This window comes from Marmota flaviventris, chromosome 15, assembly GCF_047511675.1.
Source record: "Marmota flaviventris isolate mMarFla1 chromosome 15, mMarFla1.hap1, whole genome shotgun sequence".
NCBI lineage: Eukaryota > Metazoa > Chordata > Mammalia > Rodentia > Sciuridae > Marmota > Marmota flaviventris.
Window position 1 is genome coordinate 50,588,951 of NC_092512.1, and position 72,089 is coordinate 50,661,039.

A 72,089-nucleotide genomic window follows, 5' to 3' on the forward strand; every position below is an offset into this window, starting at 1 on the left:
GATCTTGCATTAAAATGCTACTGGTGTATAGTATCTTTTACACCAGCATAAAGCTTAGATATTGTGAAATGGAACAAACACAGAGCAACGATTTCATTTGCACTTACATTTATGTCACGAGCTAGTAAAAGTTTAAGCATGACAACACAATTTTAAGCTTATTAATGTTAAATGTCCACCATCACTGCCAATTTGCAATCAGTTTACTCCCTAAGGAAAGCTTTTCTCAGGGATCTTGCCAGCTGTCTGGCTCTTGGAACATTCTCAGTTTGTGGATTGATCTTTAATAAACATGCATTTGCACTCCCAAACTGCATAATGCATTCCTTCTGAGCATGGGAATATGCAGATGTTATATGCTAAAGATGTTATTTATGTTTTAACAATTTTGAAAAACAAAGCTTTTCTTCTAAGATTCCAATTTTTCTCTCACAAAAAAAAAAAAAAAAAATTCCAATCCCAGGCTTTCCTCTTCATCAAGGATGAACCCCTATGTTTGCGTCTTCTGCAATGCATTGTTGGCGCTGTTTTTAAAAGAATTCTAAGGGCAACAGTATTCAACACCATTCATTTTCTGAAGAACACCTTCATGTCTATAAGCAATTAAAAATAATATTATGGTCCTGTTTAAAATGATTGCATCAAGCTTCCATTGGACACTTATATTTGTTTTTTGATTTTCTTTTACCCACAGAACCTGTCCCTCTGCAGAAGAGGGCAGTAGTGTTCACAACAGTAAGCAGAGACTTTGTCAGCTGGTCCTGACCATTAGATTATTAGATCATCAGACAGCTGCCATGTGCTCCTCCTATGGCAAATACATAACTCCTCTTTTTGTCACTTAATTCTAAAATCCATCTAAGTCTATTTTTAAAAACAGAAACGCAGGGTCTTTAACTTTGTTAAAATACTTATGAATTTTCTCTAACTTGTACTTAAATTTCTTTTTTAGAACAAACCTGACATTTGCGTGAGGTTAAACTGTTCTCGGGCTAAAATTCTTCTGAATAGCATCCTCAGATCAGTGCATCCTCTTGAATCTCTTATTCTATTCCTTAAATGTCTCTGTTATTTATCTTGAAATGGTCCTTGATGGTACCTTGTTTTCTCACATTAGTTGTAAGGACATTCTACTTATTTGGAGATATGCCACTGGTCTCCCAGTCTAATCCAAGTTACATACTTTTATCAAATATCTTTCCAAAGAAAAGTATTAATCATCTCACAATTCTGATTAGAAATTAATATCAATTATCCATCAACTACAGCATATTTTCAAGTTTCAGATTTTGCTCTATAATGATGTTACACTTTTAGTTTCTACTGTCTATAAGCCTTCCAATGGAGTGTCATTACTATAAAAATATTTTATCAATTATAGCATCTCTAAAATCTTAACTTACTAAAAAAGAGAGAGAGAGAGAGAGAGAGAGAGAGAGAGAGAGAGAGAGAGAAACCAGGCATCTTGGCACATAAGTGTAATCCCAATGATTTAAGAGGGTGAGGCAAGAGAATCAGAAATTTTGAGGCAAGCCGTAGAAACTCAGTGAGACCCTGTCTCAAAACATAAAAAGGTTTGGGGATGTAGTTCAGAGGCAAAGCACTCCTGGATTTGATACCTAGTTTAAAAGAAGAAGAAGGAGAGGAATAAGGAGAAGGAGAGAAATAAGGAGAGGGAGGAGAAGAAGGAGGAGGAGGAGGAAGAGGGGGAGGAGGAGGAGGAAAGAAAGAAAAAAAAAAGAACAGATTTAAAAAGAAATAAGATTTTGGGGACGGGGTTTTGGATTAGTGGTAGAGAGCTTGCCTAGCACGCTTAAGGCACTGGGTTAGATTCCGGCACCACAAAAAAATAAAAACAAATAAAATAAAGGTATTGTGTCCATCTACTATATATATATATATATATATATATATATATATATATATATATATATATATATATATATCTGCAGCTATATTTATTCACATACTCAAAATTCAACTACTATTCATGAGAAATCAAGCTAAAATATTTTAAGTCCCCAAATGGAATTTTGAACATGCATGATATAGGTCTCTCATAAGTTCACATTGAACTTCCCATTCATGTTTCTTGAGGTTGCTGCTGAAATAACTATAAAAAAATCTGTTATGGGGCTATTACTTGCAAATAACATAACTCTAACTTTAAAATAATAAAGGCATATCCATGTAGCCTTTACCTCTGCTTCTCTGCCGTTTTTATTATTGTGAACTCATTTAGATGTAAGGTTTCTAATGAGGCTAAAGGATTACCTTGAGGTATGGTTACAAGCCTCCTTTTTTTTTCATTTTATAATGCTCTTTAATGTGCCTACATACATCACAATACATGAGCCTTAGAACAAGCACAAGTGACAAGTGTGATGGTCCCAGAGTCATCAATAGATCAATAAGCAATCAAGGAAAAGGAAGAGGCCAGCTGCAGGGTACACAGACACATCCCTATGGTCCCAGCTGCCATCCTCAACTCATCTCAAAAAATAACAATTAAAAGGATTGTGGAGAAACTCAGTGGTAGAGCACTCCTGGGTGAAATCTGAACAAAGAAAGAGGGGAAAGAAGTTCAGAAGAGCCATTTCACCAATCTGTACCAAAGGCTGGAGTGGAGAGGCCTAAACTAACATACACAATATGTAATGAAACATTAGACTCAAAAGACTTAAAATACAGGAAAATAGAATCTAACAATAAAAGAGATTTAACCCAGAAAAACATATTGCTTTCAAATCTTCATGCTGATGCAATGCTCCTCTCCAACCCAGGGTGCAGTTTTGTTACCTCTGAATAGATAAAAAAAAAAAAAAAAAAAAAAGAAAAAAGAAAAGAAAAAAGAAATGAAGGCACACACCATTTTCACACACCTACAGTGGTTATCTCAAAATAAATAAATAAAATGAAATAAAATTAAATTTTCCTCAAGTCTGAACAAGTTCAAATGGACCTGAAACAAGCAAAGTTCTCACCACATTTCTACATACAGGGCTTTTCTCCAGTGTGATTTCTTAAATGCTGTTCAAAGGGACCTGGAAAGTTGAAAGTGTTACTGCAATTTTTAAAGATAGAAAAAGGATTTTCACAGATGTGAATACTTTTATGCCTTTGGAGAAAACTCTGAAAGCTGAATACTGCCCCACATGGCTTATCCTCCTTTTTTACATTGAGAGAGAGAGGGGTGGGGGAGGGAGGGAGGAATATCTGCTTCACAAAATAAGCAAAAGCTGTGAGCTTCACTAGATTGAACCACAGTGATCCAATCATTGAGAATTCAGAAGTGCCTGTTTGGTTAGGTATGGGACTAGGCCTTCTCTGAAACATTGTTGTGCAAATGAATGTTGGGCTTGCACACAGCAGTAGCCCTGGTGAAGTCCCTCAAGGATGAATCTCGTACAAACTCACCTGTGTGTATTCCTCAGTGGAACAGAGGGTATTTCTCAGTAAAAAAGACCAAGTATTGTTAAGAACAGGGAAGGAATGCTGAATAGATAAGAAACAAAAATACTCATTTCACCTAGTAATTATCATCCTTTTCTAATTTTTTTCCCCTAACAGTAGATTCTCACTTGAAATTACCACTAGTTATATCTTTCTAAAACATTAAGACAATCAGGTTAATTTCTCTATCTGAAGTTTCCCATAATTTCTCATTGTTGAAAGTCAAATTCACAATTTTCTTTAATTCATTGCAAGGACCAAATTTATTTCAAAACTTTGTATCTGAGAATTATTCCTGTAAAATTTCAACTTCTCTTACCAAACAGAGCCATAGACTCTCACATACCTGTTTGTTGTGTCTTCCTCTTTCCAGCTTCATGAATTTTCATCCATAACTTTGATGTCACCCTTAGTACCAGCACTTCTGAGAAGTCCTTCCTGACATTTCCACAATCTTCTCTTTTCTTTGTGGTTCTAACCTTCATTTCTTCCTTCTACTAAGTTTCTTTGTGGCTTCCACAAAGATAATAATTTTTTTCCCTAATAATATTGGTGTCCTTCCACAAAACTTATAGCCTATATTTTATCTGTAACATTATCCTGTTTGGCATAAATCATAAACTTAGAAAATATATGTGATTAAAAAATATAATTAAATTTTCTAGAAAATTTACAGTTTCTTACCCTACTTCATTCTCTATATACCTGGAGAGACAGTAGGAGTGCTAGATAATATATTAGTATGGATGAAAGGCCTTCTCCTGGCATTTGTCTGCTGCTCTTATTAAGTTACAATGATCCATTATAAACCAAAATTGGCTAAGACTTTCAGGCTGGCCCAAGATTAATGATGTATGACCATTATAAATAAGTGTAGCCTATTAATGCAGAATAGATAATGCTGCATTGGCTATAATATTTGCCAGAAATGTTAATACATATCAAATGCAGAGAGAAGAGTTTGGCACATTTAGAAATCTAATAAATACAGGTTGTCACATTTATGCTTTTATCATTATATCAAGCTGGTAGGTATGACTACTCAGGGTAACAAGTCTCTATAAAACAACATAACACCACAATAAGTGTTTAAAAAATTGTTTCTTGAGAACAAATCTGCACAAGATGATTTTTAAAATAACAAATGGGAAAGGAGCTACCTAAAGTATAATTTGATATAAAAAGATATAAAAATAAAAATATAAAAAAGAACTTTTGAAATTTACTTTAACTGGATAAAAATTAAAAGAAGTAAATCAGTGAATTTCTTAATACTAAATAAAAGTGTTTTAAAAATATGTGTCATTATTTTAGCCATCCTAAGACAGTTATTTGATTCCTTCTAAAACTATAAAAGTAAGGAAAAGGAAAATACTACAAGATTTCCCACAATTATTACAGGACAACATACATTGTTTTAAAACAATGACTGGCCACACATCCACAGAAGAACTGAAAAGGAAAGAAAAAAATTAAGTAGATGAAGTTATCTACCTAACATTAAGCCAGGATGAGAAGGCTTATCTGTAAGAGTATCCATTATGATCTAGAAATCTTTTAAAGTTATTCTCCAAAAGATAGAAACGATTCTTTTTCATGAGGATTTCATTCAACCTAGGAAAATAGATCTATAGGAAACTAAGTTGTTCATAGGCACTAATTTCAAACTGGAAATAGAATTTCAAAATAAGATATTTTATTGTATCACTGAGTATTGCATTTTTATAAGAGGAAAATATATGCTTTTTCATTTTTTTCTTATTCCCCAGGTAAACGAAAGAAATTAAGACCTCATGGAAGACATATATTTTATAATTTTTTTACTTGCCAGCATACATTAAACGGATAATACTTCCCTCTGGTCTGTGTTTTATAATCTTGATAAAATGATTTGAATGTCCCCACAGTGATGCTGTGAGTTTCACTATAAAACCGGTTAATATGCCTGTAAGGGTATACTCCCACATTCTTTAATATCTTGTGTATGACCAATCTATTTTTATTGAAATTATTTAATTTTGGAGGCCTGAGTTAATACTTTCTTGCCTTGGGAGGATAATATGATGCTTATGCTTAGGAATCAAAAAATGATAAATTTAGCCATTAGATTTGGCTTTTATAAAACCATGTATTACCTTTCAGTCCTGTGTGGCTTATTGAAGCTTTAAACTATTTATCTATAAAACAAACATATCCTACATTTACAAATGAATTTGTAAATACTTTGTTTTTGTACTTGAACTCATAATTTTGTATCAAAGAAGGTCGTTTATTCAATATATGTATATTTGTTTCTTAAGTACTATGGGCTAAGATTTGTGCTATTTTTGTTGACTCAAGGATAAATATTTAAATGAAAACATAAATGTGAATTCACAGTCTTTAAGGTAGCATGCTAGGAAGTTAGCTATCACGATATTGTGTGATAAGTTAAATGGGCTGATAGAAGCGACCATATTGGTAAAGTCAATGGCACCTCTCATTTTTGAGATGTCAGAAGTAGCTCAATAAAACTAATTTTCTCTGACACTAAACTAGTGGTTCTCAACAGATTATAATTTGACTCCCCCAAATCCCCAAAAGAAAAACATACAACCTAAGAAGCAATATACTTGGAAACATCCAGAGATATTCCTTACTGTCATGTCTCAATGGTTATAAATTTATCCAGTGGGAGAAAATCAAAGAAGCTGATAAACATCCTAGAGTATCCTGGAGACCTGGAGAACTGTCTTAAAACATTAATAGTGCCTAAATTGAGAAAGCATGCACCAAAGCATGTATACCAAACTGTGAAAATGTAAATATCTCTTTGTCACCAACAAAATGTACAATTACAAATACTATATAGGAAGGATTCTTATTTTAATAAATAACATTAAATAGCTAATAGTAAACATTTTGTTATTTTAATATAAAGATAGATAATGCTTTTAAAGTAATACTAATTAAATGCATAATATTCATTAAAATATTTTATTATCTTAATAATAAAGGCACAGACAGTGTTTTTTTCTCCTATCTTTATACACTTTAACTTGATCTGGAACAAATTTTGAAAAGTCGTAAACGTTTTGAGGTGATTCACTTTATACCTTATCTGTGACCTTTAAAAAACTGAAAGATATTTGTAGTATTTTTTCTCAGAACTATCTCTGAGAAACCTAAGTAACTCCTGGTATTATTTGCATAGTTGCACCAAAATGATTGTGAAATAAGTGTGTCACAGGGACCTCATGTGTTGACATTTAACATATTTTTCTTTAAATTAGCATGCCCAGAGATTTTCTGTTCTCTTTGGTCAAATCTGCTTTTTCCCTGGATTTAGCTTTCAGTAACCTGCTTGGTGTTGCTAGCTGTTTCTTTCAGTCATTGTGCCATCTTACAATGCACTTTGAGAGATGTTTGAATGATAAAGTACTGTACATGTAAAGGTGCTTGTTGATTTTGTTGCCTGCTTCTTGATGGGGCTCTGACATGATGGAATGCCTGCTTGGAGCTGCCAGTTACTCTGCCAATCATCAGCCACACTAAATCTGTCTTCTAATACCATCAAATTATGGCAGTTTCAATAGTTATCTTTCTTATAATCCTTTTGAGGACTGATTGCAATTGTCATTCATATTTGTTACAAGATGTGTAAATGTATAGAACTATTAATAACATGAAGGTAGTCTTTTACAAATTAGAGTTACATTTCTGACCTTGAGATTTCAATTTTCCATCTATTGCCTTTCAGGTTTATAAATAAAAGGAAGTGAAATGTCTATTTAAAAAAAAAGAAAATAAGCTAATTTAAAATTTCTATGTGTAATTTTAAAATACAACATGAAGAAGATTGCATTCAATATTGAAAAATGTTTAAAAATAAACTATCTTTTGCCACACCCATTGGCTATTATCTAAAAGTTATCTCAGTGCCTGTTGAAAACTATGATGAAGGCTATAGAAAATCCCCACAGCTCTGTGCCACTGTGTGCCAGCAAAAATAGGCAAACTCATCAGGAACAGAAAGATTAGTAGAGGAAAAAAGAAGATTACAAAAATGAGGTCAAAAAGTTTTGTTTAACATCACACAGAACCTTAAAATTTGTGGTAAAGTGTTTGGACATTTCCTTGAAAGTCAAATGGTATCATTTAAAATTTGAAAAATGGAGCAGAATAATAGCTATCTAAATAGGTTTATGGACCTTTTTCCTCATGACCTTGACAATTTTTACATAACTTTTTCTTACCTAAAAATGATATAGAACAGCTGCAATTAAAGCTACTTATTATGAGTATTTGGGATTAGGAATAGAAATTTCATAAGCCTGAGAAGAAAATTCATGATTTTCTTATGCAACAGTAATACTTCTCAAAATCTTTGTGACATTGAAACAGTTATAAATGTATGTATTTGTGCAAATGCATTGATAAAAATCATAGTTTAAATTTTAATTAGTGATAGGAACATGGGAAATAGAAACAGAAAAAAAATGTTCAACAATAAATAAAGAAATTATTAAATATTTCTAATAAAAATGTATTTGATTTAAAAATCGAGGAATACTAGGATTCTCTCTTCCTCAGCACTCTTTTGTTCTGACTTACTAGTAAATCAAGCTGAGTCATTTCTTCTTTCCTTCATTCATGTTCCTGGTGTTAGAATAAGCAGAGTCCCAGTTATCATCATAGAGGATTCATTAACCTTCTTAATGTTAGCAGCATTTGCTTTCATTTGGTGACAACTCACATTGCCACAGTCACATTTTAGATCCTGATATTACCAGAAGTTGTTTTACCTCAGAAACACTTAACCTCAAAATTCCTTTCTGGGATGATAACTGTTTATGCAATAAAAACTAGATAATGAGGGCTGGGGTTGAGGCTCAGTGGTAGAGCACTTGCCTAGCATGTGTGAGGCACTAGGTTCAATCCTCAGCACCACATAAAAAATCAATAAATAATGTAAGTGTCTATCAACAACTACAAAAACATTAAAAAATAATCATGAAATAAACCAAAGTGTTTCTGTAAAAAAGCAATATTACTAATGCAAACTCAAATTGTTTTGTGAATAGCTTTATGTCCAAGTTAATAGAATGGGGCATTGTATTTTTTATATAACACAATTGTTATCATTTATAGTGTTACTCTTATTTTTTTTATATATAGCTAGAATACTGTGGCTAATTCCGTGAAAAATCTGTATCTTCAACTTACTGATTTTTCAGTATTATCCTGTTTATGGTTTTACAGTTCTTTCTGCCCGGCAATCAGGGCTTCAATTGTAGAACCAGAATCACATTTATAAAGACATTTGGGGACTTAGGTCATAGTGATACTGTGATATTGCAATATAGCTTTTGAGCCAGCAGGTAGCCAAGTTCAGTTCTTTATTATAAAGCTGCATGATACTTCATCAACTATCAATCCAGGGCAGTGGTATTCCAAAAGTCTCTTCAGCCTCTTTTCATTAATTGGTATTTCTGCCCCAACCCTTTTGTCCAAAGAGTGAGCCTATACATATCTGGCATTATTATTCAAAGACAAAATTGTCTAATAGTGTATAATAAGGCTAGAGGACTTCGCACCCTCATTGTTTTTCATTTCCCTTATGTTTATTGGTAGATGTAACTCCTTTATATTTTACCTGAATTTTATTCAATTGTTCTTTTTAGGGAGTCCCTATCTTGTTGTTTGCTTCAAAGTTACAATTTAAGCCAGCTTATAATTTTATAATTGCAATATTGGTAGAACACACACATGAGTGCTGTGTATATATACATATATTGAAATATTGGTAGAACACACACACACACACATGGATATAAACACATACACATCTACTTATATGCTACTCAGCAGAATAACAAATCTTTTATTCCTAGAAAAATTATTCCAATAATTTTTAATTAAAAGAATACTGGGTAGTATAAGGGAAAGCAAATTCAGCAATAGGAGAAATTAAAAGCATCAAAGATCATCAGAGATATATTTTATAACATCCATTACTATTACCAATTGTCATCACACTGAACCACAGTCTGGAAAAAAGGGGCAATTGTACAAGAGTTCCCTAGGGTGCTATCCTGGTCTGCAGTTTTCAGAACATCTACAGGATTCTTGAAAAAGATAATAGAGTAAAACTACGAAAAGAACTAGTAACTTAGTAAATTTAAACTATTAAATGCCAAATAAATTCAAGCTAGTTTTAAAACTATCTGTTTTTTAAAGATAAAACACTCTCCTCATATTTCGAGGGAATCATATTAATTCATTAGTTATGTAACAGGGTTTTTTTTTCTATAAAGTACCTTCTAAGTCATTTAATTGATGCAAATTTCAGTTAATTATACCTTGATTAATTTATCCCTTCTTATTTTGAATAGTTCATATTCCTCTAGAATTCACTTGCAGCTTTCATCTCACAACAGGGAAATGGAATTTCATTTGGACATTATTAATTTTCATTTGCTGATAACAAATTTGTTTACATAATAAATAACATTTTCTGAAGTAGTTCAGCTTCACATTAGTACTTCTTGGTTTTTCAAGCACTGAAAAACTTGATGATTTTTTAAAATAAGCTTTAGAGTAAAAATGGAGTATTTGAAATGGAAGGGAAATTGCTATGCATCTCAAATGTTTTAAGATATATTGCTGTCATATAAGATCACCTCTATAAACACCCTTCTCCTTGTTTTCTCCAGAAGTGTTTTCTATATAAATTACATATTGTCGAATTTATATCATATTTCATGCCCTAAAAGCTTTTGACAGATCTTGCAGCTGTAATAAATAACAATCATAAGATACTGCTAAAAGTACTCAACTACAAATTTAACTGTTTAACTAGTAGAATGCCACTTAAAAGTGAAAGTTGTATTTTTCCTTGGCTTGAAATTTAAAGAAACTTAAAGATTAATCTAAAGAATTTATTAATATTTTCGGCAGATGCAGTTATTTTTGGTGAGCTGAGAATAATACAAGGTTTATTCATGCTCAGTTTTCTAATTCTATTCTGCTCCTGACAACTACCAAAAAATATTTCATATTTAGAATTACTACTAGAAAAATAAATGCATTCCCTTTCTTAATAAAACCAAACTTTTATAGTTTGACAATAAAGAATTTTAAAAACGGTATATGCCAAATATGGAGCAGTCTAGGAGATCCCACAGCTATCTTAATGCATATCGCCACTCTATTTACCTAAATATATAAGAAAGTGACCACCACCAAGGCTAGTTGAATGAAGTAATGAATAATGTGGGAATGATATGAAGAAAAAAAATGCAATTTTTCTTTTACTCTATCTTATGCCATCCACTGTTTATTCCTTATCTATTACATGCTAATTTTTAGCGATTCAGTTTTAACTCCTTCGTGATTTTTAGTGACTCTAAAGTAGCAATTCCTAGTCTATCTTCCAGGAAACTCTAAATCCATGGCCATCCACATTAATTTACATTCTAAAATCCAATTACATCGACAATTATTTGTATAGTAAAATCTTTTTTGGAAGAAAATCTTGAAAAAGTAGTTGTTCTGAGTATAATTTGCAACAATGTATTGAACTGATTATTTTACTGTATCTCCCCCCCTTCCCACCTCTTGAATTCTCCAAGAACCTATTACCAGGTCTTTTCTGGACCAGAAACACATTCCTCATCAATTCATCATAAACAACAACAACAACAACATTTTTTTGTGTGTGAAAGTAGAAGTCTGAAAAAATGAAAAGGCAAATAATAAACATTTTTTTTCAATGTTAAAATAAACAGCTAATTGTATTTTCCCTTTTGTCTCACATGAAATTTTAGATATATCTTAGATTTTGTTCCATATTTGTTTATCTAACAAACATTCATTGACAAGTTTTTGTATGAGGCACTGCACAAAGTTATAGTGATGTGGACACAATTGTGCTTCCTATACAGCTTAACTTGTAAGGAACTCCAAGTTTATTGGAAATAACAAACAAGTAAAATGATGTAAAACTTTTGTTGCAATTTAATGTGTGCTTCCAGAAGTCTAGGAAATATTCTCTGAGAACAAAAAGAGGGGTGGTAAATATGCCCTCTGTGAAAATCAAATCGTATTTAATAGTGTAGCATGTAGTTCACTTTAGAATCCTAGTTCCTCTTCATCATTGTGTATGCAGAACATGAATAGGTGACAAAGAAAGTGAAACTTAACCTATTAAGTCTCACTTTTCCAGATGTTAGAGACCTATAAACACTTGAGCAAGAAATATACAACGTGGTAAATTTTAAAATCAATATTTTGTTTTTTGAGTTCTTTTCTTTTGAGAAAAATAATGGTAAATGATTATCACATTGTTCTCTCTCTCTCTCCATATATATATGTATACACACAATATATATATTAACTATATGTATTTCAATATATATTTACTGTATTTCTTATCCTTTCCAATATATATTATATATATTTATAATATATAATAAAAAATATTGTTTAGTCAGCTTTGCATGATTGTGACCAAAAGATGTGACAAGAACAACATAGAGAAGGAGGAGTTTATTTTCTATCTATTTTTAGAGGTTTTTGGCCCTGGTCAGCTGACTCTATAGCTCTGGGTCTAAGGTGAGGCAGCATACCACAGTGGAAGTGTGTGGCAAAGAAAAGCTGCATAGCTCATGGCAAACAGGAAGCAGAGAGAGTCCCACTTTCCAAGAATAAAAATATAAACCCAAAGGTGCAGCCCTGGTAAGCTACTCCCTCCAGCCAAAACCTACCATTTCCATCTAGTTAATCCATATATGCTGTTGGATCCACTGATTATGTTAAAATGCTCATAATCTAATCATTTCATCTCTGAACATATGAACTTCTGGTAGACACATTATATCTCAACTGTAACAAATATATAAATTGTACATTATGATTTCAAACCTATTTTAATGCACCTGTGTAAATTTCATTGAAATAATCATAGAATTGAAAAGTTAGGATTTAATGTTCTGGGTCATCTAGCTAATTAGCAAATTTTTTTTAAAATTTTTTTGTATTAGTTGTTCAAAGCATTACAAAGTTCTTGACATATCATATTTCATACATTTGATTCAAGCGGATTATGAACTCCCATTTTTACCCTATATACATATTGCAGATTCACATCAGTTACACATCCACTTTTTTACCTACTGCCATACTAGTGTATGTTGTATTCTGCTGCCTTTCCTATCCTCTACTATCCCCCCCTCCCCTTCCCTCCCATTCCTTCCCCTCCCTTCCCTTCTTCTCTCCCTACCCCATCTACTGTAATTCATTTCTCTCTCTTGTTTTTTTCCCCTTTCCCCTCACTTCCTCTTATATGTAATTTTGTATAACAATGAGGGTCTCCTTCCTTTACCATGCAATTTCCCTTCTCTCTCTCTTTCCTTCCCCGCTCTCGTCCCTGTTTAGTGGTGATCTTCTTCTCATGCTCTTCCTCTCTATTCTGTTCTTAGTTGCTCTCCTTATATCAATGAAGATATTTGACATTTATTTTTAAGGGATTGGCTAGCTTTACTTAGCATAATCTGCTCTAGTGCCATCCATTTCCCTGCAAATTCCATGATTTTGTCATTTTTTAGTGCAGAGTATATATATGTATTTGCCACAATATTGTAGCATAGATATTTTAAAACAACAATTCCTTTTGGATTTGAAACAATCCAGGCTTATAGATTTATGATGAAATTTAGGCAATATCAAAAGAATTAGGAAAGAATTCTAGTCCAGACAAGACCCAGTATATCCATTTATGCACTCCTTCACCATAAACACAAATATAAACATTGGATGTATGAAAATGACAACTGAAAAAGAACTCTGAAAGATGGTAAGAGGAGGGAAACTGGTCGGGGACCCCAGGACTCAAGAAATTGCACAATTATAGGGAGTCATATTTTCTTTCATCCTAGAGGAGAAGAACATGCATTTTGAGCACTTTCATTACCATTTACCATTACTTTTCTCAAACCTAGCAATGGAGGACAAATCATTAAACTAATTTCTCCCGTGGGCTATGCAATAGTTCCTCCAGCAATTTCCAGCAAACCTGACACTGATAAGCAGAATATTAGACATACTGCCAAAGTAACCAAACAGAGGAAACACTCAGCAAAGAAATAACGCAAAAAGTTTAAAAACAAATAAAAATTATAGAACTGGAAAAATTGCAGAAATAAAAGCTCACTGGATTATCTCAATAGTAAAGTGAAGCTAATGATGTATACAATTGGAACTTCAGAAGAGAAAAATGCAATAAATATAATCTGAAAAATAGGAAGTAGATAGTGGTAAAAAAAATCCACAAATGAACAGAATCTCATGGAGCAGTAGTACAAGAATAAAAAATTTAACAGATGTGTCCTCAGAGTCCCAAAAAGAGAAGACTAAGAGAGTGGACCTAAATTGCTTCATTATGGAAGAACTGATGACTTACCATTTGGTGAAAGCACAAAACATCCAACATAAGATAAATTTAAGGAAATATACACTAAAACAATCATATTTCAACTTTTAAAAAGAAAGACAAAGTACAGCATAAAAACAGAGAGAAATAATTCTCTCGTTTTAGAATAACACAGAATTTCTCACTGGCATTCTTGAAAGCCAGAAGAAGGTGGCAGATCATTTTATATGTGTTGAAAGAAAAGAATTGTCAGTCGCAAAACTATCATTCAGAAATAAAGGGTCTTTCACAGTTGAAGAATTGAGACTAAAATGTAAAGAATTTATCACAATCAGGTCTCCTTTTTAGAGACTGGGTAAAAAATGTTGTTCAAAGAGAAAATAAAATAATGAAAAATAGTAAAATATTATGAAGTAAAATATCTGGAAGAAAAGTAATATGGACATATAAAGTAGACTTCTTTATCATATAAACTTTATACATCATATTTGATAATTTTAAATTTTTATAATAATATATGATATTCAATAATTACACTTAAAATTGGGAAAACTCAGAGGAATTGATGGAACTTAGAATTCCACACATCATTCAGAGTGGAAAAATATTAATACAAGTAAGTAGTTTTAAGTCTCATACATATAGTCAGAGAGATCACTATACGACCTATACAAAGAGAGATACTCAAAGGCATTCAAGATTAATGGAATTCTTAAAATATTCAGATAAATACAGAAAGATAAGAAAACAGAAACAGAACATGAATACTTAGAAAACATGTATAAAATAAATAATAAAATATCATACATATATATTTTTGTATCAATAATTACGTTAAAAATAAATAGTATAAATGGACCCGACAAAAGACAGAGTGGATAGAAATATGTCCTCATCATATGCTGTTTTAAATAAACTCACTTCAAATTTTATAATACTCATTGGTTGACAAAATAAATAATGGAAAGTGATAAACTATCCAAACATTAATCAAAAGAAAGCAGAAATATTTATATTCCTACTATATAACATAGACTTTAGAGCAAAGGAGAGAAAGTGGGACATTACTACACAATGATAAAGGGAACATTTCCCCTGTAAGACAATTATCTTAACTATATACACACCAAACTACACAGCCTCAAGGGAAATGATACTACAACTGACAGATGAAAGGAGAAGCATACACAACCATAATTATAGCCAGAGATTCAACATCTTCCTTCCAGTAATTTATAGAACTACTAACAGAAAAAGCCATAAATATTAAAAAGATATCAACAATACAATCAACAAATAATATCTAGTCAAGATATATAAATCACCACTTCTAATCATCAACAACAGAGTACACATCAAGTAGCTTTAGACAATTCACTAAGATGAGTCACATCCTAGACTATAAATTAATTTCAATAAATTTAAAATAATGCATATTACATAGAGCAGGTTTTCTTGTCAGTTATGAACTCAAACAGGACATCAGTGATATAAATACCAGAGGTCATTAAATGTAAAAATTAAACAATATACTTCTCAATAGTATGTGGAGAAAAATGATATGTCAAAGGAAATAATAAATAGAACTGAACAAAAATGAAAATGAATGCAAAGTGTGGAACAAAATTCAAGTAGTCCTGAGAAGTAGATCTATAGCACTAAGCATTTACACTAGAAGCAACTATAGTTTCAAAATCAATATTTTTATTCTCTCAAAAAACAAAATGAAAGAAAACCACAACAAAAATCTAGAAAAAGAAGTCCAATATAAAAACAAGAAAGCAACAACAAAAACAGAAATAACAAATATAAGACCTGAAATCAATATAATTGAGAAGAAAATAGATAGATTAAAAATCAGTAAAATTTGCAGGCCTCTGTCAAGACTCACAAAAATAAAAAGACACAAATTATAAGTATCAGAAATTAAATGAGAAATATTACTACAAAAGCTATATCCATTACAAAGATAATAAGGGAATACCAGAAGTTCAGAAAAACAGTAAATCTGCTTTTATTTGGATGTGAGGCGTTCCAAAAAGCTCATGTGTGAGACAATGCAAGAAGGTTTGGAGGAGAGATGATTGGGTTATAGTCTTAAACTTATCAGTGAATTAATCCCTGATTAGGATTAATTGAGTGGTAACTGAAGGCAGGTGGGTTGTGGCTGGAGGAAGTGGTTCATTGGGGTTGTGGCTATAGGGTATATATTTTGTATCTGGAGAGTGGAGTCAGTCTCTCTCTCTCTCTCTCTCTCTCTCTCTCTCTCTCTCTCTCTCTCTCTCTCTTCCTCTCTCTTCTTCCTGATCACCATGTGAGTTGGTTCACTCTGCCACACTTTCCACCAAATGTTCAGCTTCACCTTGATCCCCTGGGAATGGAACCAGCCTTCTATTGACTAAGACTTCTGAATCCCTGAGCCTTCAAATAAAATTTTCCTCCTAAAACTGTTCTGTTCAGATATTTTAGTCACAGTAGCAAAAAAGCTGACTAAAACAAAACCAATTCTTCAAAATGCATGAGTCACCAAAACTCAATTAAATTAAAAGGCAAGTCAGGTGCAGTGGCACAGACCTATACTTCCAGTGAATAAGAGGCTAAAGCAGGAGGATCTCAAGTTTGAGGTTGGCTTCAGCATTTTAGCAAGACCCTGTCTCAAACTAAAAGTGAAAAGAACAGGGGATGTAGGTGGGTAGTAAAGTACCTTTGGGTTCAATCCCCAGTAACCCAGGTAGGAAGAAAGAAAGAGAGGAAGGAAGGAAGGAAGGAAGGAAGGAAGGAAGGAAGGGAGGGAGGGAGGGAGGGAGGGAGGGAGGGAGGGAGGAAGGAAGGAAGGAAGGAATTGTCTTATAAGCATTAACAAAAGTCAATGTCTAATTCATAAAAAGCTAAATGAATCTTGCATTCGGGTGATTTCAATGGTGAAATCTACCAAATATTCACAAGTGAATTTACAATAATTTCACCCAATTTCTTTCAGAAGTTAAAAGATGAAGGACTTCCCAATTCATTACATAAGATCAATAATACCATAATACTAAAACCAGAAAAAGACAGTATGATAAATACAGAGCAATATTTTTCAGAAATTGAAAATACAAAATTTCCCCCCAAATATTAGTAAGCATAATACAGCAATGTATAAAAAGAAAAATAAAGCATGTTTGAGGCATGCAACACTTGTTCAACAATAAAAAATAAATTAATATAATCTATCATGTCTTTAAGATACAGAATAAAATTATTTTCTCAGTTGCCACAGAAAAACACCTACTTATAATAAAAATCCCTGACAAATTGACAATAAAAGGAAACTATTTCAATTTGATGAAGAACATTTATAAATGCATATAGCATATTTTTAATATTTTATTAGTGAATTATAGTAACATATAATATCAGGATTCATTTTGACATAATCATACAAACATGGAATATAATTTGCATCACTTCAGTCCCCAGTACTTTCCTTTACCTTCCCCTTCCTCTTCCCTTCTGTTCCCTTTTTCTTCTCTTCTAGTATTTTTTCTATTTACGGTTTTTTTTTTAAATGAGTGCTTTATAAGCACAGAAAGGTGAAATTCACTTTGTTTTATTCATGTACATAGCATAGCCAATATTGTATTTAATATGAAATATAGGATGCTTTTCCCCTAAGATCAGGTATAAGGCAAGAATGTCCACTCCTGTTACCTTTATTCAACATTTATAGAACAAATAGAAAGATACAGTTTATTCATAGATTGGGACAAAGTAAACAGGTCAATCATTTCCAAATAATCTATATGTTTAATGTAATTCTTAACAACATCCCCACAAAATTTTTGTAAGATTAGGCAAGTTAATTCTAAAATTTATATGAAAAGGCACAGGTCATAAAATAACTTTAAAAGTCTTGACAAAGAAGAATAAAATGAAACACTCCAGTTAATATTAACCATCTTATGTAACTGAAGCAATAAAGACAATAAGTAGTGATGGGAGATTCAGAATTACACTCAATTAGATCATCTGATTTTTTTGCAAAGCTTTAAAAATTATTAGAGAAAGAATGGTCTTTTCAACAAATGGTGCTGGAGTAATTGAACATTACAGGCAAAAAAAATAAACCTTGATCTAGACCTTATGTATTATTAAGAAAATTAACTCAAAATGGATCATATACATTAAATTCTATAAACTTATGTCAAAGAAAATAGGAAATATTTTTTTCAGAATATAAGGGTCAGTAAAGAGATTTAAATGATGCCAAATTGTTATTTTATTAACAACGTACTTGGCTTTATTAATAAAAGAAAAATAAACAAATTGGACTTCATAAAAATTAAAATATCTTGTTTTGCAAAAGCTCATACATATGAACTGATTAAAGAGAAATGAAAGGTTGGTAGAAAATATTTGAAATGACATAAACATTATCTAGAATACATATTGAATATGATATATATGTTTAAATACTCTCAAAACTCAAATAACCAAAACAAAAAATACAACTAGCAAACAGTTGATAACATGCCGAGACATTTCACAGAAAATGACAGGCAAATAAGCATAGCAAAAAAAGTTAACATTTTTTAATCAAGAAAATGAAAGCTAAAATTAAAATGAGATAGATATCACTGCATATTAATCATAGTAGCTGGTGATGAGGTCCAAAATGTGATGTGACTAATGTGACTGCTAAGTGGTGAAGACATGCTAGAAAACAATTTGAATTTTTATTTTATTTTATTTTTAGAAAATCTAAGCATACACACTAATCATAGACTTAGCAATTTTACATGGGCATTTACCCAGAACAAATAAAAAGTTATGCCACACCAAATCCTGTACAGGAATGTTTATAGAGGATTTTTTTAAAAATCTTGATAATAAGCAAGCAAAATCTTGAAGCATTCCATACATCTTTCAGTGGGTGAGCATTTAAAAGAGACTGGAGTCCTTGCACTAGCAATAAACAGGAAAGAACACAATCACCTGAATGGATCTCAAGGAAATTATGTTGAGTGACAAAGCCACTCTCAAAACATAATATATGGTAAGATCCCATTTGTATAACATTCTTGAAATGACTAAATTGTGGTCATGGAAAACACATTTTTAATGACTAGGGGTTAAAGACTGGAAGGTAGGGTGGGGAATAATATGCAGTTAAAAGAGCAATAGGAAGGATTTATAGAGCTACAGTTGTTAGCAAATTCACTGTAGTAGTAGATAGATGGACCTAACTAGGTGATGACATTTATAGATTTTAGTTTACACACACACACACACACACACACAAACACAAACACATACAAATGAGTACAAGCAAAAACAGGGAAATTGATAATGTTTGTGGTTTATATTAATGTCAATAGCCTGTTGTGATGTTATACTACAAGTTTGCAAAACATTAACCTTAAGGGAAAACTAAGCAAAGTGTTAAAATTTCTTCTTTTATTATTTCTTGCAACTGCATGTGAATCTATAATTTTCTCAATAAAAAATTCAATTAAAATTCTAATTAGAAATATAATGAAGCCTCACTGTAAAACCAGGAACAAGAAAGTCTTCAGAAGTGCTGATTGTGTCATCTGCTTGACTTCATTTTGTTCAGCATTTTATTGTAATTTTTCAATAAGCTGAAACCTCGTGATGACAATTCCAAACCTGATTCACCTGTGTATCTTTAGACTATGGAATAGAGTTTGTGACCCAGTAAGTGCTCAAGAAATGTTGATTAAACAAATAGAGTAAGAAAACAACCACCATAAGATCACTTTCTCACGTTGTCTTCATTTTATCCTATGAAGTACTTAGAGCTTTTCTGGGGATCCAGGAAAAATGTTAAAATTTAACATATTTTGGGAACACATGTGCCAGAAAATAAATTATGCATTTTTTCTTATCTTAAATAAGATAAAATTGTTAATAAAGGAATTTATTCCAAATCATTGGTATTGTTTATCTAGGAAATATTAACAGTATGTATACTCTAAAAAGTTAATTCTTCAAAATTGAGTTTTAATTCAGAAAATTGTTAATTTATATCTTATTTGACACAGTAATGAGAAAGAAAAATTTTAGTTACAATTTGGTAAGTAATAACTAATGAATGCTTGACTTTGTGTTCCATATTAATTTGGACTCTGAAAAAAAAATGAATTACAGAATATAACAACTCTTGCTAGGAAAAATTGGAGAGTATATTCTTCTCTTTTTTTATCCTTTCTATTAAAAAGGGGACATTGAGTGATCAAATAGTTCAATAAAGCATGTAACAATAAAGACAATTCATGTTGTGTCTTAGAATCACTGGCTGATAAGTTTAATGTACTATTTATCAGTTGGTAGATACAATTGTATTAATTATTTCTCACTAAACTCTGCTTCTCTAGCTAGACTTTATGGGCCAGAAGGTACTTTGTTTAACTGTGACTTTTTCAATCTTAATTAATAGATTCAATCTAAATAGTTTAGATAAGTGAAATGTGGAATTTGCCTACCGACTCTGGTAAAAATCACTCTTTGGATAAGGAATAGGTAAGTTGGGCTCACAAAGAACCATGAAGTTCAATTTCTCATACAGTTGTGTTATAACCAATTTAATTAGAATATTGCAAAGCAACAAATAAAGATGAACCTAAGGGACATTTAAGGTTTAGAAACATTACATATATTCCCAAGCGGGAAAACAATACTAATTAGATATTTCAATTCCTTCAGACTAACATATGCATTCACTATACACTATATTGGCATATTTAAAATGGCAGTTATCAGATGACTATATTAAAGTCACCTGTGATACTTTGTTGATCAGCTTTCAGCTACAATGATAAAATACTTGAGACAATAATCTTAAAAGGCTTACTTTAGCTTATAGTTTCAGAGATTTCTCTCAGTTCATTGTCACTTTGACCTGTTACTTTGTGCTTATAACAGCATAATACATCATGGTAGGAATGTATGTTAAAAGAGGGTTGTTTGCTTTGTGGGACCAGAAATTGAAAGAAATAGGAAGGGGCTGGGATGCCAGTATCCCCTTCAAAAATGTGACTCATGTGACCTAACTTTCTTCCACGAGGCCCCATCTCTTCAATTTTTACCACTCCTTAATAGTGGAGGTGATGGACTTTTAACATGAGTGATACTGTAGCTGCAAACTATAATAGACCCGTATTCAGGGTTTCTGGGTTACTTTCAGAATTAACTTGAATTGGTGCCTTTGCTTTGTGGTGTTGTGGGGGTTTTGTTTGTTTTTGTTTTTTTGTTTTTCAGTTCTATGATCAAACTCAGGGCTCATGAATTCTAAACAAGTGCCCTACTACTGAGCAACCACTTGAGGGTGTGCTTTGATGGTGAGTATGGATTCTGGAACTTGCGTGATAAAGCACAGTTAAAAGCATCTTATTCTTCTGAAATGAATGAGGATATAGCAATAAAATATAGATTGTCTTCTGAAATCTAGTAATTGTTTTACCCACAGTCACATTTTTACATGCTTACTAGCCTCTAAACATGCAATAAGCATTTTTAGGGAGAAGAGAAAAAAGAAAGCTAGAGACATTTTTCTTCTGTTCAGAAGTTGGAAGCCTCTAATTTCCCTCCTTCAGCAGAAACGACCTAAAGGTGGGTGGTGGGGGTAAAGGGGGTCTCTAATGCAACTAACAGATTCTGCTGTGAAGTAGAATATCAGTAGATATTTATTATACATGAATATAGGTATTTTCTATTACAAGATTCAATATATACTTTAGAATATTTTTGAGGTTCTTAGATACCTAAATCTTTGTTCCAGACAACGTACATTGGATGGCAGTATACCCAGTGCATTTTGATGATGCTTTTAAAGAGCCCTATATTGCACAGATGTACATTGCTCCCTGTACTCCTTAAGTGATTGATGAAGGTGAGGTGGACATTAGTCAGTATCTAATATTTGCTTAAGTTCAGTCATTCAGCAAATATCATTGTGTGCCTAGGAATATATTAAGGACTGATGATTAAATGATAAATAAAACTCTGCAGTTATCCTCAAGGATTTGGCAAATTGTATTGAGGAGACATACAAAAAGACAAGAAAAACACTGTAGAAATATGGGTAAATAGTATGGCAGCCAAAAAGAGGCATAAAACTCAGGCTTCAAGAGCAAGTTTGGAATATAATTTGAGGAATGATAATAAATAGAGACTACTGGGGTATGAACATATAAGAATAATCTGAATGCTATTTTCTTGTGGTTAATAGGACAATTTGAGAAGCAGCAAAACTGCATATTTGCTAAGGAGTAGAACCTTAAATAATGAATGCAGTGAGGATAAAAGAAGTGAGTTGTTTCAAGAGATGTCATTGAGAGATTTGGTAGGCAACAAAAGTAAAAGCAGACATGCTCTGATTTTTTGTGGCTATTTAAATGGGTGGTTGTATCTTCATTCAGACAGTAACCTGGAAGAGTCTCATAGAATACAAGGGTAGTTGACCTGAGTTCTCAAGGGCTTCTGAATGAGGTTGGTGATCCATATTATGCTGAAAGAAACTTTGTTAACACCATCATCTTCAATAACGTGGAAGGAGATCCATGCCAGGAGCTCTAAGGGGAATTGTTTGGAAAGAATCAAAACCTAAGTTGTGTTGGCAATTGTTGACTATAATTGGCAAGAAAAAGATAAGTTCAGAGGTAATTACATACAGTACAATAAGAAAGAAAAAGTAATCCAGAGGAGAAAAGAGTCTGAGTGTTTGCAGCATTGAAGTTTTAGATAATCCGTGGGCTTTTAAACAAAAGGAGAGAAAAATAAATTTGAGAAAACAGCCAAGTCCTTTGAAAATCCAGGCTTTCCATTTTTCCGCTCAAATTAGATAGTTGCAATGTAGCAGCCATTAAGTCGAGAGATAAGTATTGGGAAAGAATGCAAGGAAATGATGTATACTTGAGAAATATGGCTATAAAAGTATTTCTATATGGTTTCTGCCACAAGCAACTCATTGGGAACAAATGGATCAAACACCATTATGTTCTGAGGGGAATTATATTACTAAATGACCTGTTAGATCATTTGTAGAAAACATATATTTAAAAATGTACAGTATACGAGATCCATCTCAAACATAGTCAAAGAAAACCAACTCCCCTCCCTAAAGGGCAATACCAGAGATTATGAAGGAAAAGGAAAACATAATTCCTCTCAAAGAACAAAAACAGTCCTAATCAGAGAATCACCGCTCCACTACTCACTGCCAAGGCAGGGAGGGACAATTTCCTTGTACAATAAAAACAGTGATTCAATGGAACTGATGAAAATCTTCCCATGTTCTATTTTCTAATTGAAAGGTTTTATGACAGCTATCCTTTTCCTATAGTATTATGAGATTTCAGTTGGGGCTCTTTAATCATGGATTGATTAGAACAAGAAGTACTGCACACTCCCTAGAGCCCCTGTCCATGGATCAATGCATGACTAAGTGGTAATATTTTAGAGTTCTTCCTTTGGACGGATAAGAGTGCTTCATTCATACAAATGAAGAATGAAGAATGATATTTGATGGCCTTGGAATAAGCTGTAAGAAACTGCTGGTACTCAATCAAGCCCATTTCCCCTGATTTACAGGCTGAGCCAACTTCCATTTGATTGCTATTTCTCTTTCACTTTGTGGTTTATCTTAGAGATTATGTGAGTACTCATGGAACCATAGGTGGGAAGCATCTTATCCTTAATGGTATGAGGCTAAGACTGGCTTTCAACTACTTTTTAGTTCAAGTGAAGCTACTATAAAGTTGGAATTATATGCTATACAGATTAATCTACTTTGATGGTAGGTTAGTCCCTTTTAGTAGTTTCCAGGTGTCAACAACTAGCTTTCAAAAGCTTGTGGTTGGACTATAAATATATGAATGTCATTCATTTTATTTTTATTTCCATTACAATTTGTGTGACTATATGTGGTTAATCCATCTTCAGACATTTATTAAAAACAAATCATTGAAATATAGTTACTAGTTTCCCATAATTATAATTAGATATATGATTTTCTGTTTAATTTCAATAATAAGATCTGGCCAAATTAATATATGCATTTATTTTCATTAAGTAATTAAATTCTACAGATCAAAATGATAATTAGCACACTGTTCATCTAATAGGTTTTAAAAAAATCTTTTGCTTTTTAGAAGAGAAAGCAATATGGTAGAGCTGAAAAGAAGAATTCAAGGTAGCCTTCAACCTTGTCTTTGTTACTTGTAAATTTTGCATCCTTTGACAAATATTCCTCTCTAAGCACCTGGCTTTCATAAATAAAATGATTGAAGTTAGAAATATCTATTGTTCAGTATTTTTGTAAGATTGAAGGAATTTATTCAATGAAAAACTCTTATAATCATTGAATAAAAAGTTTGTACCCTCACAAACTTAGTGTTATCTACTTCCCAAATTTTAGTTGCCCTTATGAATCAAATTAAGTTTTATAACCTTCCCCTGAAACCAGATGAAGGAGTTTTGAGGAGTATAATCTATTTGGGCAAAATGTGAAAACCTGTGGTAGGAATAAAAATATTCACTCAGAATAAATTCTAACTACAAAATCATATTTTATGTAGTAAATTAACCTTAATATTCATTAAATAATTTATTTTATTCTACAATACTATTAAATACTTATGTATGTAGAGATTTAATTGGACTTTAAATATGTATATAGTAATCAACTGTCTGGAAGTAATTACTGTTAAAAAATAACAAAGGATGAGATCACTGAAGCAAAAAATGTATATAGAAGAAAAACAAAACATCCACAGGGCTGCTGTATTCTAGTAATAAAAACGGATGAAAGGTGCCAAAAAAGAGGTTAAGTACAAAATAAAATGCTTTTTACCAGTCAGGAGCTGTGTTTTAAGATATAGGAAAAATCAATAATATCAACTATTATAGAGAATTCATGGAGCATAATGATTAACAAAGACAACCAGAAGGTCAAATTCATGAAAGTTTCACAAATAAAATAATCTTTGCAAACAATAACAAATATGATTTTTTAAAATGATAAATGTTATCATTCCTTGGAACTTACACTTTCTGCTGAGGTTTTACTTATGTACTTCAGACCACATCAAGAAGTTCCAACATGGTTATAGTTTGTGCTGTTTATTGCAATATAAGCACATACTCCCTTGCTCATTTCACTTTTACTCTTTTTTTCTCACCATTTGCACATCTTTTGATTATTGATATATTTATTATTAGTTTATAATTGATAGGTTCATCCTATCCTTGTATATTTGATTAAATCTGCATACATTTCAGTTGTCCTTCTGAAAAAGGGTTTTGTTTTGATTTTCATTTTTGGTAGAAATTTTCTAAGAATTTTTGATAACATATCCCTCCTTATCAAAATACAAATTCACATAGACTATTAGATTCATTTTATTCTTCCTTATCAAATATAGCAGAAAAAATATATTTCCCCTCTTTTGATTAATGAGTCCCTTACTGTTAATTGAATCATATTCATATGACAAGTTAAACCTTTGAATTAATATTTAACTTTTGTTAAATATAATCAAAGTCAAAAAGTCAAACTTTGGAAAGGAGCATTCTTATCTCATATTCTTTCTTTGTTCAATTTCTGCTTCAAAGAGGTGACCACTTTCAATGCCATTTAAGTGCTTGTTACTCTACTTGTTGCCTAAATAGTTTCTCTAAATAGTATGCTAAGTTGTCACCAGCTGGCTGGGCTGGCAAGATGAGCTGGGTTCAAAGAAGCTGGCTGTATGAATAACTAAGAAAACAACAAAGAAACCACACAGCACAGAAACATGTGTTTCTAAAACCCAAGGGTCAGCTCCACACTGTGCAGTGCTGGAAAGACAGAACGTGTACCCACATTCTTTTTATTTTGTAGGGGACACACACACACACACACACACAGGAGGTTCGATAGAATGTTCTTCACCAAATAAGGCAGGGAATAGGGTTTCAAAGGTGGAGTCTTGCTTTGTGATGTCTTGTGGTCAGCATATTGATTGATATCTTGGCAAGTCACACCCATCTCAGGTGTTGCATGGGATCACAGGCAGAGCAAGAGGAAAGGCACATTTGCGTCACATGTGCAAAGTCAGACCAGTCCCCTCATATGCTCAAATGCACATAGCTCATACACACATGGCTGGTGACACTAAGTCACTCTTTACTTTTTAAAAACTTTAAATTTTATTTCAATGGTTTATATTTTAAAGGATGAGCTTTTGCTTTCTGATGGTTTGAAATACTCTTAGTTCAGGAAAATGAGGCTCCTGGAATTGGCCCTGAACCTCAATGGGCCTCATGTTTTGAAACTCCAACCACAGTGCAATGTCTTCCAGGTGAGGTATCTCAAGCCCCCAGGACCTGAGTGGATACAAGTCTCAGTTTCTTTCCTTCAGGGTTCTTTACCACCTTGTATTGCTACGTCTAGTTTCCACCAGATAACCCAAAGTTTCCAGGCTTACATCTATGAAGTTGTTTCAGGCATAAGAGGATGAATCTAACAGCCCAAGTTTTTCTTGAAGAATAAATCTCATCTGCACGTTGATAGGGCTTTTCTCTCTGGGATCACAGTAGATTGGTAGATCATGGAGGAGCTTATGATTCCTCTTTCATTGTGTTTCAATTTTTCATGTGTTCCTACATGATCCTAGTCTAATATACCGGTTTTGGATAACCTTCACTCAGTCTAATTCAGGATTACTTTATGGGTCTGCATCACTGATGATTCCATATCCTGGACCCAATGATGGAAGGCAACCTTGGGCTTGAGGTGTGTTTGGCTCTTCTCTATCACTTTTTGTGCATCCAATGCCACCTCTTTATATAGGCCATGAAAGTGAAAAGAGTGTCTGTGTGCATATTTCACTCCTGAATTGGAACACCGATAAGGAAATCACTCCATATGCTTTTCATGATTTGTGCCATGTGTCAGTCCTCTAGGGGTGTCTATATGTATATCTTCTGAGAGTTTTTAAGAATATTGTTTGGTAATGTCAGCAAGCTCATCTGATCAATTTCCTTTCTTATCTCCAAATTATATAGCATTACTGTTGTGTTCTCCCATATAGAACAAATATTATACCAATAGGACCCCTCCTCTCTCAGTTCATGGACCCTTTCCTGTCTTCCTACTGCAGACAGTGTGGAAGGCAATGGTGTCTCTAACATTAACAATGATATCATTCTTAGAACAGAATGATTATGGCCTAAAGAGTACAAGGAAAGATTTGTTAAGAATAAGAAAGTTCTGATATTTTATCTGATTTGACCCTAAAAAGTTACTGTGGTAGTATTTCAAGAACAGTTCAAAAAATCAGGCTTCTCAATCAGAGATAGTACTCTATTATGTAGACAGCACAGCAAGCAGCATGAATAATTAGCATATTTGTGACAATTCCCAGATTGATCTGCAGTTCCTACATAACTACACAATGAAGGCCAGATGACAGTCATGCAGGGACCTCATAATGGGCCTTAAGTATGTGTGACCATTGCCTTGAAGGGAAATAACACCCGTATTTTACAACGTGCCTGCATGATATGTTCTATGTCCATGATACAAAATTCTGAACAGTAAATTTGATGTAACCAAATAATAAATTATAAGCAAGCTTAGTAACAACCTTGGAGAGAGTCATTGGAAGCTACTGCCATGGGTGACACAATCTCATGAATAAAAATATAACCAACATTAAATAATTGGTGTTAGGAAACTTCAGATGCAATATCAAAATTGTTTCAGTACAAACACATTCCAAAGAGCCTGAGCATTGCAAGTAAAGTAAGTATGCAGTATATGAAATTAGCCAAGACTGACACAATTTATATTTGATAAATGTGAAATATTTGACAATACAGAAAACAAAGAGGTGGTCCTGGACCTCAAGAGAAAGAGAGGTTGCCTGGAAACTATGACGACTCCTTATATACACAAAGTAGACAATAAACAACACAGGAAATTTAATCATAGAAATCAATGCATATATAGTAGTTATCAACAAATATGGGCTGGGCATGATGATACATGCCTATAATCCCAGCGATGGGAGGCTGAGGCATGAGGATCACATGTGTTTGAGCACAGCCTCGGCTACTAATGAAAGATGAACAAAATTGATTGACATCTCCAATTGGGCATTTTAAGAAGCATCATGTAGTACAGACCAAAATACCACATCACAGACCTGAACTCATTCTTCAATCTAGATCCTGGAATAAGAAATACAAGAACATACCTGAAATAAATTCTCAGTAGAAATATAATTTAATTGAAAATAATCCCTTCTTGTTATGAGTCCCTAAAAGTGTGGTACTTTTTGTTGCAGCTGCAAGATAATTTAGCTCAAACTAATACTACAACAGTCAGTAAGAGAGTGAGTTATGTTTGTGTGATAAAATGTGCCACAATGTACATTTAGGATTAAGGGGGAGTTTAATAGTGATTACATATACTTAGAACTATAATTGGTATAGCATACCTGTGAGATGAGGATAAAAAAGTTCTTAGAGGGAAATATTTGTGACTTAAATAATCAATAAGGAAGATTAGGAAATAAATCTTTGCTATTTTCTGAGGCTGTATTAATTTATTCTGTTCATTCTTGATCTCAAAGTCATAGTAGTGGTTTACTTTTGTTAAATGAATGCCTTTATTCAAAGAACTTCTTTTCTTAATATTGACATATATATATATATATATATATATATATATATATATATATATACATACATACATATATATATGTACATTTTTAAGCACAAAATATAGATACTTTTTCATCCCCCCAGACTTCAGATGAACATTTTGAGGCAGAATATGGTTTTAAGCAGACTTTCAATAAGCATAAGTATCTCAAGGTATTAAACCATTTTGAAATAAGATAAAATTTATTAATGAGTACAAATATAATCTTGGTACAGCATGAGTAAACTGAGGCTTATAGAGCTTTGGCTATTTGCCTCATTTCTATTAAAAGTTAAACAGTCCTCATCCAGGTAGAGTGTCTTTAGAATGTGTCTCAAGTTGATTTTTGTGGAGACAAAGAATTCTCAATGTTGTCCCCAATTCTGATGGATTCAAAACTCTGATTGGATCCAATTTACGTCAGGTGTGCTATAATTATTTTGTAACTAACCACATTTTTTAAACTTTCAAGTGATTTAATTGTTTTGGAATTTTAATTTAACTCATGATTTCTCCCTCATTGCATTTCAATGTTGCATGTGTTCCCACATGATGTTAATTATTTCAGCATTTTATAATAAACAGGGACACAATTCTAGCTCCTTTACCTGACCTGGATCATCCCCTCATCTTTGAAGTTGGAAATATTCTGTTTAAACCTTGGCTCAATACTTCATGAGAAAATTAACATTAGGTCTCTCTCATTGAACTTATGCCTCAATTTCCATATTTAAAATGGATCTGTTAATAGAAATCACCTTAATCAATCTCTGTAACAAACAAAAGATGTGAATTCCAAATAACTCCTATTGTATAGTTTGCTATTTGGTCTTGCTGACTATTCAAGATGATCTGAATAATATGAATTGTTTTACTTTTGTTTGTGTATATAATCACAACACAAGATGCCAGGTTCATAGAACGTGATTAACAAATTTTGCTGAGCCAAGGTGTAGCTTAGTGGCACAGCACTTGCTGAGTATGCATGAAACCCTGGGTTCGATCCCCAACAGCAAAAAAATGTTTGTTGAATTCTGAGTAAAATGTGTAAAGGGCATTCTAAGAATCAGGTTTATTTTCAACATTTTTAGCATCAGTCATAAAATGTTTGTTCGGGACATAATCTCAGATATAAAAATAAAGAAATTTGAAATCAGGGTAATAAGCCAGCATTTGTATTCAAAATATGATTACACTGATAGCAAAATTAAATACAAAGCACCTGCTCTGCTTAAGGAATAATCTCTGTCTCCAGTGGAGCTGCTGTTGCAGAATAACACATGGAATGCTAGAGAGCAGCACTTTAGCTCTTGAACATGAAGAAGCCTCAGTTTCCTCATTCACTGAAAGTTGGAGTGAGTAGAGACTCAATAATTATGTGTAGTATCATACTACAGTATTATGAGTCTATAGCCTTCTGTGAATTGTTAACTTTCTCCATTCAGCATAGTTTGGGGTAAATCCTAGTCTTTAATAATTAAAGAAGTTAGGAAAGATACATGTATCCTAAGTTCTAGTAGATATTTTAAAATATAGTATTTATTTAAAATAAAACATAATATTGATCACACACACACACACACACAAAAAAAAAAATAAAAGCCAAGTTTTATAATTCCTTCTTTCTCTTAACTGTTTGCCCAGGTGGTTTATCAACTCAACATCAGAGGACATAAAATTTCATTAAGACTTCAATATATAATAATAAAGTCAGACAAATATCTATATTGGTTCCTCAGGTGGATATTTCTCTATAAAAATCTATGATTTTCTGATATCTATAGAAGGAAAGATCACTTTAAAATAGGACTGTGGATTGGAGATACATGCATTGATCAGTTTAGCTTTTTCCTCCATTTTTTTGTATTGATTTGTTTATTTTATTATTTTATTTTATTTTGATACTGGGGATTGAACCCAGGCAGGGACTTTACCACTGAGTTACATTCCAGGTCATTTTTATTTTTATTTTGAGGGTCTTACTAAGACTGACTTTGAACTTATGATCTTCAGTTTCAGCCTTTGGAGTTGCTGAGATTACAGGCATTTTCTGAAGTGTCTGGCCCCATTCTTTTTATTAATCTTGTTATTTTAGTAGGTTTTATAAGACTGTTAAAATTATTGTATACAGTTTTCTAGTCATGATATGTTCTATTTTACGTATCAATCAAACATTTACAAAATTCTATAGAACTATGTTCTGAAAACAAAATATGGTTTGAAAGTAAAAAAAAAATGCAAAAAATGGATAGTTTTCAGGGGGTATAATTGCTATTATTTAGGAAGTTTAATGAAGGAAAGATGATATACTGATAAATATTTAGTAGTCTGAAATGCACCGCACAAAAATTTAAGAGAAGCATTTATGTATAGTGAATGCGAGCAAAAAGAATAAAACAAGGAAAGTAAAAGAAGAGAAAAATAGGCACACATTGTAATTTCTGCACTCTTTAGTATCAATAAATATATTTTAATTGATGAATTAACTAGTAATTTTAAAATGTGCTTATTCAGTTTAGCTGTTCTTGCAAGCCAATTTTAGGAATTCAAACAATTTCAATCAAGATTTTTTGATAATTAAAAAAATTGAGAACTAATGAAAACCTTTCTATTTATTTCACTCAACAGAAGGGATGAATAACAGCTGTTTAAGAAAAGAAAATGTGATATATATAAAAATGGAGATTTATTCAGCCATAAAGAGTGAAATGGCTGTTTGCAGTGGTGAACTCCTATAATCCTAGCTACTCAGGAAGCTGAAGCAGGGGGAATGCAAGTTTGAGGCCAGTTTAGTTAGACTCTGTCAAAATAAAAGATAAAAAGGACCATGGATGGAGCTTAGTGATAGAGCATCCCAGGGTTCCATCCATACTGCTAAAAAAATAAAAAAAAGGAAGGAAGAATATGAGGAAGAGAAGGGAAAGAAGAATGAAATTGTATCATTTGCAGGAAAATGGATGGAACTTAAGAGTATTATGTTCAGGGAAATAAGCCAAACTCACAACATCAATGGCCATGTTACTCTCATATGTGAAAACTAGACAGGAAAAAAAAAAAGATAGGTAAGGGGATCCCATGGAAATAGAAGGAAGACCGTAGAGTAGAAGAAAAGCACCAGTGGGAGGGAGAAGAAGGGAAAGGGAAAATACTGGGGGACAATATTGAACAAATTATAGTGTCATATCATGTGCATGTATGAATATAACAACAAATCTCTCTGTTATGTATAATTATGATGCATCATTAATATATGGGAGAAAAATAAAACTACACACTGCTATCTCATTAAAAAAACTAAAGCTCTTGAATAACTTTAAAGATCACTAGGACACCAACATTTTACTCTGAAAATAATAAAGCATTAAATTATGTAAATTAAATTTTCTGTTTTAAAGTAATTAAATATACCCTGTGGATATGGAAAAAAAATATTCTATACAGAATTCCAGTCAGTAAATGCAGAATAGCATTTCAAAATTGTGTTTTGCAACTTCTGTTTAAATACCTGATTCAGTTAATAGCCATTGATGGATGTTGAGGTGAACTTCATAATAAAGAGATTAGGCTATCATCCTCTAAACCCAGGGATCAATCTTAGCAACACTAAAGTAAGACAACCAGAAGGGAGGAGGAGAGAGGAGGGAAAGAAGAACTTGAATTTAAGCAAGCTGTTATCTTTAACTCCCAGTTCCCAGTCCATTGGAAAAACAAGAGGTAGAAAAACAAGTTATATAAACACTCTGGGGAAGTAATTAGCCAAATCCAAAAGGTGCAATATTTTATAATATGACTGACCCCATGTCTTCAACAAGTCATTGATAAGGGAAGCAAAGAGGCACAAGATTGTTCTACATTAAATGAAACTTAAGAATTGAAATGTAGCTAAATGTAGGCCTTGTTTGGATCTTTTTTCAAACAAACCAGCTGTTTTTTTTTTAAAGGAGTATCTAGGCAATCAGGGGAAATTGTATATATATATATATATATATATATATATGTATATATATATATATATATATATATTGTATATGGTAGATGATTGCAAGGAAATATTGTTGATTTATTAGATGTAATAATACTTTATGGTTATGATTTTTATTTGTGGGTTAAATGATTCTTGAGAATTATGAATGATGGATGGCAAAGTATTAGTGGTTGAAGCTGAGTAAAAGAATGGAAGTTTGTTACAGAGTCTAATTTAGTGTGTGTTTGGAAAGTTTCACAATAAAATCATGAAATGAAGAATGACAATCACCACAAAAGACTATTGGAAGCTATTCTTGTTTCAACTGTTTACAGGTATATTGGACAGTAAAGAAGACTGCAAATAGCAATAAAAATTAAATATGCTCATTGAAAGTTTGATAAGAAAAAAACTAAATGTAATTAAAAGATAAAATTCTTATAGTGTGTAAGGTTGTTTGACTTCTATTCTTAAATCAGTATATATTTTTTACTATCAGATAGACTAATCATCCTAAAGAATCATGGTTTATATATTCAAAATTAGAGAATATATGCCATTGCTATCTGAAGAACTTATGAACATGAGGTACAAAATCTCTTTTCTTATATCAAAAAAGTGTTCTTTGATGTATACTTTTGCTTTTTGGCAGCACTCAGAACAATGCCAGATTCATAGCATATTATTAATATTTGTTGAAATGTTTATAAAATAAATAGCTATAATTCTGATTCAGGTATGAAGAATTTAAATTTTATCAAGCTCTTCAAAATACACTCCCACTTCTTCATTTGAATCTTGTATTCTGAAAAGTTTGGTACTGGTATCTAGAAGGGCCTATGTACATTTTACTTGATGGACTTGGGTATTTTTTTATTAATTAAGAAGAAAAAATCATTGTGATTTGACATATCTTCTTTTGCTCTTGTCACTTGATTTACTTTTAACATTCATTTTACCTTATAATAATTTGGTTCAGTTCTAATATAAGGTGGGATTGTTAAGACTTTTCTTCCAGTTGATAATGAGTATCTATTTTATTCAGATATGATTTGCTGCACTGGTTTTAGTATAGCAAGAGACTTGAAATCTATCAATTATCTAAATGTAGATACCTCTTCTGGGACAGTATGGATTGCATATGGTAAATATGATTGGTAATAAATATTCAGATGAAATACAGGAAGAATTAAAGTATTTTTTAATGCTTAAAATTGTCACCTTACAAATAATTAACTACATAGAGAACATACACTAAAAAGGACATTGTAATAAAAACTATGAAGTGGTATATAGTTTAGAGATTTAGGTATTTTACCTTGTAATAGAAAGTTCAGCTATAGAAGGTGAGTGAGAATGACACATATATGAATATATTTTAAAAAGAAGAAATGATGGGAATGCAGTGAATAGAATAATATAAAAAGGATTATAGACATATATGAAAACCTAAGGAATTAAATACAAAAATATCAAAGGTTAAATTATAAATATGTAAGAGAAATATAGCATTGCATTACCAAAATTTAAACTGTTTAAAGTGACTTTTTATTCCAGTTGAAGCTTGTTGTAGAATATACTCATAAAAAAAGGCAAGTAGATAATGATATATTTGATGTATGTCATAAAGCCATAAAGACATCACATTTAAGTTTATAATACTTTAAAGTATAACACCTGAACTTCTTTGAACCTTATAATTTAAGATAAATTTCAAGATAACTTCCAACTTTATGTAATATTAAACTCAGTGACATTGTTATAGTTTTAAAATAATGTACATAATGCCTTTAGTGTAACAGGTTAAGTAGTGACATTCATGATATTATACATGCTTATGTAAGCAGAAAGAAGGGAAAGTAGAAAAGACTAATTTTAGGGCAATAAATAAGGATTCTGGATACAAATTAAATATTTCATTTGGTCTACATATGAGAATTCTGAAATGGACATATTTTCTACTAAATAATTTATAAATAATATTAAGAGTTTTGATGTATCTATAAATGTGTTCTGTAGAAGCATGTTTCTAAAAAAATGAAAATACTTGTTAAACCCATGAAGCAGAATAATAATATAATACAGATTTTTTTGTAAACTTTCAGACTTAGAATATATGGAAAAGACCTAATTCCAGGAGAGACTGATAATGAGAGCAAATAATGTCTCTTTTCTCTATAACCCCAACACTGAAAGATTAGAAATACAATTAAGGTATATATGGGCATTATAAAATAGATGCATCAGATATAGAATATTATATTTGGAGAATCCGTTATTTCAATAAGACAGTTTAACCAGGGAAGATATAGTCATTGTCAACATTTCAGGGTAATACATTTTGTAATAGAATTTGCTAGACATGCTCATACATCAATAATGATAATTTGTTGATCATATTCAAAGAATTGTAAATACCCTCTAGCTATACTGACTAAGCTATTTACCTAAATTTTTCAAAATTTAAGAGTAGAAAATGAACATAGAGATCATTCAGCCAAATTTTAATCACTTCAATTATTCAACATCATTTCTTTTTAAATTCTTACCAATTTTTGAACATGAAAGCAAATGAGTAATGATGGCACAGGTTCACAGGTTTTTAGAACAGTAGAGAAACTTAGGAAACATTTTGTTATCTTTACGGTCATTAAAGATGAGGGATACTGAAGATCACAGTAATTAACCAAAATGCCAGTTTTCAAAAAACAAAGCTCTGAAAAGCCATCCCCAATCTACTGGGAGCACCTGGCATAATATACTAGGCATTGATAAAAGTAGAGAATGCAAACTGAGTAAGTCATGGATCGGTTTTCAGTATATTCACAATATATAGAGGAAGCTGTAAAAAAAAAAAAAAACATGCTCTAAATTATAATACAATGTTTTAAGTCTTTTACTTATAACTTGAACAAAGTCCATTGAATGCACTGATTAATAGATTCAGCAGGCATTTATCCATTCCACACTGTGTGCCTAGGAACAGGCCAGATGCTGCAGTTAATCTATGGGATGAAAGGGCTTTATACAGTGAATGATGTTATGCAAAAGAAGATGACTAGAATTTCATCAGGCTGGAACAATGGAAATGGCATATGCTGAGCAGAAGGAAGGTTGGGAGAAAACCCAGTGGGGTTCAGTGAGAAGGCTTGGGCTATGACAATATGTGGAGACCCTTAGGGAAATCAAGTGGTCTGATGTAATTTCCACAAGGAGTTGCAAGAGGAAAGTGGTAGAATTGGAGCTTAAATATTGAACCTTTTCAGTTTTAGCCTATACATGCTGGAAACCATTGAAATTGTTTACTGTAAGAGGAAGTATTACTACAGCACCTAAAATATTCTGAAACTTCTTGAAGCAAATTTTTAAAAAGTTAGTTTTAATTTTCAAAAATCACTTCTTGAAATTAAAAAAACACAAGAAAAATAGATTATTCGCCCTCCTATTTTACAACTTTCTTTATCCATATAACATTTCTGTTTTGCATTGCTTTTGTGTGTATATATGCTCTGACTGGATATGTGCCTATTCATGGATATGATCTTATTTCGTTTTATGCTAGGTACTGAAGCTGTTCAATCTCAGGGATAGTACTACATAACATTTATATAGCTTTGGATATCAGCCAATTCTTTTCTGTAAGATAGCTTAAAAGTCAAATCTTCTTCTAGCTGTGTCCTTGTTTTATCCTGGCTCCCATTATCCATTGATACTCTAGGTAATAAGTTATTGGAAATTGAAGGTCATAGTAATATTAAACAGTGTATTTAAATTTAAAACCTGTCCCTGGCTTTGGTATACATTCCTACACAAATGAAGATGATAAAGACTATCCAGAGGCCAAAGATAAGCTGATGCATGGTTATAATAACAAATGTTGATCCTAAAGTCAAGACACTATGAATAAATTAATGTTTACAGTAAATTTGTGTTGCCTTCTGGGTAATTTGCAACAAAAGGTTGCTTCTTTGAAACTTATTGAAAATATTAATAGCAACTAAAGTTTGAATACCAAAAATTTTGCTACATTTTTAGAAGTGTAAGATAAGAGGACCTCTTTTTGTTGGTTTGGTATTAAAAGTAATGCCCAAGATATTTTGAATTTCAGCTTTTAGAACTCAATTATTTATTTTATCTGGATGTAGTGCCATAGACTTGTTTCAAGGTAATGAAATGAATTTGTCACACAAAAATTTTAATGAATAACATCAGGTTTGTGTGTTGACTAATGCCTTAGGATCAGAGAATAACTTACCACTGCCCTTCTTACATATTTTTCCACTAGCAAACTCATGAGAAAATTACCAACCTAAAGAGTGAGAATGTCACATTGATATAGTATATTTACCAATGATTGCTAATAGGCAGAAATGTGCATTTTTGTGTGTGTGTGTGTACATACACATGTGTGTACAATGAAGAAACATAGACATTTAGAAATACATAAAGCATATAGGAATACAGACATGTGTCTGGTTCATGTTGCTCTAACAGAATACTTGATACTGGAAAATTCCTACAGACAGAAGAGAAATTTATTCTCTCATATTTCCGGTTACAGAAGAGTCCAAGATGAAGGTGATGACATTCTATGAGGGCTTTCTTGCTGAGTCCTCTCGTGTCAAAAAGCAGAAGGCAAGCAAGATGTGCTCTCTCACATTGCAGAAGAGCACAAGAATGAGCATCCATGCCCACGAGTCCTTCTTATAGCAGCATGAAGTTCTCCATGATGGGTGCAGAGCCCTCAGACCTAAACCTCTCCCAACAAGCCTCACCTCCCAGCACTACAGCACTGGGGTTAACTTTCCACATGAATTTTTGAGGGAACAAAATCTCAAACCAAACAACATCTGAGCTATAAACAATGAACCCGAAAACAATAAACATATTGAAAAGAAGCATCTTTACCCAGTATTGGACAAGGCTCTATTAGTTCACATTTCCCTATATTGATGAGACTTGAATGCAAAATCAGTTAGGACATAAAAAAAGCATGGTTATTATTAGTATTCCTATTGATATCTCATATATATATAGCTTAAATAACTTCTTAGTCTACAGAGAAATTAAAACTGCCATGTAAAATAATTAGTTTTCAAAATGGGAATTTCTAATAGTGTGTGAATCATCTTAATTTACCCAACTTTTTGTAAACTTAAAAATTACTCTTAAAATATAGAAAATTGGAACTGGGGTTGTGGCTTAGTGATAGAGCACTTGCCTAGCAGTGAGACCCTGAGTTCAATCCTCAGCACCACATAAAAAATAATAAATAAATAAAGGTTAAATTCTGAAAAAATATAGAAACATATTTTTCCTATGAACTTATTATTAAATTGTTTTATCAATTTTTATAACGCATAGAATCCAGGGCTGTACCACATTTTGTAATATGGAGTTTTATGAACTCAATATACTCTCGGTTGTACCAAAATTTTAAATTTTGCTCACTTAAAATTAAAAAGAGATGTGTATTTTTATGACCTTGGACTTTTTATTTCAAATGAGTAGGTAATTCAAAATAAAACAAAGCAAAGCAAGACACCTACTCACATCTGTTTTCCATAAAAGATATTTTATACTAAACAAATAGGAAGAAGTTAATTATAAAATAAATACTCTCCTGAATTTTAAAACTCAGCTTTGTGAAAATACACTTATTTATTTTACTCAGGATCAGTGAATATTTAAAAGGGGTTGGTTAATGATACTGAACTCAGGAGCCAGGACAATATCTGTTATAAAGAACAGATATTTCTTCTGCAATATGTATATTATATGTTTGTGTGTGTGTCTGTGTGTATGTGATAAAATCACACAAGATATGGGAAAATAACGGGCTCTACTTCTAGGTGTATGGCAGACTGAGTATTCTAGGACCCTAAGTACATCACTGCAAGGCTACTTTTTCTTAACACTATTATTTCAGAGGAAGCATAGAAGTATTAGGGAGGAGTTCAGGGACACCAAGATGGAGGAGACAGAGTTTTAAAACAGAAGCCACTGGAGGACAATACAAGGAGACAAGTCCTGTCCCTGTGTATAATAAATCACATTACCATGACAACTCCCATCACTGAGGACTTATCACCATGACAACTCATTCAATAGTTTCAAATTTTAAAATGACCAATGGAAATAAAGTGAACAGTATTCGAATTAGGCTTTCTAAAGTAATCAATGCAGGTAGAATACTGGAAAATATTCTAATCAGGTATCACATATAACTGAGAGGAGAAAATGGGGTAAGGTCTTTAATCAGGTCCATATATGGAAAAGAAGGCCCCATATTTTAGGATATAAGATTCTAATTTGCAGATACTGGGACCTTGAGCCTCTCTCTCTCTGCCCACTTTGTCCTATCTACAAAGTGCTATCTTCACCTTCAATAAATCTGTGCTCTCTCTGTTACTTCTGGGTGTCTCACTCAATTCTTTATTCATGACACCAAGAACCTGGAAATCAACTGGACAACCCAAAGGTAACAGAAGTCCACAAATTTCTCTTGGTACTCCCACAATGAAATAGAAAACCATGAACTCTCAGAGTTGGAAGAGCAGGAAATCTCACAAGTCAGGGTTTCCCTGAGAACATGTGACCATAGATGCCCAGGTATGATTCAATGATCAAAACCTCAGAGTACTTTATTGGACCTGACTCCTGGATCCAGACTGAAGGAAAGATTAATGATTTATATCATCTGATAACCAGAAATAACACATTTTACAAATGTAAGGGGGAAAGACTATCACAGGTTAAAGTATGACATCATTATAAAGGAAATATATCTATAAGTTCCAAAATAGCCTGAATAAATTATTATCTCTAGTAGTGCTACTTAAGTAATAATAGTATTGTCTAATTATATACCTGTAAGGATAAATAGGGTAAAAAGCCTGTAACACAATAGCATATATAAATTGTAATGAATTGTGTGGCTTTGAATGTACCTGGGTACTTGACATTTTGACAGAAGAGGGCAAAATTTCTAAAAGGAAAAAGACAATAAAAGTGGAAAAGACTGGCTTCCAATCATCACAATTTCTAAGTGTTTGAGTACTCAAAAACACTCTTTTTACTCCCTCAGTACAATGAGTGTAACCTGACTGTGTTCACCCCCTGTACCAAGGGAGCGTTTTCCTGCTTCAAATAAATCTTCTACTCCACCCTCTGCTTCCTGCTTCTCCATAGATCTCAGGTTTTGAATTTGCAAGACCCAGAATTCACCTGACACCTTGCTCTGCACTACAGGAGGATTTGGGATTCTTTTTCACTGTTTTGATCTGTAGTGTCATACCCTTTTGCCAAATGTTCATCCTCAATATATCTAATTTTAGAATTAATGAAGAGTCAAATGCATGTCCTAATAGTGATATCTGTGATAAAGTATTAGGTGAAAAATGCAGTTGTAGAAAGATTAACTAATTCTCTATAAGATTAGGCAGCATTTTCTGAGTATTCATGAGAGCTATAATATAATTTAGTAATTTACTTATGGAAACAATGTTAATTATTTCCTTGTGATTGTCCCTTTTTATTTATACTGCTACCTGATATCAGTAAATACACATCATTCTTATTCAGTTTCACTACTAATTAAAACTTCAAAGTCTCAGTCATAAACAAAAATATGGTTACCAATGTTAATTGACTGTAATGGCACAGTACCATCTCTTAGGAAGAGGGGCTTAATCTCATTACCATTAATCAAGCATGATATTATTAAATTTACTCTATATTTTAAAATTAGATTAAATGTATAATGTAATGATTCTTTTATTGAAGATTTTTGTCTCAGTATTTTATTTAACATACTTAAGTATGGGGAAATATATTAAAACCAAGGAACACTTCTTTACTTAGAAGAATACTTCTTGAAGTTGAAAGATTGCCTGGAGCAAATTCAATATCTTTTTCTGATGAAAAAGAACATGTTCCAAGACTAATATTTAGAAAATAGGTTGACACTTAAAACCAGCTACATGAAAAACAAATAGTGAACTATGTGAAAAGGCTATACTCTTTTACAGCTTATTATTTCATATATGTAATGCCTAATCTAATAAAATGTTATATTAGGAAAGTATCATGCCAGAGAAAAATGTCTGTCAATAAAATAAACTTTTATAAACCAAGAGTCTCTGGAAGTACATGAGAATTCCCAGCTAAGATTGTAATTTTACATTGAGCTTCGGTTTCTAGATTTTGAAGAAACTCTGAGACCATTGTGTAAATAGTATGCATCTTAGACTGTAAAAAAGACTGAACTTTACAATAATTTTGTATAGAAAATAATAAACTCAAGACATATGGCAAATGTATATTATTATTGAAATGCCTATTGATGACTTTATATTAGACTCAAGTAAATTCTTGAAATATGAATTTGTTTAATAGTGCAGAAATTCATAAAATGTTAATCATATATAATAATTAATAATTGGTCATTTAGATAAATTGTAGTTACTTGGCATCTATCCCTACAAGTAGTAATATATATGTGTATGTACATATGGATGGCATATGTGTGTATGTGTTTTTTGTGTGAATGTGTGTGTTTGAAAGAGAGTCTATAAAATATGATAAATGTACATTAAAATTCCAGTTCTATTTCATATTATCTTTGTGATCATGGGCAAGAAATTTATTCTTCATTTATTTGTTAATTTATTTATATTTTTATATTTTGGTATTAGAGGTGCCTTACCACTGAACCACATTCCCAGCCTTTCTTTTATTTTTTAAGACAGGGTCTTGCTAAGCTGCTTAGGGCCTAACTAAGATTCTGAGGCTGGCTTTAAACTTGAGATCCTCCCAAATCACTGAGATTACAGGAGTAGACTACCATGCCAGACTAGATTCTTCCTTTAATAGTGGAGCCAATTTAATAAAGTGGTTTGGAATTTAATGAAATACGCCATAAATATCAGTAGTATAAATTGTGACCTTTATTGTTTATTCAGTAAATAATAGTTCTCTTAATTCCAATTAGTTTTCCTTTCACCCTGATTATTCTTTCATTAATGCCAACTGCATCCTCTACAAACATGCCTCAGGTCACTGATAGAATCCATATAGTCTACTGAATGAACCAACATATGGTACAATACAGCATATCATATTCTGTTTTAATGAATAAGAAAGCTTTGCATAAATTACTTGCATAAGAGAATTTGGCAGTTGAAAAGCTTGAATTATTTACAGTGAAATAATCAGTATTTTACATGCAAAATGTCTTTTTTTTCCTATAGATTGGCATTGTAAGAATTAAAAGAATGAGGGACTATAAACCTATCTAAAAACAAAAGAGGGATAAACTGATTTTATATATAACAGTACATATATATATATGAATAGATTTTACATATGTATTTGTATGTATACATATGTGTATATATTAGTGCATATATATTGGATTATTTTATCTTTAATTAGTAATTTGCCTTGGCAATATACTGATATATTGAGTGTAGAGAATATTAAATAAATGTTAATGTAATTTTATAAATAAATTGAAATTGTCAGAATTCTGAGAGACTGTAATTAGTTGAAACAACTGGCTGAAATAAAAATTTAAGTAATATGTTTTTAAAAAGAGAAACAATACACATTTTTTTTCTATACATCATTAACATCCAGGTCAAAATACTACTAATTAGCAATGTTCAAAGAAATCAAATCTAGGAAAATATGCGACATTCCTTGCTCCCGAATGTTAATTTTTTTCCAAGAATTATGTGATTTTATAAGAAATTTCAGACAAAGTCATTATATTTTCTTGAATTATGCCCTCTAATTACTTCTCTGATGATTCTATGAAGTTTGAAACTTAAAGGAAAATAATATATTTTGTATTAACTCAAGAAGTTTCATCTCTAAAGGCTAATGTTGAAATATTATGAGAAATGGTAAGTAATCCGAATGCTAAAGTTAATTCTGTTCATTTCTACAACAAAGCTCTCAAGATTCCTCAGTGAATGATCAATGAAGGTTCGCCATGGTCTCTTACCAGCATTACTAGTTAATAGTCTCAAAAATAGACGTAAAGTTAAAATGACTCATCTGCTTAGTTTTCCTGTGTTATCCTTAAAACAATTTCCACATTTCTCCTTCCCTTTGTCCCTCTCTTATCCCTTCTTTCTGTCTTCAATTTAATCAAGAACATTAACTGAACAGAGAGTAAATACTAATTAAGAAGTGGTAACATATGAACTTCTAGCTTGAAGAACAGTAGTTAGTACCCACTTTCTATTACCAGTGAAAACAAATGGCTATTCCCTGATGTTTTTTATGCCCCTTATTAAAAGTAATAACATTTGCTTTCATCTGGATGTAACTGTTGAAAGACAGCGATTTGGAAAGCACATTATTTGACATTCCTTTTAATTGGAAGAATATTGGCCACTTCAACCAAAGATTTTTGTTGCTGATAATATAGCCATAATAAATTCAATACTAGCATTAACAATGGATTGCTTAGTTATAACTTAGTTTTGAGCAAATGAAAACTATTAATAGAAACAAATGACTTTCTACTAAGCAAAATTTCCTATTCTGTAAATCTGTTTGGCAAAAGGTATTTTATAACCTTTATTAGCTGAGCTTAAATGTGAAAACTTTAAACACACTGGGGGGAAGTAATGAAATTCTATATAAATTGATTTTTTTAAATGTGTACATTTAAAAAACATTCAAGGGAATATTAAATGCTAAATGGTAAAATTTAATACATTAAAGGTCAATTTTTATTTATGTAAATAAAGTACATCACATATTTTATGCAGCAAACAAACTGTGAACAAATTTGCCATTTTTTTCTCAAAGAAAATATCTATCTTTGCAAGATTATTTTTAAACTAAAAGTAATGATAGGTTATTTTTATTGGTCATTTTTTTGGAACTTAATTTTGTATCTGAACTTTTTCATAGCAATTTTTAAATTTTTTAAAAAGTGATATGTAAATTCCATGTACTATATTTACATTTTAAAAATCTGGACTTAATAGCTGAAGAATTTGGGGTATTTTTATGTTTTTATTTTATATTTAACTTTTTGAGTAGCTGAATTTATTTTATATAACATATTTCAGAGGAACTCAAATTTCTTGTTTCTTCTAATAGCTGTTGTTGAAAACACTATTTTAATTTTTTAATTCACAGACACTATTTATTTTAAACATTTTCTCTTACTCACATGTTATTATCTTTAGCATATGTTCAATTCCTGCAGTAAACCATTTCATTGATTAGAATGCTATTTTTTCAGTGACTCACACTACATTAATTTGGTTATTGCATCAAGTAACACAGGTCAAATAACAGTGATTTCTAAAATAAAGATGTTTATTACACCCTCTGTTTTGAGTCCTTATATAAGCAGATTAACACAAATGTGACATCTCCATGGTATTCCAAAGACAGGCTCTTATTTCCTTGCTCTGCCATTCCAAGCAAACAGCTTTATACTGATAGTCTAAAACAACCATTTCAAAGAGCTGCCAAGCTTCCTGTCTTTTAAGGGCACAACCTAGGAACTGTATACCCAGGCTGCTTAGAACTCATCAGGCAGAATCTTGTCATAAAGATACATCAGAAGTGATGTGAAATGCAAATTAAGCTGAACAACAGTGCACCCAAGAAAAACTCCTTGTGCTAAAGAAGAACGGGAGGAAAAACTTTGGATGGAAAAATAGTAATCTCTGCCAGACAGACCCAATTAACTATTGTGGCTTTGTGTTTTGACATCTGGTAAAGAAAATCTCTGTTTAATTCTTTCAATGCCATATTTATTTTGGCTATGCCCAACATTTATTCTGCCAGAGAATTTTAGAGTCAGCTTAAAATAAAACAAATGGATTTTTATTAGATTTTCATCAACATACAAATTATTTTGGAAGGAATTTAAATCTTCACAATATGATTTCATTCTCACTCACTAAATGAATATAACTATATTTATTGAAGACCTATGTAAATCTCTTCACAGTATTACTTTTTCCTTTTCTTTTTAATTCAAACTTCTTCAATAAACCATCTTTAACATTCTTCTAAAGTCATTCTTATATATATTAAGTTTTTTTGCTTTTTATTGAATATAAACAGTTATTATCAAAACTCAGAACAATTCTCCATATCTGTGTGTTTGGTTTGCAAATAGCAGCCACTATTGTATTTCATTCAATCTAAAATATTTCAGTTGTGTTTTTTATTATGTTAGTCATAACTAATAGTGATTTTTCCCTGTAAGAGCTCTACTCTTTCCTATGGTTTCTATTTCTTCTGTTTCATAACTGGCAATCATGATTAAGATTATATCAAGTATTAAGTGATAAAGGAAATGTTTATGTCTCATTCTTGATAATATAGAAATATTTCTATTTTTTAACTTTCACTATGTTAATGCTTTTTTATTTGACATTGGTTTTGTCTATATTATCTAAGAAATTAATCTATTTCTAATTTTTTTTTTGTACTGTGGATGGGACTAGTCGGTGCTTTAACACTGAGCTACATCTGCAGTCCTTTTATTTATTTATTTATTTTGAGACAGAGTGTTGCTAAGTTGCTGAGGCTTGGCGTAGAACTTCCAATTGTCCTGCATCAGCTTCTTGAGTTGCTGGGATTACAGGCATGCGCCGCCACGTGCAGCTCTTTCTGATCTTAATAGATTTATCAGTAAGTATGTATTGATTTTATGTCTTTCTCACAACTAATGATATGATTAAACTTTAAATAGCTTTCCCATTGATTTCATAATTACAGTAGATTGTTCGGTATGTAACTGTCTTTCTAATATGGGTGAAAGCATTTAAAATATTTGATAGGTCTTGTGTCATATAACTGAATTGTGTTTGTTTATATTTTACTGAAGATTTTTAAAACAGTACTTTTAACTGACTCTCGTCTTTAGTCTGAAATTAATATTTTGTTTAATATGTCCTATATTGCTAGAGCATATTGTACATGCATGCATAGGTGTGTGTACAAATTGCATATATGTTGACTTCTCAAAAAATCAACATACAGAAATTTTAAAAAGTGAAAAAAGTGTTGAGATAAGGCATTAAAGAAGTCTGTATATGTCATGCAGATCAGAGGTGGATAAAGGGGCAGAATAAATGGGTAAACTTGGAAAACCGCAAGGAAATGTCTGGTTTTATAGTAAAAAAATGCTTCTATGGTTCTACTACAGAAGAGAATATTGGAAGACACTTATATAGTTTCAATTTGTGTATTAGGAATGTTAAAAAAGTAAACAAGTGAAATTATTTTGAGTAAAATACATACTTTTAACCCAGTTTATACAAAATATCATTTTAATATGTAATCAATATATAAGATATAGAGATTTGTTTTCTTTACCCCTCCCTGTCTTCTCTTCTTTCTTTTCTCCCTCTCTGGTTCCCTGCCTTCCTTCCTTCCTATGTAAGTCTTCAAAACAGTGCATATTTGATGCCTGTTGCATGTGTTCATTTGGTTTAACTTCATTTCAAGTGTTCAATAAGCCACTTTTGGCCAGTGCAAACTGTGTTATCTTAGGGTTCAAATCACTAGAATCTGATCAATGCAATAATTCACCTCCTAACCCATTCACATTACTCTGTATATTATTCAATTTCATTTATTCCTTTGGGCATGTGACTTCAGAGGTTCAAAATCTGGGCATGGCCTCTCTATGAACTCTGTGATGCCCAGGCTTTATTACTTAATCTATAGATCACCTAAGGTCTGGCAGATACCATTGAGCTTGATGAATACATATGGATTATTTTCACATTCCATTAAATATATCAGATATAATTCAGCACTTGTAGAAGTGGATGAATATTTCATAACTTTTTCACTTAAGAACAGGTTCACTGAAACTGTTTACTTACCAATAACCTATCACAAAAATATGAGAGGACAGCATATAATGACAACCTTCTTAACCTGTTTCTGTAACAAGGCATGTCAGAAAATGCTCAGTCATGGCAGGATGCCAACTCAATTTTAGCATTGTTCATCTGAACATGTGCAACTTACCTGGAGTTCCTGCGGGACCTCGTATTGATATGTCTTCTTTGTGAACTCTCTGATAACTCCTTGCAAAATTTCCCATAATGTTTGTGCCCCCAAATATTTTATGTAGTATAGATAGAATTAATTCCAGAAACTGTTTTGTTGGAATTCTCCAACATAATTTCTGGATATGATATTTTGTCAGAATTAACTTTTTTATAACACCTATTTGGGTTGATCTATGCAGTTCACTATAACTTCTTATACCAATTATAACATTTTATAGCTCTTATGGCATTTTGACATATTGACAATTATTATTACAATTTGCATAAAACTAAATATTCATAACTATTTCATTCAGATTTTTAATTTTTGTAAGATAGACTTGATATTTAATAATTTACTTTTTAATTGATAATTCTAAACATTCTAAATGTTCAATTCTACTTTAGTATATTTTAAATCATTATTGGCTATATTTTAAATTTATAGTTTTTCCTTATATATTTTCCAACTTATTTATTAGATTTTTATTTTTTTTATTACAATGGAATGTATGGTAACAAAATAACATTAATTTATAATACTAATTTATGATATTACCTTTGTTGCTGAGTAACTCATGATTTATAGTTATATTCAGTATATTTGATTCTATGGGATACTAACTTTATTTGAAGCTTGGCACAATGTTCTGTAGTGCTCTATGAATACCTGGAGATATTATTTGCTTAGTGTAGTAAAAATGTAATACTTTTAAATAATTTTATATTTTGATTTGATTAAATATTAAATTCTTTGTGTACACATTTATTTATCTACTTAATCCTTCCAGGTAATGATGTTGAAGTGTTATTACCAAATTATGTTTTAATAAAATGCTCTTTGCATTTCTAAAATATTTTTAAGTTAAATTGCTTGAATCTATTGTTGGACTAAAAGATATTTTACTTCTTTTCATTACCTTTTTCCCTTCGTAAATTTCAAAATAGACTTAAATTATTATTGACTTTTTACCATTTGTTTCAGACTTCTGTCTAATATATAACCTCCAAATTAAAGTTTTTTCTATTTCTTTCAGTAATTTTATCTTTATTTTTTTTTCTTTAGTTAATCAGATATTTGTCTTTTTTTTATTGGTTGTTCAAAACATTACAAAGCTCTTGACATATCATATTTCATACATTAGATTCAAGTTAGTTATGAACTCCCAATTTTACCCCAAATACAGATTGCAGAATCACATTGGTTACACATCCACATTTTTACATAATGCCCTATTAGTAACTGTTGTATTCTTCTACCTTTCCTATCCTCTACTATCTCCCCTCCCCTCCCCTCCCATCTTCTCTCTCTACCCCATCTACTGTAATTCATTTCTCTCCTTGTTTATAGGAAAAAGTTGTAACTTTCTATAAATTATTTATAATTATTTTTAAAGTAATATATTTAGCCTTTATTTTGTGCTTTTATTGTATACATTTTTAAACATTTTTGATAGTTTTATACTTATATTGATTAATTAATATATCAAGTAAAACTATGTGTAATTAATATTTTATTTGATGAGAAGGAATTCAGAAATATACAATCATTTTTTTCATTCTGCTCTCTATAGCAATTTAATAATAAGGGATTAGATGCATTATCAATTTATGGAATGAAATTACTATTATTTCATTTCAACTTTAAAAATTATATTTATATTTTTTTATTATTTAGTACTAGTAAAGTTTTATTTATTTGCTTTCTTTTTTATATTTTTGAGACAATGGTCAATTTAAAAATATTTTATAATCTATGAAAAGTGCCTCATAGTTTAGTTTCTTTCATTTTTTTTAAATTGATTTTTCAGATACATTATTTTTTAGATATTTGTTACTAAAAAGCTCAGATTCTATTGTTCTTTTGAAGGGATTGATAGGTAGATATGAGTATTGATAATATCCCCTTTTCAGTTTTTTTTTTATAGGACATGAGAGTATTCTACAGGCCATGTGGGTATGTGGGTAGGAGAATGTTGAATGTTATCTGACTTTATTTAGTTCAACATCTGTTGTTGCAGTTTCCCTTCCCACTAACACACTCTCTGTGTTTAAGATAATTCCTTAAGAATTCACAGCAGTCTGCTGGCAATTTTTAAGTCTTGACACAGAATAAGCCATGTGCGTTGGTCCCTATTCCATGTATGGCCAAGTAGCATCACTGTTAAAACCCTGTTTTAACATGAAGATGAAAATTGTTGATCTGGGAACATGTAAAAAAGTCCTTTGCTCTTTAAGAAAGTAACTCTTATCTAAGGTAGCAAGAAATCCATCTTCTTTTAGGCCTGGTAGAGGTATGCAATGGTGGAAGGTATGTTCCTTTTTGTTATGTAATACAGAGATTTTAGCAATTGTTCACTTAATATTCTTGTCTTCAGTTTTTTAGTTGTTCTCCATTCTTTCTCTGTCCTTAAGGGACATTCAATGACAAAGGGAAAGCAAGGCAGAGTCAGCCAAACTAGCTAACTAGTTAACATAAAAAATTATTGCTGTGGATCCCTTTATTTTTCATAAATTCTCAAATTGGCTAAGTTGACCTCTTACATAAAACTGTGCACTTGGAATAAAGTGACAAGTGACAAGTGCTAGTTAATGGAAACACAAACATATACATTTGTACTCAAAAGACATGCTCTAAAAAAAGTTTTTATGTACTAATCAGCAAAATTAAAGGGTCAAATATTGAAGAGAACAGGAAGATAGGTAAAGCAATTTTTTATTTCTTAACAGCTTCTATGTATGTTCATAGGATGGAATGTGGGTTTATACATAAGATTTCATTAAAAAAACAGAGTACATCAATATCATGAAAGAAATAATATAAGCATATAAAAGAATACTAATAGCTCCTAAAAGAGATTCAGAGGAAGGAGTCTTTCAAAGTATCTGGGAACCTAAACTTAGAATTGCAGAAAGACATTTAAGTTTCATAATAAATGATGTGTAATCTAAAAAATCTTTATTTAGCTCTTTGTTCTTAAATTTTCGGTTTTATTGGAATATAATTTACATGCAAAAATCTAAATCCATCAAGTGGATTCATCATCCATGATGATGAATTTTAGCAACTATATAAAGCTGTGAAACCACTATCTCAATAAAGAGACTAAATCCTGCCAATACTGCCAAATGTCCCTGAGTCACATACCTACCTTTGCCTCTCATTGACACAACCACTGATCTTAGTTTGTCTCTTCAAAATTATATTACTTGTTTTTGTAATTGTGTCAAAATGAATTCTAATGTTATGTATAACTAACAAGAACCACTAAAAAGTATATTAATAATTATAAGAAAATGAATGAAAAATATGTAATTATATTATTTTTGTCTGACTCTTATGCATCATACATATTTTGAGCTATATCCATGATGTTATGTGAATCAATACATCATTCTTTTTTATTATGGAATAGTGTGTGTGTGTGTGTGTGTGTGTGTGTGTGTGTGTGTATGTGTATGTGTTCTATTCTTTGTTGAGATTTCCCATCTTTTTTCATTCATTAGTGCTGTATTTTTGCTTTAACACATTTTACATAGTTACAATGGTTCTTACAGGGTCCAAGTCTGATAATTTCATTTGTCTATCATCTGTATTATTTTGAGATTAAGCTCTGTCAATTGATGCTTTTCTCTCAAGAAATTATCATGTTTTCCTGATTCTTCATAAGTCAAATAGTATTAGATTATGCTGAATATTTTGTTGTGGAGACTTGGGATTCTGTTACAGAACTTAGATAATTTTGATGTTTATACTTCTGTTGATACTTAATTCCATTAGATTCAAATTTAAAACTGTATCATAATTGCTGCAGATTGTGAGTCAGACCATAGTTAATACTGAGTTTGTAAAATCTGCTTCACATCCTGTGTGCTTTAGAAGTTACCAGAGATTGGAGCGAAAATTGGGTACATAATTCAGCATTCCTTCTCCTTGCCAAGGTACCATCCTGGTTGCCCCAGGTTTCTTCCCTGGTTCTTCCAGATGGGAGGATGATGAGCCCTCTATTGGTGTGTTGGCTGCTCTGTGCTGTAGCTTCTCTGTCGTTTATTTCCAAAGCAAAGCCTCAAAACTGGAAAATTCATTTCATGTTGATATCATCCTCCATATGGCAAGAACGCTCCAAAATCTGCCTGTTCATATTCACTTATTAGAACCATTTAGTGGTTTAGACTTTTGCACTTAGAGTTTATGGTTATTTTTGAAAATGATAATTTGTTCATAACTTAATATTTCTTATCAGCTATAGAACATCCAGGCTTATAGAATTTGGTAATATTGTAGCAGTGAGGTAAGAATCTAGAATAGGCAAGAGCAAGACAAAAAGGAGCAGAAGTTGGAAAACTCAGGAAAACTATAAGTATAAAACTTGTGATAAAATAAGATATTATGATTATGATTTTCCTTTACATAGACTGTTATTTCTCTGCCTATGGGTTCCTATATCATAGAATGCCTTATCTACACAGGTTATCATTCTTATAAAATTATCATTCTTATATCTTAAGGTATTGTTTTAGTCAGCTTTTTTTTCCTGCTATGGCCAAAAGACCTGACAAGAACAATTTTAAGGAAGAAAAGTTTATTTGGGGGCTCATGGTTTCAGATGTCTCAGTCCATGTTGGCTAACTTCATTCCTTAGGTCCTGGGATGGGACAGAACATCATGGTGGAAGAGAGAAACAGAGGGAAGCAAAGCAGAACATGACACCAAGAAGCATAGAGAGCAAGGAAGCTCAAGTCACAAAATATATACACAAAAGGCATACCTGCAATGACCAACCTCCTAGGGCCACACCCTATCTACCTACAATTACCATCCAGTTAATTCCCATCAGTGGATTGACACATTGATTAAGTTAAGGCTCTCAAAACTAAATTATTTCACCTCTAAACCCTTTTGCATTGACTTATACATGATCTTTTGGACAACATCTCATATCTAAACCATAGCAGGTATTATTACATTATTTTAAGTCAGATGGTGGAATGATTAATTTGAATTCTCAACTTGATTGAATTAAGAAATGCCAATGATTAAACGGCTTCTGGATGTGTCAGTGAGGGTGTGTCTAGGAATGATTGGCATGTGGTATAGCCAACTGAAATGGAGACTCTCCCAAAGTGTGGGCAGCACTGTCCAATAGGATGATGGCTTGGATGGAGTAAAAGTTGGAAGAACAAGGAAGCAGCAGCAGATGCAAGCTTGTTTTTCCTTGAACAAGTTCTTGATTGCTGCTGCAATCATCTGAGAACATCAGACTCTTGTATCTTCACTCTTCCAAAGCAGACTCCACAGTGATTCCCCAGGGATTTTCAGAAGCCTTTGGTCTTAGACTAGGGTAGAACCATTGATCCCTCATGTTCTGGGGATTCAACCTCTTGGACTGCACAGCTATTGGTTACTCCAACTCTCCAGCCTGAAGATGACTATTGTGGACTATCCAGCTTCTGGTCATGTAAGCCAACTTAATAAAACCCTTTTTTATAACTATATTTCCTGTTGATTCTGTTCCCCTAGAGGACCCTGAGTAATACATATGGTACTATTGGAAAATATGTATTAAATAAATTATGAGTTAATACACTGATATACAAAAGAAGTTATTAAAGGGACTGGAAATATTGTTTATTGGTAAAGCATTTGCCTAACATGTAGAACCCAGGTTTATCTCTAGTACTGCAAAATTAAATTAAACTAAATTAAATTAAAAATACTAAATGTTATTGAAAATATTTCTTGTAATGACAACATAGTGAGAAATATATTCAAGAAATATTATGTTAGCAATAATGTGTAGGACTCATTGATTTTAAGATTGGCAGGAATCAGGAATGATGGGCAGGATTAAACCAACAGTTGCAAGGAAAAAAGAAAGTATGGACTAGAGTGTTAGAAAACAGAAATAACATGGGAAAATGAGTATGACATGGTGGATATGGGCATACTATATCTATTCAGTGACTTTATAGCAGCCTATAAATATAGTGCAAATCTTCATCAACTAGTACATGCATAAAGTCTAATACTTGACTAGATTAGGACAGGAAAAGGAAATATTGAAAATGATTTTAATATTATAGCTTGAGTGAAAGAAAATGGCGATCATGACATCTACTTAAAAGTAGGAAGCAAGAAATAGAACTGATTTGTTTGGAACATTCCTCTTTGCTCTTGAGACAGGGTCCACAGGATTTAATGTGGCCATTCTAATTGGTTTTAAGTTGTTTAAGAATGCCCTGCCCTTTCATGCTTTCCTCTTTTTTTTAGGAAAAATTATTTTTAATGCTAACATGATAATATGTTCATGTTACATTAACAGAATCATTATGGAACACTTTAATAATTATGATATATCAATTAAGACTAGTTGGCTCTATTATCTTGTATGAGTCTTTACTAATTATATAAATTTTTACTATTTTTTCATTTAAATCTTTTATTAATTTTTTAAATTAATATATGACAGCAGAATGCTTTACAATTTTTACTATTCTAATTGATTAAAATAAAATATAATCAAATAGTTGGAAAAACGCTAATTAAAGTGGTCCTCCACTTTTGTTTATGAAAAATTTTTAAAAATTGGTCAAAAGTAACATTTCAGAATAAGATATTTACCAATAAGAAGAAAGAGCCCCATTATCATTATTCATTGTGAATACTATGTAAACTCACAAACTAGGATACAACAAAGAAAGAAATACATATTCTAAGTCCATATATTTTCATCCAACTATCACAGGTAATATTTCATCATTCAAAAAGAAGTACATTGAGTACAAGAGTAACAAGAGACTCTTCCATTTGTGACACTTAATGATCAAATACAAAAAGAACGAGCTATTTACAAAGAGTTTTCCTTCTCTGAACTCAGGAAATCCGTCCACTCTTCTACCTTAGCAGTAAAGAGAATTGTCTGCTTCAGATTTCAAATGTTCTTTATCAAGGGATGGCTGTAATAGACAGGCATAATAGCTACTTCTTCATGTATTCTTTTAAATATAACTCTATTTCAAAATACTGCAAAATTATATATTTCAATATAAAATGCTTTCTTAGTTTTTGATTCTTGTTACCAGAGATAAAATGATTGCATCACAGCCTATTTGCACTCTTGACTACATAATTATTTTTATAACTAATGTATAAACACATTGAATTATTCTGTCATCTTTGAGACTATGTCAATATAATAGGTTTTCTAGTCTTCCTTTAAAAATGTTTTTCATCTACAAACACCTACAACAGGCTTAAGATATTTTCTTAGTTGCAATGACTTTAATCTTAATATTGATTGAGGTTGTGCCTTGATATGATTGAGCATATATGAATTATATTGATGCCCTGAGTGCAGTCTGAATTTAATTTTTGATAGAATTTAGAACATAAACACAGAGATAATTTTAAATTAACTTGTCAATATGTTAGTCAATGTTTTCCTATAAATAAAAGCACTATAGAAAAACTGTCTTTAAGATTCCCCCTACCTAAGATATATCACTTGATCTTGCCATCTATAATAAGGTTCATGTTCTCAAAAACTACTCAGACATTGATGTCATGTTCTTGTAGGATATGCTTCCTTGGAGTGTTAGAAATAATTTCTTTCTAAATTAAGAGCCAAGACAAAATAGAGCTTCCAATATATTTATTTATTTATTTATTTAATTTGGCTCCGTGTTTCATTCTCTCCAGTTTTCAAGATTCTTAGGCATACTTCATGTTCACGTTTTTTCTTTTTCTATACCTTTATTTGAACTCATTATTTTATAACTAAAAATAATTTACATTAAAATAACAATTGTGAACTACTTTATGTTTCACATGTCTACTTTTACTATATATACATACTTTTATTTTTTTTTTAGAGAATGAGAGAGAGAAAGAGAGAAATTTTTAATATTTATTTTTTAGTTTTCGGCGGACACAACATCTTTGTTTGTATGTGGTGCTGAGGATTGAACCAGGGCCACATGCATGCCAGGCGAGCGGAGCTAGCTACCGCTTGAGCCACATCCCCAGCCCTATATACATACTTTTTAAAGAAACTTTTATCTTCACAAGACTTTTTGACCAGTGACATTTGGTGCACTATAATAATTAATAGTTATAATTGTCATGATTATCTGCATACATATATGTGCTTAAATATTAATTACCTGAAACTCACTTTCTTGATTTTATGTTACTAATTACATTTTTAAAAATCTTTTTTCTTAAGGAATAACAAAGCCAAAGTTTTAATTTACCAACTTCAGAAAGAAATGAAAATATCTCACTTAAAAGAGACATATTGTGTTTTGAACTCTAACTCCACTTTAATTAGTCATCTAGGTTTGGATTTGGACAGGGCTGCAAAACCATATATTTCACAAATTCCCAAACCTCCTCAGTTCTTAGTGTTTCAGCCGGTTTCTGTCATCCAGCTCAGTAACATAAATAAGATTTCCCCTTTTCTTTTTTTTTTTTTAATTTTTTATTGTGGGTTGTTCAAAATATTACAAATTTCTTGACATATCATATTCCACACTTTGATTCAAGTGGGTTATGAACTCCCACCTTCAACCCATACACAGATTGCAGAATCACATCAGTTACACATCCATTGATTTACATATTGCCATACTAGTGTCTGTTGTGCTCCGCTGCCTTTCCCATCCTCCCCCCTACCCCTCCCCACCTCTACCCTCCCCTCCCCTCCTCTCTCTTTACCCCCTCCACTGTATAACCCTGAGGGTCTCCTTCCATTACCATGCAATTTCCCTTCTCTCTCCCTTTCCCTCCCACCTCTCATCCCTGTTAAATGTTAATCTTCTTCTCCTGCTCTTCGTCCCTACTCTGATCTTAGTTACCCTCCTTATATCAAAGAAGACATTTGGCATTTGTTTTTTAGGGATTGGCTAGCTTCACTTAGCATAATCTGCTCTAATGCCATCCATTTCCCAGCAAATTCTATGATTTTGTCATTTTTTAATGCAGAGTAATACTCCATTGTGTATAAATGCCACATTTTTTTTTATCCATTCGTCTATTGAAGGGCATCTAGGTTGGTTCCACAATCTTGCTATTGTGAACTGTGCTGCTATGAACATCGATGTAGCAGTGTCCCTGTAGCATGTTCTTTTTAGGTCTTTAGGGAATAGACCAAGAAGGGGAATAGCTGGGTCAAATGGTGGCTCCATTCCCAGCTTTCCAAGAAATCTCCATACTGCTTTCCAAATTGGCTGCACCAATCTGCAGTCCCACCAGCAATGTACAAGTGTACCCTTTTCCCCACATCCTCGCCAGCACTTGTTGTTGTTTGACTTCATAATGGCTGCCAATCTTACTGGAGTGAGATGGTATCTTAGGGTGGTTTTGATTTGCATTTCTCTGACAGCTAGAGATGGTGAGCATTTTTTCATGTACTTGTTGATTGACTGTATGTCCTCCTCTGAGAAGTGTCTGTTCAGGTCCTTGGCCCATTTGTTTATTGGGTTGTTTGTTCTCTTATTGTCTAATTTTTTGAGTTCTTTGTATACTCTGGATATTAGGGCTCTATCTGAAGTGTGAGGAGTAAAGATTTGTTCCCAGGGTGTAGGCTCCCTATTTACCTCTCTTATTGTTTCTTTTGCTGAGAAAAAACTTTTTAGTTTGAGTAAGTCCCATTTGTTGATTCTAGTTATTAACTTTTGTGCTATGGGTGTCCTATTGAGGAATTTGGAGCCCGACCCCACCGAATGTAGATCGTAGCCAACTTTTTCTTCTATCAGACGGCGTGTCTCTGATTTGATATCAAGCTCCTTGATCCATTTTGAATTAACTTTTGTGCATGGCGAGAGAAAGGGATTCAGTTTCATTTTGTTGCATATGGATTTCCAGTTTTCCCAGCACCATTTGTTGAAGATGCTATCCTTCCTCCATTGCATGCTTTTAGACCCTTTATCAAATATAAGATAGTTGTAGTTTTGTGGATTGGTTTCTGTGTCCTCTATTCTGTACCATTGGTCCACCCGCCTGTTTTGGTACCAGTACCATGCTGTTTTTGTTACTATTGCTCTGTAACATAGTTTGAAGTCTGGTATCGCTATACCGCCTGATTCACACTTCCTGCTTAGCATTGTTTTTGCTATTCTGGGTCTTTTATTTTTCCATATGAATTTCATGATTGCTTTCTCTATTTCTACAAGAAATGCCGTTGGGATTTTGATTGGCATTGCATTAAACCTATAGAGAACTTTTGGTAATATCGCCATTTTGATGATGTTAGTTCTGCCTATCCATGAACAGGGTATATTTTTCCATCTTCTAAGATCTTCTTCTATTTCTCTCTTTAGGGTTCTGTAGTTTTCATTGTATAAGTCTTTCACCTCTTTTGTTAGGTTGATTCCCAAGTATTTTATTTTTTTTGAAGATATTTTGAATGGAGTGGTTGTCCTCATTTCCATTTCAGAGGATTTGTTGCTGATATACAGGAATGCCTTTGATTTATGCGTGTTGATTTTATATCCTGCCACTTTGCTGAATTCATTTATTAGCTCTAATAGTTTCTTTGTAGACCCTTTTGGGTCTGCTAGGTATAGGATCATGTCTTCTGCAAATAGTGATAATTTAAGTTCTTCTTTTCCTATTTTTATGCCTTTAATTTCTTTCGTCTGTCTAATTGCTCTAGCCAGTGTTTCGAGAACTATGTTGAACAGAAGTGGAGAGAGAGGGCATCCCTGTCTTGTTCCAGATTTTAGAGGGAATGCCTTCAGTTTTTCTCCTTTCAGAATGATGCTAGCCTGAGGCTTAGCATAGATTGCTTTTACAATATTGAGGTATGTTCCTGTTATCCCTAGTTTTTCTAGAGTTTTGAACATAAACGGATGCTGTACTTTGTCGAATGCTTTTTCCGCATCTATCGAGATGATCATATGGTTCTTATTTTTAAGTCTATTGATGTGGTGAATAACATTTATTGATTTCCGTATATTGAACCAGCCTTGCATCCCAGGGATGAATCCTACTTGATCATGGTGTACAATTTTTTTGATATGTTTTTGTATCCGATTCGCCAGAATTTTGTTGAGGATTTTTGCATCTAGGTTTATTAGAGATATTGGTCTGTAGTTTTCTTTCTTTGAAGTGTCTTTGTCTGGTTTAGGTATCAGGGTGATGTTGGCCTCATAGAATGAATTTGGAAGTTCTCCCTCTTTTTCTATTTCCTGAAGTAGCTTGAAAAGTATTGGTATAGTTCTTCTTTAAAGGTTTTGTAAAATTCTGCTGTATACCCATCCGGTCCTGGGCTTTTCTTAGTTGGTAGTCTTTTTGTGGTTTCTTCTATTTCCTCAATTGATATTGGTCTGTTTAGGTTGTCTATATCCTCCTGACTCAATCTGGGCAGATCATATGACTTAAGAAATTTATCTATGCCTTCACTATCTTCTAATTTATTGGAGTATAAGGATTCAAAATAGTTTTTGATTATCTTCTGTATTTCTGAAATGTCTGTTGTGATATTGCCTTTTTCATCCCGTATGCTAGTAATTTGAGTTCTCTGTCTTCTTCTCTTCGCTAGCATCGCTAAGGGTCTGTCGATTTTGTATATTTTTTCAAAGAACCAACTTTTAGTTTTGTCAATTTTTTCAATTGTTTTTTGTAGTTTCGATTTCATTAATTTCAGCTCTGATTTTAATTATTTCTTGCCTTCTACTTCTTTTGCTGTTGTTTTGCTCTTCTTTTTCAAGGATTTTGAGATGAAGTATGAGATCATTTATTTCTTGGTTTTTTCTTTTTTTAAGGAATGAACTCCAAGCAATGAATTTTCCTCTTAGAACTGCTTTCAATGTGTCCCATAGATTCCGATATGTTGTGTCTGTGTTTTCATTTATCTCTAAGAATTTTTTAATTTCCTCCTTGATGTCTTCTATAACCCATTGATCATTCAGTAACCTATTGTTCATTCTCCAAGTGATGTATGCTTTTTCCTTCCTTCTTTTATCGTTGATTTTCAGTTTCATTCCATTATGATCAGATAAGATGCATGGTATTATCTCTACTCCTTTATATTGTCTAAGAGTTTCCCTGTGAAATAATATATGATCTATTTTTGAGAAGGATCCATGTGCTGCTGAGAAAAAAGTGTAACTGCTTGATGTTGGGTGGTATACTCTATATATGTCAATTAGGTCTAGGTTATTAATTGTGTTATTGAGTTCTATAGTTTCCTTATTCAACTTTTGTTTGGAAGATCTGTCCAGTGGCGAGAGAGGTGTGTTGAAGTCTCCCATGATTATGGTATGGTGGTCTATTAGACTCTTGAACTTGAGAAGAGTTTGTTTGACAAACATAGCTGCACCATTGTTTGGGGCATAAATATTTATGATTGTTATGTCTTGTTTGTGTATGGTTCCCTTAAGCAGTATGTAGTGTCCCTCTTTATCCCTTTTGATTAACTTTGGCTTGAAATCTATTTTATTTGATATGAGTATGGACACTCCTGCTTGTTTCCGAAGTCCATATGAGTGATATGATTTTTCCCAACCTTTCACCTTCAGCCTATGTATGTCTTTTCCTATCAAATGCGTCTCCTATAGGCAGCATATTGTTGGGTCTTGTTTTGTGATCCATTCTACTAGCCTGTGTCTCTTAATTGGTGAGTTTAAGCCATTAACATTTAGGGTTATTATTGAGATATGGGTTGTTCTTCCAGCCATATTTGTTTATTTCTGTTACTAAACATGGTTTGTTTTCCTCTTTGATTATTTTCTCCCCCTTTACTGTCCTACCTCCCACTGTTGGTTTTCATTGTTATTTTCCATTTCCTCTTCCTGTAATGTTTTGCCGAGGATGTTTTGAAGAGATGGTTTTCTAGCTGCGAATTCTTTAAACTTTTGTTTATCATGGAAGGTTTTAATCTCATCTTCCATCCTGAAGCTTAATTTCGCTTGATACACAATTCTTGGTTGGAACCCATTTTCTTTCAGTGTTTGAAATATGTTATTCCAGGATCTTCTAGCTTTCAGAGTCTGTGTTGAAAGATCAGCTGTTATCCTGATTGGCTTACCCCTAAATGTAATCTGCTTCCTTTCTCTTGTAGCTTTTAAAATTCTCTCCTTATTCTGTATGTTGGGCATCTTCATTATAATGTGTCTAGGTGTGGATCTCTTATGATTTTGCACATTTGGCGTCCTGTAGGCTTCTAGGATTTGGGATTCTGTCTCATTCTTCAAGTCTGGGAAGTTTTCTCGTATTATTTCATTGAATAGACTACTCATTCCTTTGGTTTGGAGCTCTGTACCTTCCTGTATCCCAATGACTCTTAAGTTTGGTCTCTTAATGTTATCCCATATTTATTGGATGTTCTGCTCATGGTTTCTTAACAGTCTTGCTGAGCTGTCTATGTTCTTTTCCAGTTGAAATACTTTGTCTTCATTGTCTGATGTTCTATCTTCTAAGTGTTCTCCTCTGCTGGTAGTATTCTCTATTGAGTTTTTAAGTTGGTTCATTGCTTCCTGCATTTCTAGGATTTCTGTTTGTTTGTTTTTTATAACCTCTATCTCCCTGTATAGTTGATCCTTTGCTTCCTGGATTTGTTTGCGTAATTCATTGTCGAAGTGATCTTTCATTGTCTGATTTTGCTGTTTAATGTCTTCCTTGATACTCCAGATCATCTGAAGCATGTATATCCTGAATTCTTTATCTGACATTCCATCTGCTGCAGCTGTTACCTCTTCTAAAGTTGCGTTGACCTGCATTTCTTGTGGTCCTTTCTTTCCTTGTCTTTTCATACTGCTTGTGTATCTTTCCTGCAGGCACGGGCGGCGGCTCTGCTCTCTCCTTATTCCAATTGGGGTGTCGTGGCTACCACGCCGCCAGGTCTCTGGGCCTGTTCTGGGTGCTGGCGGCGGCTCTGTTCTGCCCCTACACCAATTGGGGTTACAAGTGTACCACGCCGGCAGGCCACCAGGCCTGATCCGCCAGTTGGTTGCAGGTTTGCCTACCCTGCAGGCGCGGGCGGCGGCTCTACTCTGCCCCTACTCCAAATGGGGTGACGTGTCTGTCATACCGGCAGGCCACTGGGCCTGTCCCGCTGGTCGGTTGCAGATCTGCCCACCTTTCGGGCATGGGTGGTGGCTCTGCTCTGCCCCTACTCCAATTGGGGTGTCGTGACTACCCCGCCTGAAGGTCGCTGTGCCTGTTCCTGGCACGGGCGGCAACTCTGCTCTGCCCCTACTCCAATTAGGGTGGTGTGTGTACCACGCCGGCAGGCTCCTGGGCCTGATCCGCCAGTCTGTCGCAGGTCTGCCTACCTTGCAGGCGCGGGCGGCGGATCTGCCCTGCCCCTCCTACCACGCCTGCGGACCCCTGGGCCTGATCTGCAGGTTGGTCACAGGTCTGCTCACCCTGCAGGCACGGGTGGCGGTTCTGCTCCGCCCCCACTCCAATTGGAGTCACGTGGCCACCACACCGGCAGGGCCTGATCCGGGCGTGGGAGAAGGATCTGCTCTGCCCCTACTCCAGTTGGGGTGACGTGTGTACCACACTGGCAGGCCACTGGGCCTGACCCGCCAGGCTGTCACAGGTCTGTTTACCTTGCAAGCGCGGGCGGCGGCTCTGCCCTGCCCCTCCTACCACGCCCATGTACCACTGGGTCGCGGGGCTGCCTACCTTGCGGGTGCGGGTGGCGGCTCCGCTCCGCCCCCTCTCCAATTGGGGTCACTCGGTCACCATGCTGGCGAGCCGCTGGGCCTGCTCCGGGTGCTGGCGGCGGCCCGGCTCCTCCCCTCTGGCTCGATGACAAATTGAGGAGACTCGGGTTTCTGTGCCTCACCCCCCCTACCAGGAGACCAACTGTTTCTGTCGCCACTGGTATTGATGAAGTTCTCTCCTCCGCCGCTTTCTGATGACATCAGATCTCTGCCATGTTGGTATCCTATGCGAATGGCAGCATTTCGTTCCCCTTGCCGGGCAACCAAAGCAACGGGTGAGTCCTGACCGGCCCTCAGCAGGACGCGGACCGAGAAGCAGTTTCCGTGGGCTCCTAGCCCTGGGCCAGGGCAGTTCCGGTAGCCGGAACTCGGCTGCTCCGTGCTCGGTGTAAGCTCCGATAAGAGTAGGCTCCAAGAAGCAGTCCCCGCGGGCTCAGTTCCGGGAGCCGGAATTCGGCCGCTTAGTGCTTGGTGTATGCTATGATAGGAGCAGGGTCCAAGAAGCAGCCTCCGCAGGCTCCCCAGCCATGGGCCAGGGCGGTTCCGGGAGCCGGAACTCGGCCGCCCCGCGCTCGGTGTTCGCTCCGATAAGATCAGGTTCTAAGAAGCACCCAGGCACTGAACCCTAGCAATCTGTCTGCAATGCGCAGGCGAATGGCAGCCTGAAATTACCTGTTCTATGGCTGAATGAGCTGCGGTCAGTCGAAAACAGGGATGGTGACGTCAGCTTTCCAACATGGTGGCTGCTGGCCTCCTCTGTGGTCTGATCGGTGTGGAGAACCGAGATGGACCGCTTCCTTCCCCCGTCTCGAACCCAGAATTCAGCCCTGAGTACGGTGCTTGCACGGCTGGCAGAAACTGCAGCGCTGTATCCCTGCGTCACTATCTCCAAGATTTCCCCTTTTCAAAGCAGTAATTTGCAAAGGACATACTGATATTAGTTTGTGTGGTGTGTGAGAAATATTACTCTGCTTTCCTGAAAAATTTATCAAGGCATCCCTATGAATTTATGGGGCAACTATAGAACCCCTTTGCATACAAGTTCTGAGCCACTAATCTGGCCTTCCCCAAGTTTTTTTGGAATAGATTGAGGATGAAATATATAGAGGTATACTTATGGGCAAACAACACAGCAGAGCTAAGTATAAACTAAATAATTTTGTGAAGCATATAACTCATTGAGTAAATAAGGCATGTTTAGAAAATAATTTTTTTAATGTGCAGCCCAATTAAATTTATGTTGTATCAATCAATATAATCATTTAGACTCCACCATGTTAAGGCTATTAAATAATTGACATATATTAAATCATAGTGTAATATATATATATATATATATATATATATATATATGTATATATATATATATATATATATATACATATATATATATATATATATATTTAAGTTTTGACTAAATACTTTATAGTTATATATTTATAAAGTGATGGCACATTTATTGAGTTACATCATTATTTATGTGACCTATTTTCTTTATTTACAAGGAACACATTTTTGCCTGCTTTACATTTCCAGTAATTCATTCATAAATATTTTCATAATTTTTCAACTTATAGTTTTTGTGCTTAAACTGACCTTTTTTAACCTTTATGTAAACAATAAGGATGACTTTTTAATAAATGTTTGCTTTAGAGAAATAGTGTTTTCCACAATGTTTATTCATCCTAATTTTTATTTTGTATTGGTATTGTTCTCTTTATAATAAGAACTTCTATAGTGTCTAACATATCCTATTAATAACCACTTGATTCTTTCTCATTTAAATTAGCTTTAATGTTTAGTGTATAACCTCATTTTATTTATTTATCTATTGTGGTCCTGAGCATAGAACCAGGGCCTCACACCTGCCAGGTAAGAACTCTAATACTGAGCTACATCTTAAACCCAACCTCTTGCTTCTCTGATCAGCCTCCCCTAATAGTGGTGAAAATATGGTTTTGCTTTCAAACTTTTACTGCACCTGTCTCATTATTGTAGCAATACCAGTGGCTTCAACAAAGACATACAATGAAGTGCAAGGTTAATGAAACAGCTTAGTGTCTTTAAGATGTTACTAGAATGTCTTGATATCATCTGAATATGAGTCCAAGCATCTTGTTAGTTTTTCTGTATTTTCCCAAAGCTATGATACTCTGGGTCTAAATCTCTCTACATTACTGCTTTGACTATAACCTGAACTGTTTGGACTATATGATCTATAATCGTCCATTTTAGCTCTAACAATCTCTGACTGAATGGTTTTAGATACTCTGAAGAACTGGAGCAGGGAACAAGAGGAAACTGATTATGCTGCTTGTATTGTGTCAGATTTATCAACCCTGAACAAGAAACTTGAGCAACTTGAAGAGTGTTAAATTAATGAACCCTTTATTTGTGTAGTAAACTACCATTTGTATAAATTTTATGTAATTTTCATATGAAACATTCCTATAAAAAGGTTAAAATATATCTTAAAATTATGACTACCAAAACTATGCTTAGAAATATGTATTACATTTCATTAGTTATTTGTATAACCTGTTTCTAATCCATTTGTTACCAACGTTGTTATGATTTATATGCGAGGCATCCCCCAAAAACTCTCATGCAAGGGCTGGGCATGTGGCTCAAGTGGTAGCGCGCTCTTCTGGCATGCGTGCGGCCCGGGTTCCATCCTCAGCACCACATACAAACAAAGCTGTTGTGTCCACTGAAAACTAAAAAAATAAATAAATAAATATTAAAAAAAAAATTAAAAAAAAACTCTCATGCAAGAATTCTCAGAGGAGAAATGATTGGAGAAACATGAAAGCTTAATCTAATCAGTTAATCAAACTCTGATGGGATTAACTGGGTGGTAACTGGAAGCACATGGGATGTGGTTGGAGGACATAGTTAATTGGGGGCGTGTACTATGGGGTATATATTTTGTATCTGGAGAGTGGCTTTTCTCCCTCTGTTTGCTGATCATGGTGGTGGTGATGTGAGCTGGTTAGTTCTGTCACACTCTCCTTCCATGGTGTTCAGCCTCACTGAAGCCCTGAGGAATAAAGCCAGCATTCTATGGACTAAGACCTCTGAAACTGTGAGTCACAGCAGTGAAAAACTGCTCTATGACTAAAACACGGGTTCATTAGCTTTCAAAGAAAGGACTTATGTGGAGAAAGTAGCTCGGTAGCTTATATTTTAGGCATCTCTAGCAACAGTGCCCCCTTGATTAAAAGTATATGGAACAAACTTATTGAGGAGAAGGTCCAAACTGTTGAAAGTTCAACAATTTTTCTAAATAATTTGACTTAAATATTGATGGATTATTCTACCCTACATGTGTGTTCCATTGCTTCCTTATCCATTTCCACCAAGGAACGTTAACTGTGACTTAGACATAATTGTTAAAAAGTAAGATATGTTCAGAGAAATTTTGTTTACCAAAGGAGAAAGTGGAATAGCATTATGTATTTGATTTATTTGAACATATATTACAATAACACTTATTTGACTTTCATTGAAAGTACCTTTTCTCATGTGAACCCTGAAAGTCAATAGGATTAATAAAAAATTGATTTAACATCCATATTTGTCATGGCATGATGTGGAATAGGGAATATTAATTTTTCTGTATCTTTTTCTTTATGCTTTAGGCCAAATCTGGTCAATATATGCAAATTTACAGCTCTGAAATTTGTATGTTTAAAATTTTATTTTGCTAGCATTTCTATCCTTTTTGAAGTTCTTGTTACATTTAAGCAATAATTTATAATTTTCAGTGTTATAACATAAATCATAATATCATTCAATCCTGAAACTTGCAGCTTCAAATCCTTAAAATGTATGTAATGCATGAATCACACAGTCTGTTTACTACTCTCAGTTCTCTCAAGAATTCTGCTTTCAAAATATCAACGAATTCCTGTAACAAATCTCATCTTGGCATATGTGTCTTATATAAAAGGAAGTATTTCCAGTATTTTATTGATTAAGTATTGTATATATAAATGTGTATGTGTAGGCCAGGCATGGTGGCACATGCCTGTAATTCCAGCAGCTCTGGAGGCTGAGACAGGAGCATGGAGCCTCAGCAGCATGGAGGTGCTAAGAAACTCAGTGACACCCTGTCTCTAAATAAAATACAGAATAGGGCTGGGGTTGTTGCTCAGTGGTTAAGTGCCCCCAGATTCAATCCCCAGTACCAAAATAAATAAATAAAGGTGAGTGTGTGTGTGAGTTTGAGTGTGTATGGGTGTGTGTTTTCTGTCAGTTTGTGTCTATCTTAAACATAAGATAAATTAAGATGTTTCTTTTCTCCTATTTGGAAACAATAATATGGAAAATCATGAATTTTAACTATAAACATATTTTGAATGCAATTTACTCTATTTCATTCTATCTCTGTCCTTTTCTTCCCTGGGACCCTATTCTCTTACTTACTTGGACTACTACTCTGTTAAGAGAGAGAAGAAGGGTAATTCTTAGGTCTAAGACTAATTTGTTTATTACATGGGAGTTTAGTGCTACACTGAGTTTTGAGGCATGTGGTCACAGTAAAGAAGGGCAGCAACTGGGAAGACACATGAAATGTATTGAAGTTTATCTTCTAAGGAGGAAAAATGGAATTTGGGGGAATTTAATCGTTTTTTGTTTGTTTATTTGTTTGTTCCATTTTTGTTTTTTTTAAGCTGCTTTTTATGAACACAGTGTTCACGGCTATCACCAGGTTGGATACATAAGAAGAATAGGAGCACAAGATTTTAGAGAAGAAGAAAAGAAATTCAAGATAATCACAACTTGCCCAAGCAAGATATTATGGCAGCTAAATTTCAAACTCAGTTTCTATATTTTGATAAGTCAGTGCTTCTCAAATTATTTTGACAATAATGATAATGAAAATAGCAATAACAGTTTTTTAAATATTTGAGTACCCACATAGAAGGTAGATATTCTAATAAATTAGAGATTTTCCTGTTAAATAAATACACCTATAATCAAATTCCCAGTCATTCTCCTTATTCAATTAGCATATATAATCTACTTGAACATTTTTTTATTCATACTAAGATTAAACTCGGTGGGCTTAATGAGTGAGCCACATTCCAGCCTTTAAATTTCTTTTTTAAATTTTGAGGCAGGGTCTCAGTTGCTTAGGGCCTCACTCAGTTGCTGAAGCTGGCTTTGAACTTGTGATTCTCCTGCCTCAGCTTCTAAAGCCTCTGGTATTACAAACATGTAGCACCAGGGCAGGCCTATTTTAACTTTTTAAAGCCATTCATCAAAGCATATGCTCATGTTTAGTTAAAGATACAAATTTCTATAAGAAGACAAAATAATGAATTTGTGTGGAATTCATGTTTATATTCATTTTCATTTTCAATTAATTAGTATTCTACTTAAATGCAGTGGACTTCTATTATTTGAAAAAGATCTTTCCACATCTTCATTTTCTTTTTCATCCTATAGCCGGCTGTAGTTAGGATCTGAAATGCCCCCGAAGGGCTATATATGAAAGCTTTGACCCCCAGGTTTGTGCTAATGGGAGATTAAGAAAATTAGCAGGTGTGTCTTAGAGGGAGGTCTTTGGATCTTTGGGGAAGCCTTCTCAAAAGGGATGGGGGACCTCCACCCCTTCTTCACTCTCTTTTGCTTTCCAGTCACAAGGTTAGTGGATTTGCTGTACCACACTTTCTTGCCATAATGGGCTGCCTCACTTAAGGCAAAAGGCAACAAGACTGTGAGCCAAAGTAAACCTATTTTCTTTTCAAGTGATTACCTCGGGTATTTGCTAGCTGTGTAAAACAATGCCTGAATTCTGGTCTTTTATTTTTCATGAGCACTATCAGATAGAAGGTAAAGAGAGGACAACAAAAATTCAAATATTCAAATCATCCAAGTGTATGTTTGTTCTTAGGCTTAACATTCAGTTTGGACTGCTAGTTTGACTTTTGGTATCATAGTGCTCCACAATAACTTTGGGTGAAAATTTGATTTCTTTATCTAGTTGTGTGAAATGTTTCCTTAGGTTAATCCTATGAGTTCACAGACCTGATATTTTGATTTACAAAAATATATCAACTTTTTGTAAACATACTTTTATTTTTCACATGGTAAAAATGCCTAAAACAAAATCTTGAACTTTTGACTCAATTGTTATATACTTTAAAATCAACTCACTTTATAAAACTCTTAGAATAATATAGCACATTATATGGTGAAGGAAGAATGCATAGGAAATTCATCCAAATTAACATAATTTACTGTGGAGGCATTGACATTAAAATTGTAGAAGTTCTGCAGTTGCCAAAGAAATTGTATCAGATGGAATTAAACAGGCAAGGGAGATTTTATTCTAGCCCATTGCAATAGAGTAGAGATATTGAATTCAGTCTACCTGAAACAAAACCTTGGAAGATTTGTAAACTGTAGGGTGAGTTAATGGAAAAGCATTAAAGGATATTGGGGGTGAGGCTGGTCCATGTGACTAAGCCATCCATTTTCCCTAATTATAGGCTTCTTTCCTTTCTCAGAGACTAGGGGTTTGGGGAACTATGTCCATGGGCATTTCAAAGAATTCCCTTGTTCTTGAGAAATATATTACCAGCTTGTAAAACTAGTAAGGATTGGAGAAAATTCATATCTCAAAGATGCAGAAAAAGCCAGGCACAGTGGTGTACCCCTATAATCCCAGCAACTCAGGAGTCTACGCAAGAGGATCATAAATTTAAAGCCAGCCTGAGCAACAGCAAGGCTCTAAGCAATTCTGTGAGATCCTGTCTCTAAATAAAATACAAAAAAGGGCTGGGGATGTGACTCAGTGGTTGAGTGCCCCTGAATTTAATCCCTGGTACACCCCTAAAACAAAACAAAACGAAAAGATGCAGGAAAAAAATGTAATTATAAGTTTTCTAAGGTAAATTCTCTATGAAAAGGAAAGTCAGAAGCCTGTATTAGTAAGAAACCTGCCTGAGGTAGAGTCAAGCAGAGGGGAATATTAAAGCCCCTTGATCACAGTGTAGACAGACATTAAAATAATTCTTGACAAGATTTATCATTCATTTAAATACATAATCTGATAAGGGTTAGGCATGTTGGTCTTTCTTCATAGCATTAACTTTAGTACACAAGTATTATACTTTCTAACTTTATCTAAGCTAATTGTTTGTAGTATTCCATATATTTATAAATTCTTACACTGAATTTAGTCTAAAGTGAAAACATTTAGAAATCCCTCCTTTGAATTTGCTAAATATAATTGCATTTTCTGTTTCATATTTAGCCAACTGTTAGCTGAGCAAAGACAAACACTTTTTTTGAAGAGCTCTGACAAGCAATTCAAGTTGCAATCCACAATACTACAGAATTTTCCAATATTTCAAAAGCTAAATACAGCTTAAGAAATGTTATCCTTGAGCTATTTATGTATTTGGCAAAGAAAATTCATTTAAAATAATTACCTATACTTTACATTTTTACATGAAAAATGATGTCATTCTCCAAAATACTATCTCTGTGTCATAAATTCTAAAATCTAGTAAGTAGATCTTTCTGAGTCCTAGGGAAGATCTTGAGACCAGCATTGGACTATGGGCCACTTAATTAGACATCGGGCCTTCATTATAATGATAGGGAAATACATGAAGTGAAAGAGATTGAACAGTTAATAGACTAATAAAACTCTAAAACTTATCCACCTTCAGAGCAGAGCTTAATAGCTCCAATCTATAAACGTTTGATACCAACAGAAGAGAATGTTGTAACATTTTTAAGTGCAAAGATCACAGAATTGTTTCTGAAACTATGGTGTTTAGTGAAAAATTTATTGGGAATAAAAAATATACACATATATGTACATACAGATATATACATATTTAATTATGTAATTATCTGACCAGTAATAACTTTTCAGAAAAACAAATTAAAATTCAAAAACATGGGACATATACTGTCATTTTTGGCTGCAAATTAATTGAAAGCAACTTGACACAAAGGAATAAAAAATGTTACTGGGTAAGTATTATCCAGTAAAAAGAAAATCCATCTATATTGGTCACACACACACACACACAATTACAAAGATAGTTCTTCCTACTCCCCCACATTGCAGAACCTCTCCTCTGTGCCTCAGCATGCAAATGGTGTCAAACTTACTAAAAGAAGTTTCTTGGGAGTTTCTCCCTGAGATATTTTCCCAGTTATATGGACATTCCAAGTTGTGTGTGTGTGTGTGTGTGTGTGTGTATTCGCGCATTAGACATTTATGTCGAAACATGAAAGTATAACAAATAACTAGCAGTTTCAAAAGATCAGATTTTCCCTAATTGGATTGTTTGAGTCTTTACACAAAGAAAATACAGTTTGAAGATCTTTATAGGGAAGTATGAGAATGATCCTAATATTTACCCTTTTAAGATCCTGAGACTCCTTTTAGTATATTCCTCTACTATCACACTGTTTCCAAAAATTTTCTTTGCCAATACTATCTAAAGCAGGTTATTTTATACTAGGCATATATTCTCCAAATTGCTGTAGAAAGAGAGAACTTACTGGTGCTCAAAGTATGGACCATGTGGAAGTTGGGGTTAGAGTGCAATGGAAGAGCAAAGGAGGAGTTGACAACAGTCCTGACTGGATTGGAAGTAGTTCATGTTCATTTGAGTCTCAGGTATGTAATTATTTGGATCTGGATTGTTCCCTGCCCTAAGGCTCATGTGATGTGGTGTTGAGGTCTTGGTACTCAATACAGCAATGTTCAGAGGTAGGCTTTTGGAAATGATTGGATCATGAGGGCACTAACCTTGTCAGTAGAATAATCCAAAGATGAAATTGGATTATTGGGAGATGGTGGAAACTATAGGAGTTGGAACCTAGTGGGAGAGAGTTGGTCCTTGAGAGGATGCCCTTGTAGAACTATATATTGTCCCTGGCCCCTTTCTCTCTCTCTCTCTCTCTCTCTCTCTCTCTCTCTCTCCCTCTCTCCCTCTCTCCCTCTCTCCCTCTCTCCTCTCTCCTCTCTCCTTCCTGGCTATCATGTGGTAAACAGTTTTATTCCACTGTGCCTTTATACCATTATGTTCTACCTCACCATGGACCCATAATAGCAAAGGAAACAGTTTACCATGGACTGAAACCAAGAGCCAAAATAATTCTTTCAAGTTGTTTATTTCAGGAGTTTTGGTCACAGCAACAAAATGATGATTAAAACAGGGTTTTAGGTATTTATTGCTATTTTTTGTTTTGGATTTAAAAGCATATTACAAAATTGCTCACTGACCCTAAACTGAGGTCACTCATTTGGTTTTGGTATAGGAAGATGTTGATCACTTGAGCTAAAACTCTTATCAAATCAACACTACCAGTATTATTTTTTTTTAATTAAGAGGATTTTATTTGCTTTCATATATTCTTGGGGAAAACAATCACATGTAAAAGTCTGACATTTTATATGAGATTATTCACACTCCATTTCACACAAATTCCTCAATTTTGGGGGCAGATATGATTTTTTCAGTTCAACAGTACTTTCACATGCAAAATTGGCAAACTATTTTTAAAAACCAAATCAAACAAGCTAGACAAACTATGCAACTTAATGCCAATTCAATCTTAACATGCACACTTCCTATGTGATCTTGGAAGTATCTGCTATGAACTTACTAAAATTAATCAGGCAATGTCTAAGGTCACAAATGACTCCTTACAAAACAAAACGTCTTTTCCATGTGTTACTTGTTTTGTACAAAAATATTACAAAAAGAAATTAGTGCATTTCAAAGTGTTCATTTTGAAATCACCTGATTCACATATTCAAGCCATTTTACCTTTCACATAGAGGCATTACAGTACACTATGTGAGTCTGAATTAGTGACCACTACCAACTTAGTGTTGACATATTTACTATGCTGATTTAAAAATGAGAGTGAATTTAAACATCTTCAGGAATCATAAACACTAATAATTTGTTACTAGCTTGAGACTCAGAGAAACCCTTTCAGAAACATGAAAAAATTTGTATTTTTTTTTCCTGATACAAGAAATTTGACAAAATCTGTAGTTGTAAAACAGATTTGCATTATAGAAAAAAATGACTATGGTGTTGTTTTTCAAATCCTATTCAGAGATGATTTAAATTTTAATCTGAACTCTCTTTTCCTGGAGGGTAGGAGATGAAGCTAAATATTATATGGTATATTTGACAAAAAATAGGGTATTTCAAAGAGGATAAAAGAGCCCTGCTAAAATCTACTAAATTTTCTTGTGATTATGTAAATTTTAAAGAAAAGAGTTTTATTATAAAGTATGTACAACAATTAATACTTCAATATTGCTTTTCTCACTAGATATACACTTAATTTGTTATAAATACTTGTCATATAAATTTATTATGGCACATGTAAGTTCTCTAGCTTTACTGTAGGGCTTAAGTCTTCTATGGGATCATGATTCTGGATTCCATTTTCTGAATAAATAGGACTGTATAATTCACCAATTCCGAGTCATGTTTGTGCCATGCTGTATTCCATATTATTTTTTTCTGGTCTGAAGATCCTTGTAAGCCCAAAGATGATGTGTCATATATAGCTGCCCAATCTGAAAGAAGAATCCTCTAACTGCTTCCTTATTGTCTTGTCTAAAGCAAATTTTAGGAGCCCAGCGATTTCCCCATTCAGTCATGGTTCCTGGTTGATGTTGGTAAGAGTTCTTGTATGTTAGGATCTAACAGTGGGACATGCTCCTTTAAGAAAGTGAATTCCAATGGCTGATGATTTTTCCTAGAGAGAAGTGTGTTGATTCTTGCCTGTTGGAAGTTCATAAATTCCTGATTTTCTATGAGTTTATTTGTAATCTGTATGAGTGCT

At 33.2% G+C, this 72,089-nt stretch overlaps 1 pseudogene; it reads right to left on the bottom strand.

The window, feature by feature from the left end:
• Positions 1–71,650: 71,650 nt before the first annotated feature.
• LOC114101633 (protein NipSnap homolog 2-like) overlaps positions 71,651–72,089 on the bottom strand; it is a 977-nt pseudogene continuing 538 nt past the window's right edge.